At 48.5% G+C, this 63,986-nt stretch overlaps 1 protein-coding gene across 1 annotated transcript; it reads left to right on the plus strand.

Annotated features, from left to right (window-relative positions):
- Window positions 1–7,147: 7,147 nt before the first annotated feature.
- Kcnk5 (potassium two pore domain channel subfamily K member 5) lies at window positions 7,148–52,402 on the plus strand. Its single transcript, XM_055606232.1, has 5 exons — window positions 7,148–7,676; window positions 44,414–44,525; window positions 46,485–46,651; window positions 46,835–47,003; window positions 49,881–52,402. The coding sequence occupies exons 1-5, from the start codon at window positions 7,491–7,493 to the stop codon at window positions 50,753–50,755; spliced, it is 1,509 nt and encodes a 502-aa protein (XP_055462207.1). The 5' UTR covers window positions 7,148–7,490; the 3' UTR covers window positions 50,756–52,402.
- The last annotated feature ends 11,584 nt before the right edge of the window (window positions 52,403–63,986 follow it).

The raw sequence follows: 63,986 nt of genomic DNA on the forward strand, positions 1-63,986 counted from the left end.
ATCAAACACAAAGACCTGAGTTCAGATCACCAGCATATATACAAAACCCTGGGCATGGTGGCATGTGGCTGTAACTACAGCACAGGGTAGGAAGTAGGTATTGGAAGATCCTTAGAAGCTTGCTGATCCATCTGGTCTAGTTGAAATGTGAGGTGCAATGAGACACCTTTGTCTCAAAAATTAAGGCAGAGAACAAGAGAGGAAGACACCCGTGTTGATTTCTGGCCTCTTTAAGAGCACACACGTACATTTATAAACATGTACATAAGCATACAACACACACATTATTTATTTGTTTGTTTGTTTGTTTGTTTACTTATTTATTTATTTTTTTCCAGACAGGGTTTCTCTGTGTAGTCTTGGCTGTCCTGAACTTACTTTGTAGACCAGGCTGGCCTCGAACTCATAGAGATCTGCTTGCCTCTGCCTCTGAGAGTGCTGAGATTACAGGCATGTGCCACCGTGGCCAGACATATATAACATAAAATTTACCATATTTAACATAAAATTGGTTTTGGAGTGTGATTTAGTGATAGAACATTTGCTTAGTATATGAGAGGCTCTGGGTTTGATTCCCAGATGTACACACACACACACACACACACACACACACACAGAGAGAGAGAGAGAGAGAGAGAGAGAGACTACTGCTACCACCACCAGAATAGCTTGTCTGTGTTTTGTGATGCACAAGAACATTAGCTCTTTAGAATTTTGTCATCTTGTACAAGAAAGCTTAATCTCATTCATATTGATCATGAGGCAATTTCTGCCTTCTTTTTTCCCAGCCTCAGACAACTACTATTAATTTTATTTTCATAGAGCTGACTACTTTAAAAACAAACAACAAAAACAAAACAAAACAAAAAATTTTGTAGAAATGGAATTGTTTAGTGTTTAGCTTTAGATTTGCTTATTTCTCTTGACATGGAGTTATCAATGTTCAAATACATTGGAGTACATGCCAGGATCTCCTTGTTTTGAAAGCTAAGTAATATTCCATTATGTGTACATAGTATTTTTGCTACTTATGTTGTTTGTTGTTGCTGTTGGAAACAAGATTTTCCTTCAGAGCCAAGCTGGACTCAGACTTACCATCTTCCTGCCTCAACCTTCCCAGTGGTGAGATTATAGGAGTGCATCCCATATGAGGTTGCTATTGCTATTTTGTTTTGTTTGTCCTTGAGGCAAAATCTCTGTAACTCCTGGGTTAGCTGGGAACTCCTTCTGCATACTGCAGTGACCTCAGCCTTGTGCTCATTCTCCTGCCTCTTCTTCCCATGTGCCAGGTTACAAGTATGGACCACCATAGCTATCTAGCTTTCCTTTCTTCTTCCTTCCTTTTAAAAACAGTTATTATTATCCTCCTCCTCCTCCTCCTCCTCCTCCTCCTCCTCCTCCTCCTCCTCCTTCTCCTCCTCATCATCATCATTATTTTGTTTTTCTCCAGACAGGGTTTCTCTGTCGTCCTGGCTGGCCTTGAATTCAGAGGTCTGCCTGCCTCTGCCTCCCAAGTTCTGGGATTAAAGGGATGCACCACCACCACCACCCAGCTCTTATTTTTCTTTTCTTCTTCTTCCTTTAGAGCACAACTTTATTGCTATTTGCAAGTTTTTTCCTGATAAATCTAAAACAAGAAGTGTTCCACTTGGTCATATATACTGAACTCATTGTAAAAAAATTTTTTTCCCAATTGACAAGAGGAAGGATTTGGGGACATAAATGTTTAACAAGAGCACCTTCTGCCAGGTTTTAAGTGATCCAAATCAAATAGAACAAGTTCATAAGATAACTGATAATTTTACAATGTAATTGATTTCATAAGACATTAAATATTGTCCCAATACAACAAGAATGAAAATAGGATAAACTTATTGCTTATTGGTCTTTGAGTTGAGAGCAAATAAGACTTTTTCAACAGTTTTCCTTGTCTGTTTGAGATGTGGTCTCTTTCTAGCCCAGTTGGCCTGGAACTCAGTATATAGCCCAGGCTAGCTTAAACTTTGCAACTCTCCTGCCTTAGTTGAACACCTATCCTAATTTGTTTTCTCTTTCTGTGATAAAACCAGTTTGGAGAGGAGAGGGTTTATTTCATCTTAGCACTTATGATCAGTCATGAAAGGGAGACAGAACAGGAACATGGAGGCAGGAACTGAAGCAGAGACCATGGAAAAGCACTGCTTACAGGCTTCCTCAGCCTGCTTCCTTATACAACCCTGGACCACCTGCCCAGGGGTGGCCTCACCCATAGTAGTCAGGGTCCTCCCGCATCAGTCACTAATCAAGACTTTCCTACAGGGCCATCTGATGGAGGCATTGTCTTATTTAACCATCTTTTCCCCAGCTTAATCTCGCTTGCATCACCCTGACAAAGGCAAATATAAAACAAAAGCACTACACCTCCTCTACTATGCTTTTTTTTTTAAGGAGCAATTGTTGCTTATTACATGCTATTTGTGTGTGGAGTGGGGGTTTGAGTGCCTGCTGTTGTCCTCTCCTCCTACCATGTGGGACCTTGGGATTGAAATTAGGTCATCAGGCTTCGCAGAAACCCACTGGGCCATCTCGCTGGAGTTTTTGTTTGTTGGTTCTTATACGTTTTTGGTGATTTTTTTTAAAGTGAATTGTTACTGAGCCAGTTTATGTTTTTCATGGCCTTAAAAAAAAATATCTCTTCTGATCAGACTTGATCTTCAGTGGGAAATTAATAGACACAGCAATATTCTTAAATAATAATAGGTGGTTCCTTCAAGGCCACTGTGGTCTACAGAGTGCGTTCCAGATCAGCCAGGGCTACACAGAGAAACCCTGCCTCAAACAAACAAACAAACAAACAAACAAACAAACAAGGTCCCTTACTAATGGTGGTCACACCTGTTGGCTCTTTTTTAAAAAAGATTTATTTATTTATTATGTATACATTATTCCGCCTGCATGTACACCAGAAGAGAGCAGCAGATCTTATTATAGATGGTTGTGAGCCACCACGTGGTTGCTGGGAATTGAACTCAGGACCTTTGGGAGAGCAGTCAGTGCTCTGAGCCATCTCTTTAGCAGCACTTGTTGGCTCCTTCATTTGATGATGGTGTAGAGGCAGCATGTGTTTAGTAAAATCTACATTTCTAATTTAGATCTACAGTCCTTTCCCTGGTACTGACCTGCAGCTAGCTGTAGCTCCGTGTAGACACTGAGTTCCAATGAGAAGCCATAGATCTGCCCCACTGGCCAGCACTGCAGTGCTCCGTTCTGATGCTCTGCAGGCTAGGGACTGTAAATGTGCTTTCAGATGTCTTCAGGCCATAGCGGGCTTATCCCAATGGGGCATGGTAAGTTAAGGGGCATTGGAAGAACAGTAATGAAAAGATTGTCAAGTATTTGTTTTACCATGAAGATAATCCAGTTGCCTATTTGTAATGAGGAAGAAACAGAAGTGGGTTTGGATCCTTTCAGAGCCCGCCATGATTGTGAGCTCTTCAGCTGTTCACTCTGCTGAGTCCTCTGAGAGGGACTCAGGCACATCAAGTGGTAGAAGTGCTATCAACCCAACACTACTCTCAAAAACCATGGATGTTTTAGGATACAGTACTCAGAAATGACCATTAAAGAGCCAGCAAGATGGCTCAGTGGATAAAAGTGCTTGCTATGAAGTTGAAGGCCTTAGTTCAATCTCTGGGATCTATCTGATGGAAAGAGAGAACCAGCTCCCACAAGCTGTTTTCTGAGCTCTTCGCAAGCTTGTGAGCATGTGATGGCTAAAGAAACTCCATTTTATGGTTAGTCATCCATCCTGGTACCTAATAGCCTATTATCTCTGACTCAAGTTCCTAAAAGATAAATTCCCTGCAACTCTGATTCCTTGACAACCATCCAGAAATGTGCAGCCATGACCATCTGCTTGTTATGATATGACTAACTACTGATTTTGGCTTCTGTAACCTGCCTTTGTCTTCTTGTGGTTTTTGCTTTTAAAAACCCATCCCTCACCACCTTCCCACGGAACATCTCTGATTTGGGCTAGAGGCTGTGGCCCTGCTGGTAGTTTTAATAAATTTGGCTAATTATAATCTAAATTGACTCTGGAGGACTTGAACTCTGTAACAAGCATGTCTGTGTGCACATAAAGCAAATAAATAAAATGTAATAAAAGTTAAATAAAAAATTCAAAATGTAAGCCGTATCAGAGCAACTGTGCTCCAAATATGAAACTAGAGAGAGGGGAAATAGAGAAGGAATATATCTCAGCAGGAAGGAGACAAACAAGAGAATGAGAGGCACGAGAAGAAAGAGCTAAGAAAAGGAGTGTGGGAAGATTCAGAAAGGTGAGAGCTGGAGCTCCAGAGGAAGATGGACAGACAGCATCCTGGACATAGGGAAAGCCAGAAAGGAAAAAAAAAAAATTAACAGGAGACGGAGGCAAAAAAAGGAAGGAGAAACTAAAAATGAAAATGCTTTAAATAATGGAGCTGGAGAAATAGTTCTCAGCATGAGGCCCTGAGCGACACCCAGGTCATGTCCCAAGGCAAAGCAGTGGGTAGTAGGATGGGTAGTAGGATGGGTGAGTGGCAGTGCTGAGAAGTCAGGAGAGGGTGCTCTCTGGGGCCAGCCAGGCCAACCTAGCCATCCAGCTTCAGGTCAGTGGGGGCTGTTTCAAAAGGAAAACTAGGGTCTGCAAAGATGCTTCAGAGGCCAAAAGTCCTGGCTGCTCTTGTAGAGGACCTGAGTTGCCAACAAGATGAAGGCATGTAGCTGTTCATTCCAGGGCTCTTTCTGGCCTCTGTGGGCTCCTGCATGCACAGGGTGCACACAAATTCACAAAGGCCCATAGTAAACATATAAATAAAAATAAATAAATAAAAAGCTGGAGATTACCTCAGGAGTGACCCTTAAGGCTGACTCTGACCTCCATGCATCCATGTATGCAGGTGCACTCTGAGAGAGAGAGAAAGAGAGAGAGAGTGAGAACACTTTGAATAAAGATCAATTCATCCCAGCGTATACTGCTGTGTTTTTGTGAGGCAGTGAAGTGGAAATAAGAAGAGAGGGGCCCCTTTCCTTTCCAGAGAGTTCAGCTGCCAGGGCAGACAGAACTGGTAAAGAATTTTCTGGAGAGTCAGGTGACCTCTCAACCTGTGTTTGCCACATGTTGCTTGCAGTGTCCACACCCCATGCAGCCCCTGACTTTATCACAAAGAGGGGGGTGCCAGCCATGGTCTTGGCATGCTTGGGACAGAAGTTTAATCTCCATAACCAGTTGAAGGTTGTGAGGTTAGGGTTCAGACCACATCAGGTGTGTTGGAGGGCTAAGGTGTTAGAGAAGGGTAGAGAAGAGAAACCTGTCTGTGGTGGGCAAGGGGATCCTCTGGAGAAGGATCATCCTAAGGCCTGGTTCAGGGTAAACCTTGGCTGGCAGCACCCTGAGGGAACAGGCACCGTAGGTCTCTCGGAGGCAAAACTATGAAGCCTGGGTTTGCGTCTTTAAAATATTTGTTTGTTTATTCAAGTGTTGGTGTGTGTGTGTGTGTGTGTGTGTGTGTGTGTGTGTGTGTGCGCCCACAGAGGTCAGAAGAGAGCATTGAATCCCCTGGAACTGAAGTTACAGGCAGTTGTGAGCAGCCATACAGATGCTAGAAACTGAGCCCTGGTCCTCTGCGGTAGCAGTCAGTCTCTTAACTGCCACGTCATCTGCTCCTGCCTGGAAGCCTGAGCCTTCTTAGTTTCCGCTCAGGCTTCTCCCTCAGGGCACGCTCGGAATCTACAAACAAGATCTACAAACAATGACTGAAGGCCAGACCTGGTGGCCACACCTTTAATCCCAGTCCTTGGGAAGCAGAGGCAGGTGGATCATTGTGAGTTCAAGGCCAGTTTAGTCTACAGAGTTCCAGGACAGCCAGGGCTACACAGAGAAACCCTGTCTAAATGATTGATTGATCAGCAATGTAGATTCATCTTTAGTTCTCAGGTCCAGCAAGATTTGGAGATCCACAGATAACCTTCAAGCAACTGTTGGCTTGTGAAGATTAATCACCCACAAAAAGAAAAGGCCCTGGGGAGAGGGCAGTGCTGGATACTCTGGCCTCTGCTGCCTCCACAGAGGCCTGGAGTCAGGGACAGTCTGTGGCTTCAGCACTTCCAACCTCTGGCTTGTGCTAGTGGAGGTTGCACAAACAACTCTGCCAGGGCTTCCATTTCTTTCCTGGCAAGTGGACCTAATGACAAACCATGATTATGAAACATGCAAAAACATGTAGTCTGCCCTGGGTTTACAAATGTTCAGAAAAGCAAGCAAGGTGAGGAATAACCCAGCTGTCTTTTGACATGTACTCGCACCTTCTACTTACTGTCAAGTGTTTGTTCATTTACTTTTGAGAGAGGGCTTTACTTCGCAGCCCTGGCTGGCCTGGGACTCTTTATGCAGGCTAAAATTTACAGAGATTTGCCTGCTGTCTAGCTGGGACTAAAGTTGCACGCCACCACCACCATACGGGCCTGAGCGTTTATTACTAGTAACAGGTCATTGGAGAGAAGCATCATTGAGCAGAAAGCGTTTCTTGCCTTTCCAGTTGACATTCCAGGTGTGGTGAAGAGCGAAGGAAGCGGTGTTGTAAATTTAAGTAGACTTGGGAGCAAGGAAGAGGTCTTTGCAGTTTGGGTGTGGTTGCCTGCTGCCTCTCAGATGTGTGGAGGACACAGGCGGCCTGGATGTGTTCTTCACCCGTTTGTGTTTGGGATTAATTCCCGGAATCCTAATTCAGATCTGTCCCCTTACTCCAGGCAGACAGGTAAGTGTGTGAGCCCCAGGAATAGTTGGGGAACTCAGGCTCTCTGGAAAGAAACATCTGAAACACTTAGCAATGTTTTCCTACCTCAGCAGTAAGGTGCACGGCCGTTTTAGCTAATTACATCAATTTCTAATACGCTACTGGAGTCCCGCAGACCGCAAATCCTGCGACAGTGCAGGTCATGGAGATCTGGTGGCACCAAGCACCCTTGGCAGGGAGCCGGGTGCCGGGTGCCTGCTGCAGCTACTTTAGGCACGACGGGCGGGGTCAGGGGCGGGGAGAGGGGCGTGTCCTGAGCTGGACCCCACCCCCTCAGAGTCTGGCGCGGGCGGGCTGGACGCTGCTTAAAGAGCCGTGCGGAGGCGCGCTCGGCGTACAGTCGCGCGCACAGAGACAGCACACGTGTCTCCCGATCTGGGTCCTGAGTTTCACCCTACCCCTCAGGATCTAGAGATTGGGGGTGGCCCCCAAACCTCTTTTGGTGTGCACACACCTTAGCCTGCGTGAGCGTGATCCACGCAGTTCTTAGCGCTCAGAGAGCCAACTTGTCCAAGCAACTATCCCAGGAGCGGCGCGCGGGGGTGGGGGGGCCCGCCACTGCGCATGCGGAGCTCCAAATTCAAACAGCTGTGTCCGGGGCTGCGGGACGACTGGACCCGGAGCTGCTGGAACTAGGGGACTCCTTTTCCAGGACGTGGCCATTCCAGAACCATGGTGGACCGGGGTCCCCTGCTCACCTCGGCCATAATTTTCTACCTGGCCATCGGGGCGGCAATCTTCGAAGTGCTGGAGGAGCCACACTGGAAGGAGGCCAAGAAAAACTACTATACACAGAAACTGCATCTACTCAAGGAGTTTCCGTGCCTGGGCCAAGAGGACCTGGACAAGATTCTACAGGTGAGTCGTCGGTCTCCTGAATCCCCCACATGCACCTGAAGCTGTTGGGGCTGCAGTGGTGTTGAAGGGGAGACCACCCTCCTACAACTTCAGACGAAACGACCCTCTCAGCCCCAACGAGAGGTCCCGGGGTGGCAGGTGGGAGAAAATGCCCCATCAGGTGTCAGGATGCAAAGATCTGTCTTTCGTTCATAGACTAGAGGCTTCCCCACGCGCGCAAAGTTGGTCAGAACCTAGTCTGTTCCGAGAGAATTTGGGGTTGACTTCTGGGTGAACTGGGCCCCTCGGTGGCTCAGTGTGGGTGTGCGGGTGCCTCCCTTTTTGGAGGGAGGCTGTGAGGCGGATAAAGGCGTTTATCTTTCCTTGGAGACGTTCCCGAACTCCGGGAGCCGGTGCCACCTCCCGCTCTGGGGCCGTTGTCGAGCCGGCTCCAGAGGGTCCCCAGTCCCGTCGTGAGCGAAAATGTACCCGCTGGTCGCTGCTTTCTGAGTGGGGCAGGGGGCTCTTGTTTGTCCTAAGTGCCCCGGAGGAAGGCCTTTGGCTGGACTGCTGGGGACGCTCCTAGGCTTCCGGGAAGTCTTATCTAGCTGAGACATCCCTCAAGGACTCCGAGTCAAACTTTGTCAAAGCAGCAGGTTGCACAAACGAACACCCAAAACCAGGTAGCCCCTTTTCAGAGGGAGAGGATTTTTTGCGTGGGTGAGGGGGAGTTTCCTCGATCTGGCTTTGGAGGCTCTTATCCAAATGCACACACCCAGTGGACGGCATTGACCTCACCTTGGCAAACTTGGCTGACCATCTCAACTGGAACCTTGAGCCAACTTGGGGCCAGAGGTCCCTCTCTACCTGTTTCTTGAGGGCTCAGCTCCAATGATCCCTGCCCGAGTGGATGGTCTTCTATCAGTGCGGTAGGATGAAATTGGAGCAGGGATAGATTGTTCAAGCCGTTGTAGATCTGATCAGGTACATTTAATCACCTCCACAGTTCTTTCCACCTGTCTCATGTTTCTCACTTTCCAGCCTCAGTTTCCTGTTTTGTCAAATGGGAACAAAGCCATCTTCATCCTTGTCCTGCCCTGAACTGTTGTAACGTTGAAACTGAGAAAACATTAATGCATCTTACCGGCACTACCTCTTGTTTTGCCTCCAGACCTCTGATGGACATTAACAGAAAGAGACATATTTTAGGTGCCTGAGGGATCATGGGCTCTGCAGAGAATTGTCCTCAGGAGGCCTGTGAGACAGGTTTACACTACCTGGTATGCTGTTGCATTTGAATAAATTTGTCCCCCATGCAGTTTGGGGGTGTGTGGGTTGTGGACAGTGATGCTGGGAGTGAGTTTCAGCAGATGCATGATTGGTCTAGCTCCTCTTCCAAGGTGTTACGGAAATATCCAACTACCCCCTGCTGGGTGTCTGCTACACCTGGTGTGCTGAGGAGGAAGAAGGTGGTCAGTTTATGATTTCCCCGAGGAAACAATATCTCAGGAGGAGAGTTTTTTTGTGTAGTTTGCCCCTGGACTTTGTTTGGGGGGGCAGGGGATGATGGAAGTGTCCCCCTTCCTGCTGCTCCTCCACTAAGGCAGGGGAAGGAAGGAAAGAATTCAAGGCTAAATGTGGAAATATAAACTTCAGAACACAAGGAGAAGGGAAGGGGAGGGGGTGCCCCGGGTTTATGCAGCCGGGTGCATCTGGTGGGGTGGTAGCTTTACAGGCCGGGCGGTTTCCTTAGGGTGTTTGAAAAAGCAAAATGCCCTTTATTTTAAGGTCAGCACTACCTCCATCCCCTAAGAGGGCAGGTAACTTTTAGAAAAAAGAATCTGAGCAATATCAGGCCAGTACGATTTGGAGAAGATTCTAGATGCTTGGATGAACAAAGACAGCCGGTCCCCACCCCCAAACCCCAAAGAACAGCTTTGTCAACTCAACTTCAAGTGGGCAAATTCTCTCCTTTCAAAGGAAAAACCCAAGAAATGAAAATGGACCAATGAAAACATTTGCCAGCCTCAGCTTAATCTGAAAAAAATCTGCCTCCCTTTGCTTTCTGATCTGTGACTTGGGGCGCTGCCTCAGGCCTCAGGAAATTGTTTTTAGGAAAAAAAGAAAACCAAAAAAACGAAAACTCAAAACATCTTCCTTCCCATTTGGCTGCCTGTGGCAGTCTGGGTATTTTCCACCTGAGGTACTAGTCATCACAAAGCCCCTCAGTTGAAAATTCCTGGGGTGTGAGCTGGAGGTAGCTATGTGGGGGTGGGGGTGGGCCTTACTGCTGCAAATTGCGGGCTGAATAGTCCCGCATGGAAAAAAGAATATAGTCTAGGAAGACCTTGTTGGCCCTCCCCCTCCCCTACTCATGCTGTGGTTGAGCTGGGCAGCACAGGCTGCCTTTCACATGCCCTGGGCCCACCAACCTGGGGCTCCATGGCTGTCCTCCTTGCCTTCAAAACTATCTGAGCTCCCACTCAGGTGATTACTGCACCTCATTTTTATAGTTGTTTTTCAGACAGGGTCTGAAGTAGCTCAAGCCAGCCAGGAACTCAGTCTGTAGCTGAGGATGACCTTGAATCCCTGATCCTCCTCTTGTGCTACTGCATTCTGTGAATGCTGCTGGGCGTTCAAGCCCAGGGCGTTCCGTGTATGCTGGGCAAATAGCCTACATACTGAGACACAGTTCCAACTCTTATGTTAGTTGTTTTTAATGAATCTGTTTGTTTGTTTGTTTGTTTGTTTACTTGTGGAAGCAGGGTCTCACTATGTAGCTCTGTCTGTCCTGGAATTCAGAGTGTAGACCAGCTTGGCCTCGAACTCACAGAGGTCCACCTGCCTCTGCCTCCCAAGCTCTGGGATTAAAAATATGTATGCCTGGCTGATTGTAGTTTTTGAGACAGAGTCCTGATATGTAGTACAGGTTACTCTTGAACTCATAACAAACTTGTCTCAACCCCCTGAATGCTGAGAATATAGGCATGCACCTCCATGTTTGCTATCACTAGATTTTTTGGCGGGTGGCTTTTCTAGCTGTTTGTTAAGTATCCCCACCCCCCACCCCCTTTTTTTTTTTAACCCAGCAAGGGAGATTAGTATTTATAGTACATCCACTGTATTGGACACTGGTTTTAAATTATCCTTATTCTATGGGAAGCCATAATCTGATATTGACCCCTGGCTGGGTCATTTCCTCATCAAACCAGTTAACTTAGCTTAGCCTCAATTTCCTCATCTGCAAAATGAGCAGTTTGGTGAGGCTCCAGGAAAAAGGGTATAAATAGAAGAAGCAAGCAGGCTCTTGCCGCTAGCATTTATTGAGTTTTATGGAGTGCTCCCCGAGGAAGGCATGCTGCCAAGTGCTCTACCTGGTTGTTTCAGGTGCTTTATGGTGACCTCATGGATTAAGATAAGACAACTGACACCCAGAGAAGTTAAAGTGGCCGCCATGACAGCAGCTGCAGCCTTGGGGGTGTCCCCTAAGCAATATCCCCCTTTGCCAGCCCACCAAAGGAGCATTGCTCTCTATAAGTGAGCTGAGTTAATTGGTTCAGCTTGACTTTGGACTGCTGGGAAATTCTATTTTTTGTTTCCTCTGGAACAGGCATTGGCACACAGGCTTCTCCGATGTGGCTGCCTGGCTGACCCGGCACTGTCTATGTCACTGAAGTTATGCTTTAGTTCATCCTTCGCTCCTCTGCAGGGCTGTTTTTGGAAACCTTCTTCCTTCTACCTCCCCCCGAAGCAGAGGACTGAGATGAATTGACAGGTTGACAAACCATCTTGGTCTTTAGGGAGAAGGTTACACAAACTGTGTTGTGCATCCCTACAGAAGCATTCTGATATGGGGTCCAGTCTGGTGAGGAAGGGCTCGCAGGAGGTGAGCTCAAGTCAGAGTAGAGAATGGACTTGGGGAGAGAGAGAACGAGAACTTTGGGGGGTTTCCCCCGCCAAGCCTAGGGAAGGTCACCAGGCTTCTTTCTGGGAATCCCATGTCCCGCAGTCTTCTGGGACAGGGATAGGGTGGCAGCCTGTCTTGTTTTCTGCTCTGGTAACCCAGAGTGAGCCCGAGGTTTTTCTGGACAGCTGATATGGCTTACTCATTCTGAAAACCTCTTGGATCCTGATGACCACATTTCCACCCGAACTCCGAAATTCACTTTTTATTTTTTGTTTGTTATGGCACTTGAGATGGGGTGGAAGGCATTGTGCAGGTTAGACAAGCGCTCCCCGTCCCTGAGCTACATCCTCAGCCCCTCCAGGCTTCTTATTGTATTCAGGGGGTTCCGTGTATACCTTCTTTCATTTTTAAACTCTTAAATGCTCTATGTATATTCAACATGAGTAACACACATCCCAGTTTTGAAATTCTGATACCTCCCCCCAAATTATTATTATTATTATTTTTTTTAAAAGTGGACTCTGTTTATTAACTTCTGACCAAAAATATTTAAAGGGAAGGTTTAAATATTGGAAGGTTTGGGGACAAACTTTTCTGAGCTCAGTTTAGTGGAACAGAGGGTTAACATGAACACCCATTTTGTTTTAAGTCACGGTGGACACGGTAAGGCTCACTGGTGTCCTCACCCACCTTTGACACATTGACTCTTTTGAGTCTTGATCTAGCCCTGCCTGAATTCTCACTGTAGCTGCAGAGTTGGAAAGTGGGTAAATTGGGGTTTTGAGAGGAAGAAGTAGAAAAACAGCTCCTTCCTTTCTTCATCTGTTTTTGGTTCTTTGAGATAGGGTATCCCTGGCTGTCCTAGAACTTGCTCTGTAGGTCAGATTGGGAACTGGGAGATCTGCCTGCCTCTGCCTCCCAAGTGCCACAAAAGGAAAGGCATGAGCCACCACCCAGAACTTTCTAAAGGTGGTTACACTTAAATTGAAGGCTGAATAAAAACACCCCCTCTCCCAAAGAAACCCAACACTGCCTCAAAAAGTCTGCCTTAGTTAACTGTATTGGTTAGAGTTTTACCAGTTAATGTGAATTTTTATTAAGCACTCTTGAGAGTTTTAATGGAGCCATTAGGATAATTAGATGACAATCATGAAGAACTATCCCAGGGTAGAAATTTGTATGTGTTGAAAGGTTGAAAGTAGGTGGTGGAGGCTTCCAGGAGGTGGCCTACAGGAGAGGTTGATTGTCACTTCTAAATATTTTCCTGGGGCCTTGCCCTATTTATAGACTGGCGTTTAAAAGAAACAATCCCTTGGTTTTGGATGCTGTGCTTGGCTGGCCCTGACCTGGGGACAGAGGCTTTCATCTTGAACTCGGCTGTTTGCTGTTAAATTGGGCTCAGCCTCTTGTGCTCCGTGTGAGTTTGTGTTTGGGGTGTACAGTAGGGAAGGGAAATGCAAAGTTTTGGGGAAAGGGGAGTTAGACTTCTGAGAAAGAACAGCTAGGAGAGTCTTTATTGTGGTGCTGAAGCTGAGTGGGGATTTAAGATGATGGGCCAGAACTGGCATGAAGCAGGGATGATTGAGGGATGGTGTGCTAGACAACCATTGTCAAGCATCTTTCCATTGTTCACTGAGGCCAGTCCCTGTGTCCCTGCGACTTCTCTGTCCATTCTACCCTTCCCCTGTTCACTCCTGCTTGGGATCAGAAATGGTTTGGATGTTCACAGATTTGGAGTGTCTACAGCTGCATGACCCGCTTGAGGACTGGGCCCAAGTCAAAAGAGAAACTCTTGTTTCGTGTGCAGCCTGTACAGCCAGAGAGTGACTATGGACTGTAGTGCACCTGTGTTTTGATTCAACAGGTGAGGTCAAGTATAGAATTTCCCACTTGAGACATCCCTTTAGTACTCAAAAGGCTTGAATTTTGGAATGTTTTAGATTTTCGGAGAAAGGATTGCTAGCCTATTCAGGATTGTAACTTCTGGATGTTCTGCCATGGAGTGCACACACTTAGTGAACTTCTAAAGAAGTTCTAAAGAATCAAAAAGACTTGTACGTGTGAGAGAGAGAGAGAGAGAGAGAGAGAGAGAGAGAGAGAGAGAGAGACAGATGTGTGCTATGGCCACATGGGTTGAGGTCAGAGGACAGGTTGATTTTGTTCTTCTACCATGTGGGTCACAGGGATCAAACTCAGGTTGTCAGGCTTGGGAGCAAGTGTCTTTACCCACTGAGCCATATTGCTGGCCCAAGAAGACCCTTCTAGAACATTTAATGCTAGGTCTAGCTTAGTGTATAGGGACTCATGCATGTAGACAGATATACCATACTAGTGAAGTGCTTTCTTTGCTCTGAATTTATTCTATATTAATTTATTTATTTGTTTTTAGTTTTTTGAGACAGGGTTTCTGCGTGTAGCCCTGGCTGTCCTGGATTCGCTTTGTAGACCAGGCTGGTCTTGAACTCACAGAGATCTACCTGCCTCTGCCTCCGAGTGTTGGGATTATACGCATGAGCCCAGCTCTCGAATATTTTTTTAATTATAAAAAACAATATGAGATCTGGAGAGATGGTTCAGCAATTGAGAGCAAGTACTGCTCTTGTAGAGGACCCAAGCTCAGCTCTCAGCACTGGCATGGGACCATCTATATGTAACTCCAGTTACAGGGAAACTGATGCTTTCTTCTAGCCTCCAAGGGTACACACACTCATGTATACCTACCCATCCCCCACCACGTAATTTAAAATAGTAAAAGAAAATCTTGAAAAATAAAAAACAATGTCAAATATGCTATCTTCGGCAGTTTTCGTGTGTCATTCAATGATGATAACTAGGTTCGCATTGCTGTGACTCAGATCTGTGTTGACAACCTTTTCTTTTTGTAACTGAAACTTTCCACTAATCAGCACATCTCCCCACCTTTGCCACCCAGCCACTAGTAATCACCATGATGCTCTCTGTTTCTATGAATTTGCTGCCCTCAAATATGTTGGGTAGATTAAATCATTCAGTGTTTGTCTTTTGATGTGTAACATGGCACAGCCATTGGAAAACAGTATAGAGGATCTTTAAACAGTTAACAATAGTCCTGCCATATGATGTGGTCATCTCACTTCTGGATCTATATCAAGCCAAATTTGTTTGTGTTCTATTTTTGCCATGATGGAACCCCAGGCCTGGCATATGCCAAGCGAATGCACTCTCTCTGAGCCACATCCCAACTGTCAACTGAATATTTTATTTTATTGTCATTTTTATGTGTATGGGTGTTTAAACTGCATGTATGTCTGTGTGCTACGGGTGTGCAGTGAATGAGGAAGGCAGAAGAGGGCCTTGGATCCCTTGGGACTGGAGTTATAGATGGTTGTAAGATGGTTTGTGGCTGCTGGGAACGGAATGAACCCTTGTCCCTGTGGAGAAGCAGCCAGTGCACTCAACTGTTGAACCGTCTCTCCAGCCCCTCAACGGAATATTTTAAAGAACTACATGAAAGGTGGTGGGGGAGGGTGTAGTGAATTTTGCCCTACCAAAGCCCCCAGAGAGGCATAATTTTGCACGATGGTGCTTGAGCTGTGACCACAGGCCAGGGAGGTGAGTGTCCGATGATAGTGGATTTTTAACTCCATTAAATGTTTGCTGTTTTCAAGGAGTAGGGTGGATAACATTACAGAAAGTTCTCTCCTTCTTCACAACCATTTACAACTTGCAAACAGTGGAATATTCTGACCAAAACTGAATTTCCGTAGGCTGAACACTTTCTGAGTGTTCTGATAAGGTTGCCTCCTCCTTCCTTTCAGCTTCTGGTGAAATGGAACGTGGGTTTTCCCAGAAAGCCCCTAGAATCTTCAGCCCCCTTCTTCATTCCAGGTTTGAGTTAAGGTGCCCTTTTTCCCCTGCTGTGGACCTTGTCCCTGTGGAGGTCCAGGTCTAGGATAGTCTACCTAGGCACTCTGCTCCAGTCTGACTTTCCCCAGTTGCTCTTCGTGTTCTTTCATGGAAAAGAATAAAATACTGAACTCTTCTTGAAGCCTATATGCTTTTGTGAGGCTTAACCCCAATCCCCAAGCAACCAGAAAGCCTATTAAGACAGAGGGGTCTTTTTCTGGCTGGCTAGCCTTTCTGTGCAGGGAAGCCTCAAAAACTGGAGGATCTTGAGCTCTTGAGCTCAGTCTTGCTGGGGAAAGGAAATTGGACTGGGGTGGTGAAGTGAGGGAAATGCAGGCTGAAGTGCTGAGTGATGGGTAGCAGATGGTGGAGTCTGGAGGGGAGGACAGTGGCTGCAGGGCCTTGGAGGTTTCAGTTCCCATTTCCGGAAGTCTGTAGAAGAACCCCTTCTCTGGGGGAATCAGGCTCTGAGTAAAACTTAGCCTCTGTCCTCAGGGAAACCCTGATCTGCAGGAGGAAGAACAAGGAGCACCAGCAGGTTGAGTGTACCTGGTGTATCCAACTGAGCATTATGGACACATGGGTTTTTATTCTCTGATTTAAGGAAGGAGGAGCATTCCATGGGTTCCTACTATCTATGCTAGGCATGGGATGGTGCATTTTCTGTCTGTAGGACTATGGCCTAGGAAGGAGTCACTGCTGGTCTCCTTGCCTGAATCTACACAGGAAGGTAAAAGGGCTGAGGTTCACTCTCCTGTTAACTGAGCCTTGGTCTTGTCCATGAGTGGTAGAGGCACTGACTGGAGCTCAGGGGAAGATTGTTATTTTATTTCTTTGGCTGTGAGTGGGGAGAAGAACCGCTGGTGTGCAGCCTCTCATTGAGCCTTTGGCCTGCAGCTCTCTGCAACAGGTGCCACTGCCTCACAAGCAGAAGCAGCAGGATGGAATAGACCACGGTGATGGTCTTTTTTCACTGTCAACTTGGCTTTAGAATCACCATGGAAACACACCTCTGGGTGTTTCCAGAAAGGTTTAACTCATCTGGGAGGACACACCTGACGGAGCGTTGTCATACTGGGGTCCAGACTGATGAACACAGAGAAAAGTGAGCTGAACACCAGCATTCATCTCTGCTTCCTGACAAAGGACACAATGTGAACAGCTGCCTCAGGCTTCTGCTCTCACGACCTCCCTGCTGTACACCCTCAAATGGAGCTAAAATAGTCCCCCTTAGAAATTACTGCTATATTTTTATGTGTGTACAAAGTTTTATATGTATCAATGTTTTGCCTACATGTATGTATGTGCTTCATGTGCATGTCTGGGGCCCTGCCCACAGAAGTCAGTGGAGGGCTTCGGATCCCCTAGAGCTGTAGTTATGGATGACCGTGAGCCACCATGTCTCCGAAGCTTGCAACTGAACCTGGGTTCTCTGCAAAAGCGGCAAGAGCTCTTAACCACTGAGCCATCTCTCCAGTCCTGATGCTTCCTTTTTTAAGTTGCTTTTGTTAGGTATCTTGTCACAGCAGTAAGAAAGGTAGATTGGTACCAGGAGTCGGGGTCTTTTCTGTGATAAACCTGGCCACATTAGCTATAGGTCTTTGGAACTGGTGTGCATGAGGGAATGTAGAAGAGTTTGGAGCTGCAAGCCAGAGAAGCCCCAGAATGCTTGCTGTAAGCAGAGCTTACATCTTGGTAGAGTTTGGAAGACCAGAATGCGCAAGCCTCCCCTGCCGTGCTGCAGTATTATGCTTTAGACCTGTTCTAGCCAAGTAAACCCTTCTTCCTTAAGCTGTTGTCAGTCATTTCATTACAGCAACAGCAAAAGTAACCAACACAACCACAGAGGCTGTAGCATGTCTGAGGCCTTGCAATTAGGAGAATGACACCGAGTCCTCATGCTTGGAACCATTTGCTATACATTTTGTTGTGTTGATGGTGAAAGAAGTATGGAGGGAATTGGGAAAATGCCAAACATTTAGAGTAATGATGGGTGAGCAAGTTGTGTCCTCCATGGGATGGGACAGTGGTACTCCCCTGCCTTTGTGCATTGCAACTGTATCAAAGTGCTTACAACATGTAACAGGGCACCTAAGTTTCGGCTGCTGTCCATAACCCCTTTCTCTGGGAGTCCTGTCCCTGAGCCCTTGCCACAGGCCTCACCATGCATTGAGTTCTTCTTTTTTTTAAATTTAACTTTTTGTTGATACTTTGTGGATTTCACACATGCACCCCAATCCCACTCATCTCCCAGTCCCTTTGTACCTGCCCTCTGCCCTTGCAACCTCCTCCCCAAAAGGGAAAAAAAAATCTTGTCGTGGGCGCTATAGTGGATCACAGTGTGTGCCTAGTACACCCACACTTCTTTACTTGCAAATGTTTCTTGCAGAGTGCCATTGGTCTGGGTTGAGGCCTCTGGCCTCTGCTCCACTATCAATACTGCAACCTCACCGGGACTGCCCTTGGATATCCTATGGTTGCCCTGTGTCGTGGAGATCCTACAGCTTTGGATCTGTAGGACGGGCCCCTTTATGTGCTCCAGTCAGTCCATTGAGTTCTTTGTCTAGAGACTGGTGGCAAGGAGGGTAATGAAACCCATCAAGTCCGTTCTCTTCGTGCCACTCACCATTTTCCATTCTTTTCAAATTAACTCATAATTCACTCCCTCTTGGGTATAACCAATACTTGAAAATGTGACTTCTCCCTTCCAGGCTGAATCCTTAAATCTTTCCTCCTAGTGAACCCTGGGTCCAGGTGGCCCTAGCACCGTCTTCGTTAGGTGGTGGCCACATTGGGCCTTCTCTAGAGACAAGACAGTACCAGCACTCTTGGTGTTCTCTTGGTGGCCAGGGTTCCTTGATTAACTTTGCAATATGCATTCTTTTTCCTCTCACCCATCTAAATATTTAGGCTTTCTGTTGAAATATTTAGGCAGGGCTGTGTCACCCATTCCCTCTCCTCCCCATGCCCTACTGTAATCTGACTGCAGCTGTTTAACGAGGTCCTTCCTACAAAAGGGATGCTTGTTCCAAGTCTAGGAGAACCTATGCTTGGCTCTGCTGTGTAGCTTGGAGGCTGCCCTTGTAGGCTACCAGGAATCTTATCAGCCTCATCTGGGGATACTGTATGCCTCAGGCTCTTCCGCTTGTCTGAGTCGACCTATACTTGGGGATGGGAAAAGGAAACTCTTGTTTGAATCATTGTAAAGATAAAACCTGATCACAACCAGAGTCCTACCCTATATACTACCTATGTTCTAGTCTGTGCTGTGACCCTGGCCAGATTTTACCACTTTATAGTTATTCATTTATTCAAGAAGGATTGGGTTTCTTTAGGCTGTAAGGGCCCCAGCATGGTGCCTGTCCTCACTGGGCCCAGTTCTCAAGATGTCCAGTATGAAGGCAAGTATTTGCTTCATGTTGTATCATGCCCAGGTGGCCCAGGTGGCCCAGTGGCATGCAGTGCACCTACACATGAAAATCTGATGAGGGAGAGGCCAGTCCTCTTGCAAGATCAAAGTGAGGTGACTTTGGCCTTGGTAGAGCTGGAATGACAGGCCTTGATCTCTCTCAGGCTTTGAAAGAAGTGATCAATGTGAGATGGCCCAGCAGGTAAAGGTGCTTGCTTACTCAAGCCTGCTAAAACCTGGGAGGGAATTGACTCCTGAAAGTTGTCCTCTGACCACATTTCTGTCGTGACTTGAACACGCCCATACCCAATAAAAAAATTTTAAATGCGATAAAAAGTTTATTCCTGTGCTGGATAGTTTTACTTTAACTTGACATAAGCTAGAGTAATTTGCAAAGAGGCAGCCTAACTGAAAAATGCTCCCAGCCTGGGGGCAAGCTTTGGGTGCATTGTCTGGATTGATGGTTGATGTTCGAGGGCCCAGATCACTGTGGATGGTGCCACTCCTTGGCTAGTGATCCTATGCGCTCTAAGAAAGCAAGCCAAGCAAGCTAGTAAACAGCAGTCTTTCGTGGCCTCTGCATCAGTTCCTGCCTCCAGGTTTTTGCCCTGACTTCCATCGACAATGATGCAGAAGTGTAAGCCAAATAACCTCTCCTCCCCAAATTGCTTTTGATTGTGGTGTTTTATCACAGTAGTATAAACTCTAACTAAGATAATTGCCAACCCCACCCGACTCTGCCCTTTCAAACTACATCAGGGGGTACTGGGTAAGGACAGGCCTTTTTTTTTTTTTTTTTTAAAGTTGTATGTGTGTGTGAACATACAGTATGATAATTCAGAAAATGTGTATTATGGGTGGTGGCCAAAGAGGCCTACCAATGCTTCTGTACCCTTATTATTTCTTTCCATTTGAAGCCTTTGGTAGTAAATTGTAAATTCTAGTCACACGTAGACTATTCTTTTTTTTTTTTTTTCTTCCTTCCTTCTAGATAGGGTTTCTCTGTAGCCTTGGCTGTCCTGGACTCCATTTGCAGACCAGGCTGACCTCAAACTCACAGAGATCCGTCAGCCTCTGCCTCCCCAAGTGCTGGGATTACAGGCGGATGCTGCTGTGCCTGGCATTTAAAACACTATTGTACTGGTCCTTGGTCTTCTGTTTTTTGTTTTTTTAGATTATGTGTACGGTGTGGGTCCATGCATGAGTATGCGGGTGCTTTCAGCAGCCATCCTTCTGGAGCTGGAGTTAAAATGGTTGTGAGCCACCCAACATGGGTGCTGGGAACCAAACTCAGGTCCCCTGCAACAGTGGTGTGCGCTCTTAAGCTCTGAACCATCTCTTCAGTCCCAAGACAAGTTTTACAGTGTAGCCCTGCCTGGTCTTGAACTTGACTCTCCTGCCTCAGTTTCTTAAGTGCACATCCTATCAAAATCCAGTTGTTGGAATTTTTAGGCTTTCATGTAAATGGCAGCATGTGTTTATGCTTATCAAAGGCTGGCGTTTAAGTGCTTCCTGGGATGGATGGAGAGATTTGGTATTTTTGAAGCAGGATTTTCATATAACCCAGGCTAGCTTTAAAGTAGCTATGTATTTGAAACTGTTCTTGAACTCCTAATCGTTCTGCCCTCACCTTGCACCCTCCTGTGAGTTACTCTGCTTTCCTTGTCTCTACAAATTAGCCAGATGTAAGCACCTTGTTACACAGCCTTTGGGGGTTGGAGAATCACGGGTCTGCCTAACTCAACAGTGCGCCCTCCAGCTCCCTGCTGTCGCCAGTAACAGCGTTTCTGGTCGGGGCCTATCTCCAGAGGAACACCCCATTCCCAAGTTCACCCTGCCCTACTCTTGCCATCCTTTGATTTGCAAACTTTTCTCCAAAAGTTTACTTCACTGGAGGCCCAGGCTGTGGCCACAAGTTCTGGTCTTCAGGTTTCTGTTGGGTGCTGTTGTTTCTACTTTCAAGGAACCAGAGCACAAATACCCAGGTCCTCTTGCAGGAGATAAGAAGCACGTGCAGAACGCAGACTGATTAAGCCTGAGCACACATCACACTCATATCTAGTTATCTCTGAGGATGTTGTGCCCAGTACCTGTCCTTCCTGCTGTTAAATGCCTTTGAGCTGAGTTCTGGGGGCAATCAGAAAGGAGAATGTGGGTGGGCTGGGGTGGGCCACCTGTATGTGTGCATGCCCCTGACCTTGTTTAATCTTCAGAGCCTTGCAAGGAGGAGCTCTGAGAAGGCCAGGACTGTTTGCACGAGAGCAGGCCGCTCCCTGTCTGATAGCACCTGCGGTGTGACAGCCACATTGGGCCTTTCCACCCCTCGGCCTACCACATGGGGAGGGAGGGAGCCAAGTGTTTGCAGGGCATTTCCTATAGCTCCTGGGCGACTCCACCCCCAGTCTTCTAAAAAGCTTGCAGATGCAGGCTTTGTGCCCACCCAACTTTATCTTTTCCAAGGGTCTGCAGAACCGTACATTTGACACTGTCATTCTGCCTCCTCAATGGGCCTGACACTAGGAGGGATAACCCCCCTACCTCTCCCTCCCTCCGCCCCGTAGCCAAATGCACCCCATCTCATTTGTTGGATTGGAAATCAGGGCCTGCTAAGGAGTGACTAAGCTGGTTGCAGAACTGTCTTGCAGTGGGGTGTCTAACCTGTTGGGGTTACATGACATTATTGTCTGCAAATGTATGGGGCCAACTGTGGAGCTTCCCCTGGGATGCATGTAACCTGTGGACTGCAGGTTGGATGTTTTGGGTAGAGAGGCAAATTCGGGTTAATATAGCAGTACTGTTTGTGGGTCTGCTGTGGGCCTTCACCTTGGTTGAGACACAGTCTTGTTCAGTGCCTGGTACAGCAGGCCGCCTGAACCATGGCCGTGAGCTTCTGGGAAGTCTCCTGTCTCTGTCTCCCATCTCACTACAGCCTCAGGTAACTTTGCCAGGTGTGACTTTGTTTCTGAGAATCCGGACTTCATGAAAAGCCATCTCTGTATCCCTCCACATCTTTATAACATTGCCTTTAAGCCACCAACGTATTGATTTAACGTATTGATTGTATTTTTGGATACGGAGCCTGCTTATGCTTTCCTTCTTATCTTAACCTGCTCAGCATACGGCTCCCGAGACCTGGGGGCTAGCTTCCCTACTGATGAGCATTGATGGGAGAAGAGGAGCAGCATTTGCTCCTGTGGGAAGCTCCCAGTGGCGCAGACAGAAGCCAGTCTGGAGCCTGGGGCGGAAGGGATCTGACTGAGACCCTCTCTCACCCTCCAGCCCATTCCCCCAGTCTCTCCAGCGCTGGACTCAGATGCCCGTGGAACTGCATCCAAGGAACTGGTGTCTCCAGCCCATCTTGGAAGTTGCAGGAGGTGATTCACATTGAGGGCACCTCTCTGGCTGCAAACCTCATTCTGGAAGAGCTTAGTCGCTCTTTAACCAGCCTCATGGAGCCAAGGCCCAGCCCTTTAGGGAAAGTTACACAACTGTATTTAAGACAACTATGCTTACCAGGGGTGGGGAAGTGCAATGAAGAGCAATTACAGCTGGGGGGCAGGCAATTAAGGGAGAAAAGGCTTTGGGGAAAAGTGATCTTAAAGGGCAGGTCAAAGGTGATTATCACACCTGCCAGTGGCTCTCCTGGTCACCGCCCCAGCAGTCAGGAATTTTGGCTCCCAAACTGAAAAGGCCTCTGGCAACAATTTCTCCCTCATGGTGGCCTGGTGGGGCCGGGGGTGGGGGTGGACTGTTCTTGAGATGTCAGGATTCCTTCTGCTGATCCTGGCGGGCCTTGGTGCAGATGGGGGGACTTGAGGTCAACCTTCTGTGGGAGGAGAAATAATTCTGCAGCCCTGCATGCCTGTGGCAGACACCCCCACCTTGACAAGAACTTTGAGGTTTATGTTGTGGTTATTCCTTTCTGAAACTTGGGCTTTCACTATGTAGCCCTGGCTGGCCTTGAACTCACTATGAAGATCAGACTGGCCTGGAACCCCCTGAGATCCTTCTGCCTCCACCTCCTGGAGTGCTGGAATTAAAAGCATATGTCACCATGCCTGGGGACCTTGAGATCCCCAGGGGTGGCAAAGAGAGGCACACAGCCACACACAGCATCGATGAATGGTTATGAGATAAGGAAAGTTGAAGAGCTTTGCCAGGGATTACCCAGCTAGTCATCTGCTTGCACTCAGGCATGAGTCTGGAGCCAGAGGGCTGCAAAGCTGCTCTTTTAATTTTATAGACTTGCTGGACCAGAAATCACTCTTTTATTTTTATTTTTATTTTATTTTTTTGAGCTAGAGTCTCAGGTAGCTCAGGCTGGCTCTGAACTTGCCATATAACTAAGGATGACCTTGAACTTCTACCTCCAGAGTGCTGGAATTGCAAACATGTGCAACACCATGACCATTTTCATTTGAGTGCTGGTCATGGAACCCAGACTTCATGCATGTTAGGCAAGCACTCTAACTCAGCCATATCCCGAGCCCTCTTCAGACCCTTGTCTTTTTCACACTCCCCTGGTGCTCCTAGTTCTTTGGGGTTCTGTTACCCACGTGCCTGCTGGAATAGATCTCTAGGTTAGTTTACCATTTTAGGTGTGAAAACTTCTACATCAGGGAAAGCTGGGTTATGCAGGAAGTGTCGACAGGGCCTATGTCTCCGGCTTATTCCCCACCCTGTCTTGAGCACCCTAAGCAGGCGGCCCTTAGCCTTCATGTCTCCTGTTAGCCTCCTGTCCTTTGGCAAGACTCTGGGCCAGGGGACAGTGAGACCCCATGAGACAGAAGTAAGGAGTTGGCGTGGAGGTGTAATCATCTCTTAGTTGTGAAGTGTCACCCGTCACCTTTGTCGGTTAGACAGATAATCACCTCTACTTGGCCTCCCTAGGGTTAGTGACACTTGTCCCTGATAGGATACTGGTTAGCACTTGGGAGAGAATCTTTAGTCTTTTCTCCAGTGGTTCATATGTTACCCAGACCGGGACATCTAGATTGCTTGTAGTATGTTGAGGGCTGGGGGAGGGTGGGAAGAGAGCTTTATGGCTGTTTATTTTGGTCAGGGTGGCCTTGTGTCTACTGTAGGGATTTTGCTGTTCCTGTTCCCCATTCCCCATGCAGGATGGAGGTAGGCACCTGTCCATAGACCCTGGAGTAGAAGGAATATCAGATCCATTCCTCCCCATCTCTGCTGTTCAAACAAAACTCATGTCCGCTGGGCTGTGGAATGCATCCTGCCAATGTTGGCTTTGGAAGGATGCCCTTCCCCTCCCAGCATCCTTGTCCCACCCCCACCTCCCACCCCCCAGCTGCCAAGGGGATAAGTGCTGAGCGGGCTAAGTGGGGCAGGCTGGTGCAGGAGTGTATTGTCAGCACCCCCAAGGTAGGTAGCAGGAAGAGGGAGGCTGTTCTGATTATTTGCAGCTTTTCCATACACCCCAGTCCTCTCTCTTAGACTCTGGGCCCAGCCCTATATCCACTGGCATAGCTGGCCCAATGAGTGAGACTTACTGGCCTATGTTTGGGGAGCCTCAGAAAATTTGTTGTGTGACTGAGCCAGGTCATTGAACCTCTCTGAGCCAAAGACTTGTTTATTAAACAGGGAGTGCCAATGTATGCTCAGTGCTGGTGTGAAGGGCTGTGGGAATGAAGAGAAATACTAGATGCGCACTGTACCTCCTTTGATACTGGTGGAGTTTACAGTGCTCAGAAATAGACACAAACATAGCATACTGTAGCCACCTTAGGACCTCCCAGTAAGAAAATAGACGTGGGTTGGGATATCATGGTGCTATTTCCTCATGCTGTGTCTGGGAGTTGACTTCCTTTGAGCCCCATCTCTCAGTACCCTGCTCTGGAGTTTGTCATGTCTACTTTCTTACCCACCCTCTCCACACGGTTCTTGTCTTGTGCCCTGTTTCATCTGAAACCCTGGACCCTGTAGGAGGGTACTCATTAATGAAGAACCATTAATAAATGGCTGGAGGCAGGCTAATTTGTTCCCCTCTGCCTCTTTGCCTGCCAGCAGCCTCCAAGCCTAGATGCAGTGCTGTTCCAGGCCTCCCTTGGCGAATTTCACTGTGCCCGCCTTCAATCCAGAAGATGGTCTAGGCATACTCTTCCTATCCAGCAAGCACCCTGGGGGCTGACAGCTCCCCTGTGCCACTCTCTCTCTGGGCTGGGACACTTTGTCCCATGAGAGAAGTCCATAGGTGTGTCATCACTTCCCTAGGAGGTTGTCTGGCAGTGCTCTCTCACCCCCACCAGAAGAGGTGCAGCTTTAGAGTCATGGAGGGCATTGGGGGTACTATTCTAGAAGGTTCCTGTTGCTACCTAGCACACTGAAGAAGAACAGAGGTGGGTTTTGACAGTCTTTAAAACTTTAGAATGCCCAGGGACTGACGCCTCTTGTCATCAGTTCCCTGCTTGTTCTGTTGGAGGTCATTTTGTATCTTTGGTTTATTTTGAAAGCCACATCCCCCAACCCTTCTTTGTTGCCACATCTTAAAATTTCCCAGGACATTAAGCTTCCTGAAGCCAGTTTCCCACCCACCCTCATACTCTTGCCCACTCTGCCCCGTGACTCTGCTCCCTCAGTTTTAACCTGTGTTTATTGATCAAATTTGGTATGCTTCATCCTGTGGCATGGGTGGCCCCTACCAGACAGTGTGGAAGCCTTGATGCCTGAGCAGCTGGGGACACGGTGGTTTCTATTGAGTGATTTTAAAAGCAGGTTTGAGGTTGAGGCCACATTTCAGATTTACGAAAACAAACCGGGGGATGTAAGTTTAGCCCTGAGTCACAGAAACTTAATTTAAAAACAGAAGCCAGGCAGAGCCAAGCTTTGGAGACTGGATTATTGATGGCTTTTTCTCTTTCTGCCTTGCACATTTTCTGTAATGCAGTTGTATTGTGTTTATAACAAAGAACTTGATTTTTTTTTAAGGCATGAAATGCATGTTCACTCTTTGCACACTGGTTGTTTTTAATGTGTGGGGAACTCAAAGCTGGTTTTAACATAACGTCCTCTGAAAGCCAGTACCCCTTCAGTAGTCAATCAACAGTGGACAGGTGTCTTTCAGTTTAGTTACTAGAGTGTAACCTGCTGGGAAGTCAGTGTTCAGGATGTTAAGAATTTTCTAGAACTGTGTAGCTTGCTGAACAATGATGTCATTAACACTTAGAGACTCAGGGCCTGGAGGAAACCGGTTTGGAGGTTTGAGTTGAAGCCTGGGAGATGGCTTTCCAGTCTTACCTGAGTTCAGATTTTCACACCCATGTAAAAAGCCAGCCATGGAAGTGTATGCCTCTAATTCCAAGGCTGCGGAGGGGGCAGGAGAATTTGTAGGACTTGTTGGTCAGCTTGGCTAGCCAGTCAGTAAGCTCTAGGTTTATTGAGAGACCTAATAAATAAAGGAAAAGTGATGGAGGAAGACATACAAAATCACACCTCACTCACTCACTCACTCACTCACTCCCTCCCTCCTCACACTCATGCAGTTTAATACTGGTAACTTGACCTAACACAGACAAGTAGCTCCATGGTACAGCCAGCTAGCTGTTCCTGGGGTTGGTTGGTGTCTTGCACAGGAGGACTTTTCTGGAAGTCTGTGAACAAGTGAGTTCCTAACTCCTAGATGCCTCCAGCCCTGCCATGTTCCTTGGGGGCCCAAGAAGTCTCACCCTGTGTTTGAGATTAATAGGAAACAGGAGCTTAGGCAAGTGATGGAGTCAGTTATTGTTGACTGTGGACTGAGGCTTAGGCCAGCCTGATGGTTCAAGGAAGGCCCTAAGGGTATATGCAGGTAAGGTTTGCTTGATAGAGAGTCTGCAAGTGGGATATGCCAATGTGTGCTTTTGTTTCTTAATATGATATTGCTCATTGAAGCTGTTTAAATGAATAAATTAAGAAAGTTCAAATTGCATTGTTCAGTCATTGGCCACGTTTCAAGCACTGAGTAGCCACATGAGACTGCGCAGATGAGCCTATCTCTTAGTGCAGAGAGTCCTCCTGGACTACATGCTGCTCTGCGTTCTCTTGCTGGTAATGCAATACCACAGATGATTTTGTAAGTTGCGAAGAAAAGAGGTTGATTTTGGCTCAGTTCTGGCCCACCGTCCAGGGGCTGTCTGACGATGAGCTTCTTGCTGGCAGCGTCCTGAGGTGGTACATCACAGCACATGCTGAAAAACAACTATGAGAGTATGAGAGACTATGAAGGTGTGTGTGGGTGTGCATGTGTGTCTGCTCTCTTATAAAGCTACTAGGATTCAGTCATAGGGGCCCCACCCTGATGACATTATCTAATCCTGATCCCCTCCCTAAGGCACAGCTCAGAACACCATAGTTGGATTAAATTTTCACCCTCTCAACATCTCACGATGGGGATCAAATTTCAGCTCATGAACGCTTGCGGGGGCTGGGGTTGGAGGACTTGCATCATATCTAAGCCACAAGCGTGCAACATGAGGGTGCTGGTAATACCACATACTGTGTATGCTCAGCCATCTTGTGTTTCTGATCTAGAGAGGGCTGATAGAAGACCCTAAGATGGAGAGAAGGGAGGCATTTATTTTTTTAAGTGTGTGGAGTATATGCCTAAGTGATCGCCTCGAGCCTAGCTTTTTCCTGTATGGTTTGCTGTGTTTTATTTTTGTGACAAATTCTTGCTATGTAGTCCAGGCTAGCTTTGGACTTGTGAGTCTCCTGCTTCAGCCTCTGAGTGTTAGGATGGCAGGCATGTTTACCATGCCTAGTTGCCTTGTTGTCTTTGTGTCTTTGATTCTCACCTTTACCTTTGAAGGGACCGGTGTGGGCCCCCGGGACTGTCCCAACCTCTCTGCTTTGCTTGTTTTTTGTCCTCTTCTGCTGGCCAGCCTGGCCTCTGCTTTGGCTACAGATCCTCCTGGGCAGGCAGTGGCTTGTCCTGCCTTGTTTTGCTCCTTTCTGGGTACCTGGCTATGGCTCAGCAAAGACTTAAATGAATCAGTTGGCCCTGTTTTAGCTTGAATGGGACAGGGAACATCCAGCCATGGCTCTGGTCTCACCTTAAATGGGTTAAGTGGGTTGAGTGACTGCCCTACATGTGGGTGGGGTGCTGGTCCTTGGCTGGACAAAGCATTTACAGCAGCCAGACACAGCTGCCCCTTTGTCACTCCATAGAGAGGAATGGCTCAGAGAGGCCCCTGGGGAGAGTGGAGGTTAAAAGGTCTCCTTGTTCTCCCATCTTTCCCTTTGGTCTCACCCTGATTTCCCTGGAGTTGACCAGAATGCTTAAGTTAGAATGGGGAGGGCCAGGGCCCCTGAAGAGGGCAGGATGGTTCCTGCAGCCTGACACTGGGTCAGTTTTATTATTGTATTAGTTTTATTATTTAGTATTAGTTTATGGCATTTTGCCTGCATGCATGTCTGTGCACCATGTGCCTGGCCCTCCAGAAAACAGAGGGGGGATTGGAGCTCCTGAAACTGGAGTTAACAAATGGTCATGAGCTAGCACATGGGTCCTGGGAATCAAACCTGGGTCTTCTGGAAGCCCAGCAAATGCTCTGGAGCCTATTCAGCCTCTACAATTGTTTCTAAGTGACCTCTGGCCCAGCTCGGGGACTTACGTTTCAGCAGCTGTGAGGATAGATGGGCCCTCTGGCAATTCCAAGAAAGTCCTTCCTGATGCTCTGAGGAGGCTTTCTACTTCTCTACTTGAACCTCCCGTGATTTCTTCCTTTAGTTTCCCATGACAACACCCAACCCACCTTTCCCCACAATTGCTAATGTCTATAGAAATCGAGTTTGTGGTCGAGGACCATCTGCCTGGCTTCACGCTTGCTGTGACCCTTTTGTTATAATGCTGAGGACTGTATACTGTGAAATGGTGAGGAGGTGGCGATATTTGTATTTTATTCTTATTTGTTTGTTGGTTTGATTATGCTTTTTCAGGACAGGGTTCCTTTGTGTAGCCCTGACTGTCCTGGAATTCACTGTGTAGACTAGGCTGGCCTCAAACTCACAGAGATCCACCTGCCTCCTGAGTGCATGGATTAAAGGCATGTGTTTTATAAGTGAAGAAACTGAAGCCATGATTCAGGGGCACTGGACAGACCTGTTCACTGAAGGGATTGCCGGGGTCTGGGAAGAGCATTAGGGATTTAAATAATTTTAGGGTGTTTGTTTGTTTGTTTGTTTTTTCCTCTCTCTTGTGGTTGTTGCTTGAAAAAGGCCTTATTATGTTGCCTGGTCCCTTGAACTTGGGGTCCTCCTGCCTCAGTCTTCTGAGTGCTGGGATGACATGTGTGCAGCACATGCCTAGTATGAAGGAATGTTTTTGCTTAAGAACACAGCATGCACTCAGAAGGCTGAGGCAAGAAGATCACAGAATTTGCAGGCCAGTCTGCACTACCTAGTGAGACCCTGTTTAAAAAAAACAACAACAACAACCCACAGTCCTAGGGGAAGGAGAGAGGACAGGTGTGAGCAGGGCAGAGACCTGCTTACTTCTGGCCCCTAGTTTTGTCTGTGGGCCTCTGTCTGTGGTAAGATTCTTATGCTGTGCCAGTGGCAGAGTTTCCATTTCCTGTTGCCTAGCTTGTCCCTGGTCTTGGGCCCCAGGTTAGTGAGTGTGGGAGGTTTCTTCAACTACCACAACCGTCACCTCATCTTGGCCCCTCTTGCCTAGAAGAGCCTGCGCTGTGTTTTTCCATCACCTTAGTACAAAATGGCACTGTGCTTAACCCGGCCACCTCCCACACTGTCTTTGTTTGGCCTGTCCTGATAGATGGGTGGGAGACCATTCATGCAGAGTAGAAAAGCAGGGCCAGCCATTCAGGGTGGCTCCTCTGCTTTTCCACATGCCCAAGTGGCTCAGGTGGCGTGGGCTACTTTTCCCCACAGTTTGAGGTTCCCCTCTATGACATCCCTGTGGTCACTAAATTGGGGGAGCATCCTGTGCCCCAAACTCCTGGTATGAGATTTGAGGGAAAGCCTATACTTCAGGGCATAGTCCCTTGTATCTTATTTGGTGGTATCTTATTTGGAGTTGTGGAGTATCATGGTCTCAGCTGTGACTCAGTCTTCTAGTGGATTGAGTCTGGGTCTCAGAAGCCACTGAGGCAGAGAAAGCATTTCTCACTGTCCCCCATTCTCCTGACCCACAGGGTACCATCCATGCCAAGATGCCTGTGCCCAGTTCCTGGCAGTTTCTTGTACAATTTATTCCAGAGAGGATGGAGGCCAGCTGTTGTCTGTCTCCAGCCAGTGACTAAAGTAGAGGAAATGGGCTTGGACCACAGCCGGGGGTGGGGTGGGGGGTGGTTAGTTTGGAGTCAGGCAATAAGGAAAGGGTTTCGTGACAGGTGGTTGGCTTGCAGAAGGAGCCGGCAGGGAGCTTTATGGAGAAGATGGGGCAAGAGCATGCTTGAAGCATGGATGAATGACAGCCCCCTCAGACAGGTCCTGGAGGCCAGGTTTGGGTAAGAAGGGGACAAGCAATCAGGTAGACACTTTCCTGGAGTTAATACAGCCACCTAGCATCTAGCTTTTATTTATTTTTTTAATTAGTGAAGAGGTTTACAGTTTAACCACTAGCCATCTTAAACAAATTATAATCAATGGGCTGCTTCATAACCCTTTATCATCAGAAACCCAGCCTTTAAGGATAGGTAGGTAGTTACTCATTATCCAGGATGACAGCCACAGGAAGAAGGGATGTGCAGGTGGGGTGGGGAAGTTTGCTGTGTTGTCTGTGACATCTTGAGGGACACAATAGGACAGAATCAACTGTTCTCCTTTAAAGGTGCAGGTATGACCTGGAAGTAGCATGGGACAGGGTCAGGAGCAGACATCCTGCCTACTGAGGAGGAAGGAGCCAGGAGACCCTTCTAGGCAGTTGGGTTCAGGAGAATATGATTGGCAGCCACTGGAATTGGATGCTGCAGGGATCTGAAAGTGCTTCCTTCTCTCCTTTTAGGAGAGCCCGAGGTAATGGCATGTATCAAAAGACCTGTGGACCTTCAGCTACCTTGGACATCCCTCATTCAGTCCCACCCTCTCCTCTCCACCCAGGCTCTTTCCTCTGGAATCTAGTTCCAAAGTCCACAAGGAGTTGACTTAATGAACCAGGGCCTCTGGGGAGGGGGAAAGCCACTGAGGCCTGGAAGCAGTTACCATCCCCTGCACTAGTAGTACACCCCACTCACCTCAGCCGTGGTGGCACCCACAGGTGCCCCGGCAGGCAGACATCCCAGAAACCCCATCATTTACTGGTTAATATGGAATGCTTTCTCTCGGGGTTTCTACTTTGGGTTTAAGAGTGTGAGTGACATCTGCCTTCTGAGCTCTGACCCATTTAGCAATATACATAGTGAGTCAGATAAACAGATGCCCAACAGCGTGATGAAGTGTGACACAGGACTGGAGGATGGTCCTCCTGTAGAAGGAAATGGTGGGAACCCTTTGTGTGGTGTGCCCAGCACCATGATTCCCACCCTAGTCCAAGTGGGACCATGGTCCTCCCATTTTACAGATTCATGGTGTCAGGGCATGCCCTAGGCCCCAGCTTGTGGGGTGAGAGCCTGGGGATGTCTGCCTCAAATTCAGGACCTTGGCCCTTGAGTTTCTCCCAAGGGAGGGTCCCCAAACTGGACACTTGGGGCTTTGGAGTGAACTGTTTTGGCCGTCAGGACATGTGTGTTCAGTGCAGACATGTACTCAAGAGGCCGGGAAGCACGCAGCCAGGGAGGGCAGCTGAGCTGCAGGTGAACCAGCTCCTTCCCAGGTTGTCTGCCATGAATGGGGAGATGGCTAGTCAGCGGTTCCCTTGGTGACCTCCTTTGTAGCCTGCTCAAGGTGCTGATTTTAGAAACCTTGAGCAATGGCTTCCTACAGTTACTCCTCTGGTCTCTTCTCAAGGTCAGGCGGAATCGAATACAATAGGGAGCCTATGTGTACACACGACCTAAAGATGTAGTCAAGATTAGATGAAGATAAAGGTGTGTGACCATAGCTCTTATGGTGCACAGTCACCCACAACTCTCCCCCCTTTTCCAGGATTCCCCCCCCCCCCCGCAACGTGTGCTCCTCCTGCCATTGTGTCCCCTAATTAGTGCTATCTATGTGCACATGGGAACCACAATCCCTGAGAACAATTACCCCACCTTTCCTAACAGGCATCAACTGCCCAGCTCCTCAGCTAGGGGTGGATGGACCTTTGTGAGCCCCTGTCTGACCCATGCTGGAATTACTGACTGACCCAATGGTAACCATTGCCCATTGCTGTGAGTTCTGAGAGCAGCAGCCACAACACACCCAGAAGACAGCGCTCTTTGGCATTTCTCTGGATCTGCCTTCAGCCCTCTTTCACAGTGTGCCCTGTACCTTCTTGCTGTGCTCTGGTTGGCCTTCCCCAACACAGTCCCAGGGTTGACACTGCGGAGTCAGGTTTTTCTGTGGAAAAGGACCCTCACCAAGAGTTGGGGCTTCTTAGGGCTGTGCCACCAGCCTCAATTTCTAAATGGTAAGAGGTGTATTCAAGGATGTCCCGGCCCCTCGAAGGGACTTGTGTTACAGAGAGGGCTTGTGGGAGAGGTATGAAGGCCGAGTGTGCTGATGCCTGCTGTGGGGAAGAGAGGAGGGAGATGTTGAGTAACATATGAGTTCCTACTTTGACATGGGAGAGTGAGTGCACAGGGCCTGTCTGCTTGTCTGGAACAAATGAATTCAGTACATGGGCCTCTCCTCAGAGCTCCAAACCACCCTAGTGGCTAGCTGGCCTGTGAGGCCTAACTGAAGTCATTCCTGGCCTTCCCTCTCTCACATGGAGGTACCCTCTTGGAATATAGAGTTGGGGTCTGTATTCTGGTGGTGGAAAGGGATGAAGTCACACACCCAAAGCCCAGCATCAGACAGGGTACATACTAGCATAGAGCAGGGACTTGGGCCACTTGCGGAGGGCAGTGGTGGAACTGGGGTCTCAGAGATGCTTCGGAAGATGAAAGATGCACCTCTTGTTTTGTCTTGTTGGCTGTAGGTAAACTGTAAGAGCTTGGCTCCAGCGGGCCAGCTGCTGTACACGTTAGGGGAGAGAAGGACCCTTTCCTGTTCCCCAAGGCCAGTTCTAGGGCAAGCAGCTGTGCTTTGTGACTGCATCCCTACACAGGGATTCCCAGCCCTCCAGGTGCCTCCGTGTCCTTGCTGGCATTCCACCCAATCTCAGACACGCTCCAGCCTTTCACTGAACTCCGGGCTCAGCCAGTCCCTGCCAAACTGCATTCATGGGAGGAGTAACTGCTGATTGCTGGGAACCGGGCAGGTGACCATCTCCCAGGCTGAGAACAATGGGGACAGGGCCACCTGCCTTGTTTTCTTTGTCCCTTCCAAGCAAGAACAGGGTTCCCAGGCCCGTGAAAGTCGGAAACCCAGAAGTAAGGGCTAAAACCTGCTGCTCCCCTTTGGCACAGGCCTGCTCCCAGGGGTTTGAGAAAGCGTGAGACCTAGCCAGCCAGGGCCTCTAAGCCCTACAGATGCTGCTGAGAGATGGTCGGTGAGGGCAGCAGGGGAATCCCAAAGTTGCATGGGAGGACATTCACACATAAAGTGCTGACTGGGGGCTGTAGACCTTAATCCCTTTGGGCTCAGGGCAGCTGTTTTGAAAATTGGTTGGGAGGGAGGATGGGAGGATGGTCTAGTCAGTGAAATGCTTGCTGTGCAAGCATGAGACGCCTGGGTTCACGTCCAGTGCCAACGTGAACATCCAGGTGCAGAGAGAGAGAGAGAGACAGACAGACAGACATGTGTCTGTAATCCCAGCACAGTCAGATGGATTCCTGCTCTCTAGCCAGCCAGCCAGCTTACCTGAATGTGTGAGTTCCAGGTTCAATGAGGTTAACTGTCTAAAAAAGTTAAGGTGGAGAGATGCTGAGGACCACACCAGGGGACGGTCTCTAGCCTACACACACACACACACACACACACACACACACACACACACACACACAGAAAAAACAAAAACAAAAAAACAAACAAACAACTGGCTGCATAATTGTTAGAATTCCCCTGAAAAAGCTTTTAAGCATCAGTGTCCTGATTTGAGCCCTGACTCTTTCTCTGGAGGTAAGACAAAGCTAAAGGCTTCCCCTTCCCTATGTTAAGGTATTGTTCAGGTCAAGAAGCCACAGTACTGTAATCTTCCTTTGTAGTTTCACTTTCTACAGTTTCTGATTGCCTGTGGTCAGCAGCGGCCCGAAAGTAGTCATCAGAAAATTCCAGGGGTAGTTAATGAACTTTAATTAACTAACTTCTGAGTCACATGCTCTCTGCTACTTCCTGGCCTGGGACATGAATCATCTCTTCTCATCCAGTGTGTCCACCCTGTCTGTATCCACTTCCTACCCATTCCTCACTCAGTCACTGTGTTATGGTACCATAGTACTGTGGTACCATTGGTCCAAGCAATACACAGCTCCCCGTTTTCTGGTACCTACTATGTTGTCTTGGAAAACACCTGCACAGACAGGTAGGACAATTTTATAGTGACTGCCCAAAGCATGCAGAGGGTAGATGTGTCATTTTCCACCCTCATGGGCTGTCTGGGTCTCTGGGTCTTGGAGTTTTAAATCTTGGTGGGTCTTACCATGGCAGTTTGTGTGTGTGTGTGTGTGTGTGTGTAGCCTCACCTGTGCAAGGTGGGGTATGCTCTGCCTGGTTGCTTCTTCTGTGGGTGAAGGAACAGAAGGCTGGGAGGGCATTGGGCATATTCCTTCAAGGACAAAAGTTGAGTATAGACAGGAAAGGGCCTCCCCTTCATCGATAGGCTGGGTGGGGAAGACAAAAGGCAAACCATGGGCCTGTCAATGGGATTCCTGACATGGGAGCTGCGCTACTGCTCGATAATTTCGCTGCTGAAAGCAATATATATTTTGAACATGCTAAAGAAGAGAAGGGGTAGAGTGAGGAAAGGTGCTGGTCTGGGCAGTAGAAAATTGGTATTTTAGGTGGTCAGGGTCAGATCTTATTTTGTAGAGAAGACGTAGGCAGAGGCCAAAGGTTCCTGGAGAGTCTCCAGGTCTTGGTATACTCTGTCATCTAAGTACACTAGAACTGCAGCAGCTGATGAAGGAGCAACATGGAGTGGCCCTCCCCCAGGCCATCCATCATCTGTCCCACAGAAGATGCTATTCATCATCTGCCCTTTCTGAGGGTAAGGCAAGACTGCTGGGAGTGGGCCTCCAGCTGGCACAGGGAAGGGAGGTGGTACACTGGACTCTTGCCTATACCTAACTCTGAACTATGGCTGCCCTCTGAGACACACCCAGTCACCCTGGGCTGGGGAAAAGGCAGTAGGGAAAAATACCAGGAATTCCTTCTCCCAGCCCTGTGCCCCCTGCTCAGGCAGCATGATAGAAGGCCCGAGCCCCACAGCTCCCACTCTTTCCCAGCTTGCACTAAAGGCAGCTGCTAAAATGTTTTGTTTTGTCTCTCTCTCTCTCTCTTTTTTTTTTTTTTTTTTTTTTTGCTTTGAGAAAAATTGTTTTCTTCGTTTGCGTTTTTGAAATAGGGTCTTGATGTGTAGCCCAGGCTGGCCTTGAATTTGTGATTCTTTTCTTGCTTCTCCTGGAGTGTTAGGATTGCAGCTGTGCATCACCACAGGGATTAATTATCTGTCTGTCTGTCTGTCTGTCTATTTTCTTGAGGCACGGTTTCACTGTAACCCTGGAGACCAGTATGGCCTCGAACTCACAGAGATCCACCCGTCTCTGTCTCCTGAGCACTGGGATTAAAGGTGCTCCACCATCACCCAACAAATTTAGGGGAATTAAAAAAAAAAGTCTGTGAACACAGCTGGCTGTGGTGGCCCACACCCATAATCCCAGCACTCAGGGAAGCAGAGGCAGGCAGATCTCTGTGAGTTCAAGGCCAGCCTGGTCTACCAATCGAGTCCAGGATAGCCAAGACTACATATACAGAGAAACTCTGTCTCTGGGAGAGCGGGGGTGGGAGGTGGGGAGTGGAGATTAAAAATCTGTGAACACACAACTGCAGGGCCTGATATTTTAAGCTTAAAGATGGGCAGTCCACCCTGGGCTTGAGATTCCCTGCCTCACAATGGCTCTGTATTGTCAGAGTCTCAATTTCATCTTCTATAAGCAAGTCTAACACCTCTTCCCCAACTCCTAGTTAACCTTGAGAAAGTAGTTCAAGAGGTAGAGTTGGCCTGGCCTGGGGTGAGATGATAAGAGGTGTGTGTGTGATGGGATGCGCATGTGCTTGTGTGTGCATGTATATGGTGGCCAGAGGTCACTCTCAGGCCAATGCTCACCTCATTGTTTGAGACTGGTCTCACTGGTGTTGTCAGGCTCACTGATTAGCCACACTGCCTAGCCAGTAGGCCCCGGATCCTTCTGCCTCTATACCCCAGTGCTGAGTTTACAAGCCTGTGTCACCATGCAGCTGCCTAGCCAGTAGGCCCCGGATCCTTCTGCCTCTATATCCCAGTGCTGAGTTTACAAGCCTGTGTCACCATGCAGGACTTTTTACCTGGATGGGGAGGCAACCGATCAGCTGGGCATACTAGCACTCTCCATTGGCTCCTTATTTCCCACCCTGATTCCTAACCTGCTCTGAGGGATGAGGGATGGTTTAGAATCTCCCTCCTTTGGCCTATACCTGTCTGTAGCTTTTAAAAAAATTTGACAGTTGTTATACCCAATAGGCCCAAACTACCAATACTTACCTGACAAGTGTCTAGCTGTTTACTTTTTTTCAGAGAGAGAACCCCCCCATTTCCCATGGGGCCTCCATCCACCTTTGGCTTCCCACCTGGAGGACGTCATGTTAGAAACCACAAGGACATGTACGGTGGCTGTGAGGCCAGTGAAACTTGGGGCACCAAGGCAGAGGTGCTAGAAATCAAGTTTAGAAAAGTTGCCATCTGTCCCCCTCCTGGTCTCAGTCTCACTTAGGGAGTACACTGCTGGCGTCTACGCCCCCACATACCCTGCTTTATTTACTTAGTTGGATGGCACACTGGTGAGGATGTCTCAGAACTAGAGGCAGGGGAAGAAAAGATTCTATCTGAAAGGATGGGTAGGCTTTTTATGTGCCTGAGTTTCTTCCTGCCCATGACACCTAACTATGGATACACAGTGCTTTCTCCATGTGGCCTGAGGAAGCCAAGTGAGGAGATGATAGAGGAAGAGACAGAGAGTTGTCACCCCTTCTTACTGGCCGTGCCTCCTGGGCACGGGCTGTGAATTTCTAGCCCTGTCCAGGATTTGCCACTCCCTCTTATCCTGGTGGGCAAGTGGCCTTTGGTTGGGTCGCACATGTCTACAGTGTCTGTGCTCCCAGTTTAGACACAGGTAGCTATTGCACCGATAGCAAGCAACTTGGCCAGCACCTAGTGGGTCGTGGAAGCTCCTTGTGTGTTGAGAAGATACAGGCCAGGAGTACTTCACTCAAGTCTTGTTGCTAGCCTTTGGGAGACCCTGTCCAAGCTCAAGCCTGGGTAGGTCCATCTGATTCCATGAGGACAGCCTGTACCTGAGATGACACAAGTCTGTCATTGCTGCAGTGGACTGTCGGTGACTGGTGTTAAGTGTATTTGGAGAGGGGTTGGCAAAGAGTCAGTGAAATGCCCAGCTGGTAGTAAATACATCAGTCCTCATCGACTTCTATATTCCTTTTCCTGTTCTCACCATATCCACTGCCTTTGTGAGGGTTTCCGGAGGTGACAGGTATCCTTCCTGCAGGAAGGACAGTCAGGTCACCCCATGGGTATTCCCCTAGTGTAGCCACTGCTTGCTCGGCTGTCTTGTGGCCTTTTTCTTGGCTCTTTCTGTCCAATCCCCATCCCTTCCCCCGCTTTCCCAACCTCATCCCCTCTCTAGCCTGGCTTCCCTTAGGCTAGATGCTGCACTGTCCCTTGGCTGAAGATCATTAGTCTTCCCCGACCTTATTCTGGGCATCCACCATTTCTAGGGTCTACACCTCCTCCCTTCCCTTTTCTGCTGGACAAAAGCCTCTACTTTGTTGCAGATAAAATTGTTTAAAACCCAACTATAGCCAGGCATGATGGTGCAAGCCTTTAATCCCAGCACTGAGATGCAGGGGCAGGTGGATCTTTGTATAAGTTTGAAGTTAGCCTGGTTTATATCACAAGTTCCAGGCCAGCCAGGGCCACACAGTGAGTCCCTATCTTAAAAACAAAACAAACAACTTTAGAATAATGCCCAAAGATGTTGGGGTGTGTAGGCATCAAAAGATATCTGAGGTCAGAATACTCCATTCTTCATTTAAATTCACTTTACAGATACTTAATTGTGCAGCTACTTTCTGGTAGGCCGATGTCTAAGCTCCAAGAACACAGTCTCTTTTTGCTTGGAGTTTATACTCTAGGGTACTCAACTTTCCTGGTGACAGTTAACATTTCCTTTGTAGTTGCCTGGAGCAGTGTGTTATAAACCTGGCTTCACTATACTGAACAGTCTAACCTGTGTTCTACCTTCTCTCCCTCTGTCCTAGAGTGGTGCTGCGCAGGTTCGCATCCTAGCTCTTAGACCTGAGCCTGCTTTCCCATCTTTAAGACAGGCTAATGAATGGTACCTGCTTTGCAGGGCCTAGCCATTCAGTGAGGGAAGCATTTTAAGTACTTTGATCAGCACCTGACCCCATATGTGCCCAAATATTAGCTTAGCAACTCACAATTAGGAGTTGGAATCTAGAAGAGCCAAGAGGAGACTGATAGTGGTTCCAATATCTGCCATCTCAAGCAGTGTGGGCAGGTGCGGAGGCTTTCCAGACCAGAGGGACTATATCAGCACAAAGGATTGAGGGAGGGCTCCAGAGGCCGCCAGTGAGAGTACGAGGATTCTGGTTCTTAGAGTACCATAGGCCTGCAGTTCTGCTGCGGCAGTGTTGTATTTTACTCAGTAGAAGAGGAGCCTGTAGAAGAGGGAAGCCACAGTGGCCACAGGAGTTGTGGGCAAGGCCAGGTACCTGAATGCATACTCGTTAGCTGGGATCCCCAGTTAGACTCATGCCTTGGCCGCAGTTTTCCCTGCCCCGTGCAAAGAAGAGTCCTACCTGACTGTGTGTGACGGTGTGGATGGTTTAGGGCGGGCCATGAATGTTGTCTCACTGGAGGGCTGGGAATGGCTGTGCTGGTTTCAAGGCACTGTTTTTTCAGCTGGTGGGAAAAGGTGGAAGTGTGCATAGGCCTCTTTCCTGTGGCCTTTGTTGGGGAAGGGTACAGGATCACCATAGTTAGGACCCAGGTGGCCCTGGGTTCTAGTCCCAGCCTTGTAGCTTTTAGTACTTCGACCTCTGGTTACTTCCTTGCTGTCTCAGCCTCAGATTCTCATTTGCAACATGGAAAAAATGATAGTGTCTTCCAGCAGAATTCTGTCCTCATTAAATGAGCTAAAAGGCACGTAAAATGCTGAGCACAACCCTTGGCACGTAGTTAAGACCTCAATAAATCACACTGGCTTTATGATGAAGGTGACAAGCAGGGAACTCGATTCTGTCCCCAAATAGGAGCCTGGCCTGAATTGTGCAGCCTTGGCTCCCTCTCTCCGTTGACCTTCAGGCTTAGGAGGAAAATGAAAATATTGTCTCTTGTGAATTTAGGAGCCAAGTTAAAGAATACTGCAAATGAACAGGGGCCACCTCCTCCCGTGAAAGCTGTTTCCCTAACCCCGAGAACAGGACGCCTTGTCTAACAGGGTTTGCCTGACTCCTCCACGGCCCTCCCCTGACCCAGGATGGCTCCATCCTGGGTCAACTCTTCTGTTCTGGGAGACTGGTTCAGGCTTCCGCCTCACCCTGTGGGATCCCAACCATGACCAGCCATGCATGTCCACCAGAAGATGGCTCCACACAGTGGGAAAACGAGTGACTGGTCACGTTCAGGCCTTAGCTCTGTGCCAAGTGATAGCTGGCAGAATCAGGAAGGGCCGGGTCGGCGCTGGGTGTGTCAAAGTCCAAGCAAGGGGATGTCTGGCCACAGCACCACTCTTGTGTCCCATCCTGTGGTCATCCCCTCCCCACCCCAATCCTTGTTCCAGCTTCGTCGGGATCCGTGCAGATTCCAAAACTAGCCATATTTGGGAATGGTAGGCAGGGCAGGAAACGGTGAGGGGCACTGGGGAGCTCCAGGGCTGTTAAAGCAGTGGAGAGGTAAGCTTTGAGTTGTCACAGACTCCAAGCATGAATGTCCTTCTGCCACCTCTGCCATTCCTGCTTTTAGAATACTGTGCCTTCCCACCATTGCAGGGCTTCATGGTTTTAATGGGGTTAGGGCTCTTAGGAGTGAATGCCTTTCCTAATATCTGTCCTTGATGGGTGGTGACTCAGGAGGACTCATGCAAGTCATGGGAAAAGCAGGTGAGCGGTGGCCCCTGATAATCGAGGGAGAGGCTGAGCCTGCAAGCCTCTGAGGACACACCTCCACTGGGGTAAGGGCAGGAAGCTCGGTGTGGCCATTCTCCGTGCTGCCCTGTATTTTTCAGCTCTTGTGTTAGGTGGCTTTTTGGTCCTTTCTCACTCATTTTCAAATCAAGGGTGGCTTTTGTTGAGCCAGTGTATCTCCAGGGGAATAGTGTGGCATCATGGGTAAGGCTGTCCTACCCTGTGAATGCTATGGCATTTAAGGGCTTTGGCCTCACTATTGACCTCATGCCAGCATCATCTCCTTATCAACCATGAGAGCAAACCTGTGAGGAGACAGACCCTGTTTATTTTACAACTGTATCTCCCGTCCGTCTGTCCGGCACACAGTGCTCCCTAGGGACGTTGTCTCCCAACTTTCCAGAAACTACAACTGGTCCTACTTAATGTCTCCTGTTCTGTGTGCACCATACGGTCTCCTGATGGACACTGGTCACCCCTGACCTAGCTGCTTATCAGTAGGAGTCTGATGACTGCAGAGGTAGATCCTTATCTGAAAGCACTTCCCCGATGGCTCTTCTTGGCCTTCATCTCATTGGATAACATGACGTATAGTCTAACACAGAGTGGAGCTGTATGTGACGTGTGGCCTGACCTTGAAGCACAATGGACTTGGTGTCTCCAACTCTGGACAGATAACACACCCTGAGGTTTACTTTTTACCTTGTGTTTGTTCATCTGTGTTCAGCTTCGATCAAGAACTCTCCCCTTTGCCCTATACTGACTTGTTGTTTCAGCTAGATTGGAACAAGTCCCCATGGGCCCACCTGTCTTCTTGCTCTGCTTCCAGCTCAGGTGATAGATGCACACTGCCCCACCCGGCTTTTATTCGAGAAATCTGAACCCAGGTCCCAGCAAGCGTTGTACTCACGGAACCATCTTTCTCTCTCTCCAGCCCCCTCCACTGGCCTTTTCTGATTCAAAATGTGAAGGCTTGAAAATTGAAAAGACACTCGTTTTGTATTACTTCTCACCATGTTTCCCTGTTGTGGTTTTGTAATCATCCTCTCTGCACTGGCTTGTAATTTTTCATCTTCTGCCCATGGGAGTGGTAAGCTCTTGCTGACCTGACTGTACCAATGAGTAAGTGAAAGAAGCCTTGGCCACAACCGTGGAGACCTCTGTCTGGATTAATAACGATAGTACTATTTAGGGATGTTTAGTTGCCTTTGAATGGACCCATGTCTCCAGTGTTCATTTCCGTGGTATCCATGAGTGTGTGTTGAAGGCTCCCTGCGGCTGCCTTGCTGACTCGGGTTGAGTGCCTTCTACATGACGTCGACTCTGCAGTCCTTCAATGAAGGAAATGTACTCGACTCACTCTAAATGTTCAGGTCTCACCATTTGGAAGGTTTCAAGAGTCAGGCTTGGTGGTGCACACTTGAAGACCAACAGCTCAGGAGGTTGAAGCAGGAGTTTGAGACCAGCCTGGTTTCTCAGACTTTCAAAATAACATATCTAGAGTTTATCATTTCTTCTTTTTGTAAACACACAGGCAGCTTCTCTGACATCTTTCTTGTTCTCCAGGATTTCAAAAGGAATGATAGCTGGTGGTTCGCAGTGTTACTTTAGATCCAAATTAAAGGCATTCTACTTATTTATTTGTTTGTTTTGGTTTTCTGTTTGTTTGAGACAGGGCCTCATTGTCTAGCTGTAGCTGGCTGAGAACTTGCCATGTAGACCAGGCTGGCCTCAAGCTCAGAGATGTGCCTCACTCTATCTCCTGAGTCCTGGGATTAAAGCGATGGCCCACCATACCCAGCTATTTGTATGTCTTAATTAATTTTTATAAGTTTGAATTATATGTATATATGTGTGTCTCTCTGTATTTGAGTGTGTGTACATGCATGAAGGTGCCCCTGGAGGCCAGAAGCACTGGATCTCCCTGGAGCTGGTATTACAGGTAGTTCTGAGCAGCCTGCTGTTATGGCCCGGGAACCAAGCTTGGATTCTCAAAGAGTAACAGCATGCTGTTAACCTCTGAGCCATCTCTCCAGGTCCCAAATTACTGATTTTTGAGACAGAGTCTCTACCATAGGCTGGCCTTAAGCTCCCAGTCCCGCTGCTTCCACCTTGCAGGTGCTGGGTGCAAGTGTGCCACACTGGGCCTCCCGCGTGTCAGGTGTGCGCTCCACAGCCAGGCCACACTCCATCTCAGAGCATCCTCTCTCTTCTAGCTGCTTCATTTCAGGCTGTCTGGTTGCTAGCTGATAACAGGTTGAGATTGAAATGGCTCTGCCTTTTCTCCCATCTGTTTAATGTCAACACTCGGGGCTCTAGACTTTCCTCATTCTCCTGCTCCAGACAGAGGTTTTTAAAGGCTAAATAGGCGGCTGAGTGTCCCTCAGTACCAGAGCCATTTGCTAGCAGCTGTGAGGCCCTGGGTTCAATCTCCCAAAGTTGAAGAAAGAACCTATTGGATGGTCCTACCAGTCTGTAGCATCTAAGATGCCCTTATGCATAGGTTGAATAGACCTGAGCGCCCTGGGTAATATCAGTGTGAGATACCCTGCTTCCCATGTCTCCTAAGCTTGGGAATGGCAGTGAGAGGTAAGGCAGCAAGTGGCCTGTGCTCTGACAGGGTGTCAGGCAGGCATGTCATCATGGAAAATTCTTCACCGAGTACACAGATCCATTTACACAGCCTCTGCTGCTTCTGCAAACTGTGCATTCCTTTGGAACCATCCATGCGTTCCCTCCTTCCCTCCAAACCTCAGTCATGCTTTGGGTGGCTTAGAAATGATGGCTTCCCCACCTCGCCTTTGTTTCCATTTCTCTCTTTCTGTTCCCTGCTGTCCTTGGCTTGGATTTTATAGGAAATTTGGCTGGGTTTCTCGTCTCTAGTCTGATGGGTCACCCTAGGGCTGACCTTGAATGGCAGAATTTGAACACCAGATTTAGAGCCCCTTCTGGGGCTCTTGGATACAGGCTCTGGCAGCATATACAGCTCCATCGGTAGGATGAGTGGTGGGCAGAGCTGAGGTTTGGAGTGAGACAGCTACCGGCATGTAGTTTGGTACTTCTTGGGAATTCCTGCAGTAGTTAGTGCGCCCTGGTGTGGGAACTGATAACATGATTTTGATTACCTTGAAGTGTACTCAACACCTGTTGATATGTTCCTTCCCTGACGGTTGCTCAGCCAGGGTAGAGAGAAGGGATCCAGGGAAGGGGGTGCTGGTCAAGATGCGGGCACTTGAGCATCCTCAGCATCAGGAAAGGATGGTTAGCTGGTTTATGTATCCTGATGCTTATCCTTGGCTTCAAGAGGATACTGAGCTGACCTCAGTGGCCATCACACAGTGAAAATGTTTGGAGGTTCTTTCCCAGGCCATGGAGGGCTAAGGTATAGGACTTCCGAGGTATCTGCATTACGTCTGCTCTCTTAGAGAAGTGGAGTAGTCTCTTGGAGTTTAGTCCCTGGACCAGCACCACCTGGAAATTCTTTGCAAAAGTTCCTGTCCCAGCAGCCTGTGGTACAAGCTTTCTCAGCACCGTGGGTGATTTGGGAACATGTTTCTGTCAAATTTTCAAACCGGGTGCCTGGTTCATACCTCTCTACAGCTGTGTGGACCTGGGTAGATCATTCAGCTTCCCTTGTCCTCTGTATAAAATGTTGCAGCTATGTAAGAAGGACACTGCTAGCCACCTTGTCACTGTGGTGCCCAAATGAAGGCGCTTCAGATGTGCTGTAGCTGGCAGTGTTGGTTAGGATAGGGTTTCAGGGAGCCCGTGCTGACCTCCAAGCATGACCTTGATTTTGATCCTCCTGCCCCTCATTTTATTGTTTTGTTGTTGTTTTTGTATTTTGTTTCTTTGAAACAGGGTTTCTCTGTGTAGCTCTGGCTGTCCTGGCCTGGAACTTGTGCTGTAGACCAGTCTGGCCTGGAGCTCAGAGATTTTCCTGCCTCTGCCTCCTGAGTGCTGTGATTAAAGGCTTATACCACCCCTGGCCAGCTCCTCTGTCCCCTCTTGAGTGTTGGCATTACAAGTGTGTGCCACTATGCCAGGTTTATACCAGGCTGGAAATGGAGCTTAGAGTATATATGCTTACTAGGCGAGGAGGACTCGACCACTGGGCTACATCTCTTGCCACCCAGAAATTATCTGTGGTTCTCCTTTTAGGTGGTGTCTGATGCTGCAGATCAGGGTGTGGCCATCACAGGGAACCAGACTTTCAACAACTGGAACTGGCCTAATGCAATGATTTTTGCAGCCACAGTTATCACCACTATCGGTAAGTCCCCTCAGACCTTCAGTATACCCATCCACATTCTCACTCCTCAGAACCTTACAGGAATCCAGCTGTGGTGACTAAGCCATGTGAGCCACCAAGTCATACACACAGTTTTACCCTGGCCTTTTAATTAGAAACAACTTACTAAGCTCTGTGTGATTAACCATAACTATGCAACTATGTCCATAGGTTCCGATTTGGACTGTGTGTGTGTGTGTGTGTGTGTGTGTGTGTGTGTGTGTGTGTGTGTTTGTTTTTCTTGGTTTTGTTTGTTTGTTTTGTTTTGAGACAGGGTTTCTTTTTTTTTTTAAACTTTTATTAATTACATTTTATTTACTCTGTATCCCCCCATAAACCCCTCAGTCCTCTGCTCCTAATCCCACCTTTCCTCCCCCTTCTTCACGAATGCCCCTCCCCAAGTCCACTGATAGGGGAGGTCCCCCTCTCCTTCCTTCTGATCTTAGTCTATCAGATCTCATCAGGAGTGGCTGCATTGTCATCTTCTGTGGCCTGGTAAAGCTACTCCCCCCTCAGGGGGAGGTGATCAAAGAGCAGGCCAATCAGTTCATGTCAGAGACAGTCCCTCTTCCCATTACAAGGAACCCACTTGGACACTGAACTGCCATGGGCTACATCTGTGCAGGGGTTCTAGGTTATCTTCATGCATGGTACTTGGTTGGAGTATGAGAGACAGGGTTTCTTTGTGAAGCCCTGGCTGTCTTGCTCTGCAGACCAGGCTGGCCTCGAACTCACAGAGATCCACCTGCCTTGGCCTCTCATGTGCTGGGATTAAAGGCATGTGCCATCACCCCACCAGCAGGACTCTGTGTCTTTATTATTTCTCTGTGGTGTGAATGCATATGAGTGTGTGTTTGCATTTTCGTGACCATTCATGTGATGGGTGTGTGGATGCTTGTATGTGAAGGTTCAAGGTTAACATCAGGTGTCTTCATTGATTGTTCTTCACCTTATATATTGAGGTGTGGTCTTTATCTAGCTAAACCAAAAATTCACTTAGCTGGTCAGTTTGTTCCAGGGATTCCATGATGATGGGATGATGGGCAGGCTACCGTGCCCACCCAGCCTTTCCATAGATTCCAAGGTTCTGAGTTCCACCTGGACTCTTCCAGGAGTAACATTGGCATGGCCCGATGGCCAGAGCCGTGCAGGTTAGCTAGACCTGCATAATGCACAAAGCCCCACTATTCTATGGCTACGGAGCTGAAAGCAGTTACTGTCTTCCACCTTTGGGCTTGGCTAGGTTCAGCTAATAGTTCTTGTGTGGGCTCTCCAGGATATGGTAATCAAATAGTGGCCACTGGCCTAGAGTCCAGGCTGGCTTCTCCCACCTACTGCTTGACTCTTGGTGCTGACTGTTGGCTGAACACACAGGACCTCTGTGAGCCTCTGCAGCTGAGCTCTAAGAAGGGAGAGTCTCCGAAGTGAGCAATTCAGTGTGTGAAGGCAGGGAGCAGGAGTGGGCCTCCTCACCCAGCCTCACCCAGCCAAGCCACTGATACTCAGATTCATAGACTACACCTTAACATGGGTATTTGCATAAGGGCAGAGGGATTCGAAGTAGCTATCTTTGGAGTCTGTCCTAAATGCTGCTTTTGGGTATCTACTCAGGAGGGAGGGGACTCCTGTTCTCATTTGCATAGCAGTTCCAAATGAACCAGTGGAGTACCTAACGATGGTGGGCCTAGTCTTTGCCCACAAGGAACTTCCAATATGATGGAGGGGACAAAGCCCCTACTGTTAAATGACCAGGGTCAGAGCATGATCAAGGGAAATATTGCTCTTATATTGATGTTACTAGAATGGGACCAGTTTATCTTAAATATCACGTTCCTCTCAAGCTGGTGTGTGTGTGTGTATGTGTGTGTGTGTGGTGTTGGAGGTGGTGGTTCCATAATCTTTGCTGTGACGTGTCTCTGGCCTCACCCTATCCTCCCTCAGGTTATGGCAACGTGGCTCCCAAGACCCCAGCTGGGCGCCTCTTCTGTGTCTTCTATGGTCTGTTCGGGGTGCCGCTGTGCCTGACATGGATCAGTGCCTTGGGCAAGTTCTTTGGGGGACGTGCCAAGAGGCTGGGCCAGTTTCTTACCAGGAGAGGAGTAAGCCTGGTATGTCCTTAACCCTAGGTACAGAACTAAGGGGTAGGAGGCACCGTGACAAGGGAGGGGGAGGTGTTGGGACAGATTATGCCTATCCTGCCAGATTCCCTGGAGCACCCTGGGCTCTGTGTCCCTGCTGGGATCCTGGAGTCCCTTCCCACAGCTGACTTGCTTTCCCATCAACCCTGCCAGCGGAAGGCTCAGATTACATGCACGGCCATCTTCATCGTGTGGGGCGTGCTGGTCCACCTGGTGATCCCACCCTTTGTGTTCATGGTGACAGAAGAATGGAACTACATCGAGGGCCTCTACTATTCCTTCATCACCATCACCACCATTGGCTTTGGGGACTTTGTAGCCGGTGAGTCCCTGTCTTTTTCCCCTGACCTCTGTCACGCCACCATCTTGTTTCAGTCTGAAGACAGGCTCTTGTTTGGTACCTGATGGGTGACCTCTCTTCTCTTAGCTGTTAGTCTTTTATCTCTCTCTTGCTCCTCCTCCACTCCCCAAACTCACTTGGATTCACCCTCCTACCTTCAGGGTTTGAGCCTTTTTTCAGAGGGAGAGATCCAAACCCACGACACATACAAACATGCACTCTCTTTCTCTCTCTCTGAGCCAGGGTGGCTACCAGACAAAGAAGGCCTTCTCCCCTACTACCCTCCCCTCTCAGTCATGCTCTCCTCCTCTTTCTCTTCCTCCTCCTCCTCCTCCTCCTCCTTTTTCTCCTTCTCCTCCTCCTCTGCTTAATCTCTCTTGGCAATGAAGAGGTTCTTTGTCCTTTGTATGAAGGCCTGAGCCTGTCCCAGCCACCCATGCTCAGAGCCTGGTGCCTGTGGCCTGCTTAGCCTCCTGGTTCCTAATCTTCTTAACCCTTTTGAACCAGTGTCAGCCTGTACCCTCCCTGTTGACCTCCACCTCTGCTCCCAGAGGTCACTCCACCAGCTGCTTTGCCCAGAGGGCAGGTGGCGGTCATGCCTCTGCCCCTTTTTGTGTGGAATGCTGTGAGGGGGCAGCTGAGTGGGTGGAGGGAACAGGATGCTTGCTTCAGTGAACACTCCTGACCCCAGCTTCCTGGGGCCTGCCTGCTGTCTGGACATAAATTTAGAGGCACAACCCTATCATTGTTTAGTCTCAGGGGCCCAGAGCCTGCTGAGGGGGAAAGCCTGTGGTATTAGGAAGCCCAGGGGTATGTACCTTCAACCATACTTTGGAGCTCCATCTAGACACCACATCCATCCTCTCATCTTTAGTGTTTGTAATGACAGCCACCACTTGAAATACAGCACACTGAAAGCAGCTGTGTGAACCAGTGACGTTGCTGCTGCCATTCTCAGACTCTGCTTATGGTCAGGAGTCCTGTGCAAGACTGCCTTCAGAGCAGGGTACCTCCTAAGGCAGAGGCTCTGGGCTTTTGCTTCTGGGAAGCTCCTAATCAGGGCTGGAGGTTGCCTCTTCCAGGCCCTTCCCTTAACTTACTTCCCATCTTGGAAGGCAGCATGCAGACCAAGGTGGCTGCAAATATGAAGTTACAAAGTTTTGTTTTTTTTACTTTCTTTTTTTTTAATTTTATTTTTCTTATTAGTTACATTTTGTTAATTCTGTATCCCAGCTGTATCCCGCTCCCTCATTCCCTCCCCAATCCTACCCTCCCTCCCTTATCTCCTCCCTGCCCCTTTCCAAGTCCACTGATAGTGGAGGACCTCATCCCCTTTCATATGACTCCGTTTTGTCAGGTATTTTTTTAAAATTACATTTATTTGTTTGTATGTTGGGGGCTTAACCCATGTGGAAGTTAGGAGACAATTTCAGGAGTTGGTTTTTTCTTTTTCTACCATGTGTCTCAGATTGGGGGGGGGGGGTCAAACCCAGGTCCTCAGGCCTCGAAGCAAGTGCCGCTGCCTATTGAGCTGTGTCACCTGGCCATGAAAGAAATCTTAACTCATTCTAGTAGGGAGAAGAAACTCTGGAGCTGTGGGGTGAAGGTGGGAAAGGCTTTCTGGAGCTTGTCACAGGGGTATGCAGAGTGGTGAAGCCACACAGGTCAATCCATCAAAGAACTACTCTGAAGAGGGCAGAGACAAGGAGGCAGACTCTGCCTTGGAGGAGGGGAAAGACAGTTCAGAGTGGTTCTTGCCAGGTCAGTGCTTCCTGGGTCATCTTGACCCAATCACCGGCATCATTCATAGTAAATCCGTTAGTCCTTCCCCAGTGCTGAGGCTGCCAGCATCCCCAGGGTAGACTTTCCACTCCGTCTTCTAACTGAGCTGTGATGCACACCAGCTGGGAGGAGCAGAGACATGAATGGAAAGATGCACACGCACAAGCTGGTTGTTTAACAGTAGCCCCTTTGCTCCCCTCACTCCCTAAGTAGCCTCGGTTCTGACCTTTTGCTTTGGAGAAACTGAGGCTCAGGGATGGGCTAGCATGGAGCCATAGTTCTTCAGGAAGGATAGGTGAAGGCGGTCTAGGCCTCTTCCAACTGCATGCATGCATGTGCGCACAGCTGGATAGAGTCAGCCCCAGGTGTTGCTCAGAAACCATCCGGCCTTGGGTTTTTTGAGACCGAATCCCATTAGCCTGAAGCTCACCTATTAGACTAGGTGATTGGCCAGTAATATCAGGGTCCCCCTGTCTTTAACACCCTAGCACTGAGATTATAACTGCATTCCATCATACCTGGCCTTTTATCTAGATTCTTTAAAAAAAAAAAAAAATCATGTGTATGGGTGTTTTGCCTGCATGTATATCTGTAGGCCTCATGTGAGCCTGGTATCTTCAGAGGCCAAAAGAAGGTGTCAGAGGCCCTAAAGTTACAGATGGTTATAAGTAGCCATGTTGGTGCTGAGAATTGAACCTGGGTCACTCTAGGAGAACAATCAGTGCTTTTAACTATTGAGCCATCTCTGCAGGCTTTAGTGGATTTTGATGCTTGGACTCAGGTCCTTATCTTACAAGCCCTTTTACCTCCTGAGCCATCTCCCAGGTTCCGCTCCAACCCCAACTCTCTGTGTAGCCTTGGCTGTCCTGGTCACTTTACAGACCAGGCTGGCCTCTAACTCGCAGAGATCCACCTGCCTCTGCGTCCCAAGTGCTGGGAAAAAAGGCATGTGCCACCTCGCCTGGCTCCCAGGTCCTTTTTTGACACTGCTATGCATGGGATTTTATCAGCCAGCGCAGCTTTGGCCATTGCTTTTGGTAGGCCCATGCTGACCCTCTGGGTTTCCCGTCTTTACAGGTGTGAACCCCAATGCCAACTACCATGCCCTGTACCGCTACTTTGTGGAGCTTTGGATCTACCTGGGGCTGGCTTGGCTGTCCCTCTTTATCAACTGGAAAGTGAGCATGTTTGTGGAAGTACACAAAGCCATTAAGAAGAGGAGGCGGCGGCGGAAGGAATCCTTTGAGAGCTCCCCACACTCCCGGAAGTCTCTGCAGATGGCTGGAAGTACAGCCTCCAAGGATATCAACATCTTCAGCTTCCTATCCAAAAAGGAGGAGACCTACAATGACCTCATCAAACAGATTGGGAAGAAAACAATGAAAACCACAGGGGGTGGGGAGAGGGTCCCAGGACCTGGGCATGGGCTGGGACCTCAAGGGAATGGACTACCTACCATCCCCGCATCTCTAGCACCTTTGGTGGTCTATTCCAAGAATCGAGTACCCAGCTTGGAAGAGGTATCTCAGACTCTAAGAAACAAAGGACATGTGTCAAGGCCACTTGGTGAAGAGGCTGGGCCACAGGCCCCCAAGGATGGCTACTCAACCTCTGAAGTGTTTATTAACCAGCTGGACCGTATTAGCGAGGAGGGTGAGCCATGGGAAGCTCTGGACTACCACCCTCTCATCTTCCAAAATGCCAACATTACCTTCGAAAATGAAGAGACTGGCCTCTCGGATGAGGAGACCTCCAAGTCTTCTGTAGAGGACAACCTGACTTCAAAGGAGCAGCCCCAGCAGGGAGCAGTGGCCGAGGTGCCCCTGAGCAGCACAGGCGAATTTCCTTCGTCAGATGAGTCCACCTTCACCAGCACTGAGTCAGAGCTCTCTGTGCCTTATGAGCAGCTAATGAATGAGTACAACAAAGCAGACAGCCCCAGAGGCACGTGAGGCTGGCCTGGTTCCCCACTTGCTCTCCAGTGGCTTCCCTTCACCCGGGTTGTCCTGTGATGGCCAGATCCCGGGGAGAGGGCCCTGGAAATGAGATGGGGAGCCAGGAACCTGCCTCTTCTTTCTGTCCTCTCCAGATGGTTGCTTCCATGAGTTGTGGTGTTGACCCAGGACAAGCCTCCATTCTATGGTCCAGTAGGGAGACTGCTGTCCTGGGCCCTCCCGGCAGGTGTATCTGCTGACTGGAGGCATGTGGGCCACAGCACTCACCCTGGAGATCCTGTGTCTGCTGCTTAAGTTCTCCTGCATCTTTCAGTTGACTGTCACATGGTTCTTTGAGGCCAGGAGCCTTCAGCTGAGTGCTCCAGTATTAATGGGCAACCCCCTTTGTGCCTGGCCCTGAGCTGGTCATTTGGAAGGAGGAGCTTGTAAGACCCAGGGTTGGCATGTAGTTCTCAGATATTCTGGGAGGCACAGATATGATGGGATTTGGGGTACCTCTGTACCCCAGCTGTAGCAGGATCCATCTACCCACCCACTCATCACTGTCCAGCAAGTCCCTTAGTGCAAACCTCAGGGCAGGGGCTTTGGGGGAGGGGATATGTGTGTCCCAGAGCTATAGCCTGCCTCAGATTCCCTCTGTACAGCAAGGGCAGGCCCAAGGTTTTCTATGCCCTGGACGTGCAGGAGAAAGTTGGGTTGCTATGGGCGTGGTCAGGGAGCTCAGATAGAGGTACAGACCCCTCACCTCCTGCCTGATGAAAGTACAAGTCCCAGCCTGGGCACTCACACTCCCAACCAACCCACTATCTCATTCCCTGGGGGTCCCATGACCGCTTCTCTCTCCCCCTCACTCTTCTCTTAGTGGAGCTGTGAGGTAAGGCCAAATTGTTCTTGGCTCATAGAACTGTGAATTGAGCTTCTCTCTCCAGCCCCTGTATGGTGTTAGTGTATGCACGTGCCAGTGGGCATATGTGTGTGCATTTCGGCTGGGGAGGAAAGAAAATGTGAATCTTACTGGGCCAGATGTTCCTGGTGAGGTCTGGGAACTCGCTGCTGTACGTGTCCTTGATACTCAACCTCCAACCAGCCCACTCTGGCCTAAATGGTTTTTTTGTTGTTTTGTTATTAGTATTTTCTAATGAACTGTTGTTTTTATACCCAGAATCTGTCATTGGCTTCAGAGCCAGTAAAGAACAGGGTCCCTACAAGTAGATTGGATGTCTGTTGGGCGCTCTGTCATCCTCCCAACTCAGCCTGTCCTTTTGTGGTGACAAGGTCTCGTGTAGAGCTAGGGAGGTATGCCACTGCAGGCCACTGGGTGCTGGGCAGGAGACACGAGTTCCGAATTCATCTGATAACCTGCCTCAGCCCCTTCCCCTGCCATGTACATTCCACCGAGGGGCATATAGGGCCAGAGCCCCTACATATTACGACAATGAGAGGTGTGTGTCCATACCTCCACCACTCTCCACACGGTTTTAGAGGCCACTCTGGCCTCAGGGTGGGAGGAACAGCCTGGCTCCTATGAGGTGTCCTAAGCTGAATGTCCTCAGGCCACAGTAACCACACTGTATCCATTACTGATGGTGAAGGCAGATGTAATTTATTTTCACATTTTTACAATAAAAGACATGAACAAGCCCACTTGCTGTGGCGTGTGTGGGGGGTGGGAGCAGGGAGGTGGACAAGGAAGACTCAGGACAGGGCTGGTGTCACCAGGTCAGAAGGATTGGGGTAAAGCAGAAGTGGAGATGGAATAACAGAACTCAACAGTGCCTAGGAGCAGGGCAAAGGAGATATTTTTCTGACTTAGCTGATGCTGTGATAAAATATTCTGCCCCAGAGCAACCTGAGGAAAAGTTATTTCGCTTACATACTTCCAAGCCGTAGTCCATCATCAAGAGAAGCCAGGGCAAGGACCTGGAGGCAGGAGCCATGGCAGAGCATCACTTGCTGGCTTGATTTATGCATCATTACAGGCTTATGCTTAGCTGTGTTTTTCGTACAGCCCAGGACCACCTGCCTAGGGCTGCTGCTCCCCGCAGGGGACTGAACTCTTCTTCATGAATTATAACCAAGACAATCTTCCACAGGTCTGCCCACAGGCCAATCTGATCTCAATGGAGACTCTCCAGTCAGATAAGGCTAATCAGGAGAGGTAGGATGGCGGTGGCCAAGTCTGCTCCTCACTAGCTTCCAGATGCCTTTCTACAGCTTCACCCAGGAAAGCATAAAGTAACACCCTTTGCCCTGCAGCAGTCCTGTTCTAGAAGCAGACAGGTATATGACGCACAAAGCTGTGTAAAAATTAGTAAAAGCAGGAAGGTTGGCTTTGAACCCAGGCAGCAGTTATTGGCCTGTTTGCAGCCATGGTGATGGGGTGAGAAGATGGCTAGTGGGTTCTTTTGGTTCTGACATCACTGGAAGGGCCTTCCATCTCCAGCTGGGTGAGTCAGACCTTTCCCAACTCAAGGAGTTTGGAAGCAGAAAGCACACAGCCAGGGCATGGGCCCCCCCCCACACACACCTTTTTTTTTTTTTTTTTTTTTTAAGTGAGCTGGAGAGATGACTCACAAGTGACATTTGCCAAGTAGCCTTGACTGCAGTTTGATCCCCAGAGCACACTTTTTTTTTTTTTTTAATGTGCATTGGTGTTTTGTGCGCATGTGTGTCTATGTGAGGGTGTTCCAGAAACTGGAGGAACAGATGCCCATGTGGGTGCTGGGAATTGAACCCCGGTCCACTGGAAGAACAGCCAGTGCTCTTAACCACTGAGCCGTCTCTCCAGCTCTCCCCCACCAGAGCACACTTAAAATGCTACATGGTGTCTAGAGTCCCAACATTCCTACAGTGAGATGTGAGTTGGAGAATCAGATGGAAGCTTTATGCATAGCACAATGGCAGAAATCAAGACCCTGGCTCAAAAATAAGGGCGGAAAGAGGGAACTACTTTGGAACAGTCTTGAAGTACCTGTACATATGTGTTCAACGTTCATGAGAAAATGTACCACATACACACACATCTTTTTAAAAATTTGCCTGGTCGCTCACACTCATGATACTAGCACTCAGGAGGCCAAATCAGGAGCATCCCCACTGCATGAGGGCATGGTCCAAAGACAGAGGCAGCCAACTACAGCACTTTAACCCACTGAGCCATCTTCCTTCCCAGACACTGCTATTTCTAGAAGGAACCCTCAATGTTGATGTCTAGAGTAGTCTTGCAAACAAATACTGTACAGTTGAGTAGAAAATTTTCCTGTCTGCCTATCCCTTTCTTCTCCGCCCGCCCTTCTCCCACCCGCACACATGCACTCAGATGTGTAGGTCCAAGGATTTCTGGTTTGATCTTGACTTTAACAGCATCAGCTGTGTGCAGTGGCACACACCTGTAATCCCAGCATTCAGGGAGACAGAGACAGGCAGATATCTGTGAGTTCAAGGCCAGCCTGGTCTATAAAGTGAGTCTAGGATAGCCAAGGCTACACAGAGAAACCATGACTCAAAAAATCAAGACATCAGGAGAAAAAACAAAAACGGACAGCATCATAACACCAAAATCCTTTATTTAGCACCAGGCTGCCTCACAAATTCCTCTGACAGTTGCCATAGCAACTGTTTAAAATAGCACAGGGCTGGAGAGCTAGCTCAGAGATTCTTCCAAAGGTTGTGAATTCAATTCCCAGCAACCACATAGTGACTCGTAACCATCTATAATGAGATCTAGTGCCCTCTTCTGGCAGGCTTACATGCAGACAAACACTATACACAATAAATAAAGTCTTAAAACAAACAAACAAACAAAAAAACATAGCATAGCCCTCCTGCCCCAACAGCAGCACTGGGTACTGTGCACTGGAGCTAGATGGGACTTGGGGAGTGGTTTTCAGGGACATAGCCGTTTGGGCACATGGCAGATCACCACCACACTCTGAAGAAGGCTGGGTCTTCCTATGGCCATGCTTAATCAGGAACTTTCTGAACAAGTAGGAGAGGCTAGACAGCAGCTACAGCAGAGCCCTGGCCAGGCTCACCAACTTCCTGTGAGGTCATGTATGGAGAAAGGGAATGCTGCAGGCCCTTTCCTGATGCGGTGACACCCAAGCAGGTTTTATCCTGCACCCTGGCAAGGTGTCTCTTCTGGGGTCTCACAGCAAGGCAGAGGGGCAGCTGGGACAGAAAGTGTGTTGGTTTCTCCACTGCTGGCCTGCACCTCCCGCTCAGATTGCCAACTCCTTGAAGGTCAGAGGCTCAGTCACCTCCAACAGACTTTGAGGGTGTCTTCCTTATCAGATTAAAAGCTGCCAGAGGGTGGTGTGAGGGACTGGAATGCAAGTCTGGGCAGGTGATTTCTGCCACCTCATAGTTGTTTGAACTCTGGGAAAATTACTTCTTCAGCTTCTTCATTTGTAAAATGAAGTTAATAATATGCTAGGATTAAAAGGCACAGATAAAAGATCCTAAAGCTTTTTAAGGCAGTGAATGCTGGTTAATGCAAAAACTCACAACCATTCAAAGAGCAGATAACAAGTGTCTTGGACCCTTGTGTGGAGTGCTTGGACACAAATGAGGCATCTAAAGCATAACCCCTCCCCCAAGACCCAAGGACCATCACAGAAAAGGGAGCAGAAAGATTTTAAGAGCCAGAGGTCAGGAGAGCTGGGCAGGTAGTGTCGTTTGGACATGACAGGATCACTACACTCAACAACAGCTATGGTTGCCTGCAATGGGCTCACCAACACCCTCCCCCCATCCCTAACTGAGGAGCTGTTGACAAGTGATGACTACAAGGGGAAGCAGAGTCAGTTTTCTTTAAGGGTGTGGCCCCTGGTAGGTCCACTGTGTGCCAAAGGGTGGCCTCCCTCCCATGTGCGCTAATTGGACTCAATGTGTTATTTTAAAAAATGAGGATGTGAAATTGTGAGACGAGGTGGGGAGTGTGGAATAGACCTTGGAAGAGTTAGGGGGATGAATAGAGGGTAAACATCAAAATATGTTAAGGGTATGCATGGGACTCTCAAAGAATTAATAAAATACTGTTTTTGTTTTGTTTTAAGTTCTAGGAGCTAAAGAGAAGGCTGGGTGGCTAAGGGCATTTACTGCTCGTGAAAGAGTCAGTTTAGTTCCAGAACCCACATCAGGCAGCCCAAATCTGTCCGCTTTTTCCAGATTTCCAATTTTGAAACCCATGTACAACTGGCCTGGGACACAGGTGCTAGTCTATGAATCTCCAGTGTTCAAGTTCTCATGATCCACTTCTTCGCCTGCCTTTACTTTCCTGTAAACTTTCCCTAGCCACCAGTCAACCCTCCCCAAGTCTGGGCTAGGTGCCTTTCCGTACGTGGCAATGTCCACTCAGGAAACCACCTCTGTTCAAACTGCTGTGAGCTGTTCAAGTTCCCTCTCTCCTTCTCCTGTACCTTCTCCCCTGGCAGAGAACCGCCCATTGGTGGTAGCAAGGATTGGATTGCTCATGTGCCCATTCCCACCAGGGGCTGGCTACATAAAGATGGGCCCTGCTTTCTGATATCTGAAAAATGCAGGCTAAATGGCCCCAAACTCCCACCCTTCTCACTGGCAATTCTGTCCCTCTGTTCCCAGGGCAGAGGCCAAACCAGGGGCAAAGCTTTTTCCGTGAGAGCAAGTCCCAACAAAGCCAGGTGGATGAACTTAAGAGACCTTGTGGCAGACTGAGGTGGCCTGATGAGTCACCTTATCTTATGCCAAGTCACCTGAATGTAGAGGGCAGGACCAGGACACAGCACCCCTGATTTCTCCCCACCTGCTTCAAACCTCTTTGGTGCATCATCTCCCCATCTTCCTCACCTCTCAGTTTCCAGATCATTGGGAACAGACTTCCCACGGACCCCAAATTCCAGTGTGTCTCTGGAATATCTCTTCCTTCACTAGTCCTGCACAACTGCATCTGGTCTCCTGGTTTACAAAGCCCTTTCACACCCATTTATATGTGGGAGATTGCTCAACAAGTTTAAGCAGACAGGTGCAGTCTTACAGGCCAACTGAAGGGCCTTTTTCAAACTAGAGAATCTGGTGCCTTGATTTGGGGCCCACGAGAGCAAGGCCTCAGACAAGATCTGGAGGATGGTCTGAAGTAGCAGAAATGGAGGTGGTAGTGGAGAAAGGAGAAGAGGCAACTGAGATACACTTTTAAAATTGTATTTTAAAATTTTACTTACATGCCTCTTACATGTGTGTGTGTGTGTCTGTGTGTGTGTGGCTGAGGGAGACCAGAAGAGGATGTTGGAGCCCTGGAGCTGGAGTGCCAGTCTAGGCCTCCGAGCTGGTTTGTTTCATTTTTTTATTTTTCTCAATGCTCTCTTTTCTTCTCTTTTTGGCCACAGTCTGAGCCACTCTTAAACTTCCAGGGGCTGCCTTGAAGGTAGCAGGGAACTGAACCCTGGACTCTCACATTCAGGCTCAGGAGGAGCCTTACCCATGGAGCTATTCAAGCCTCCCTGGAGTGCTAGCCTAGAGATGCACTTTTGAACCAATCTTGCCAGAGCTCCATCCTGCTGGGCAGCTCTGTTAAGACCCAGTAGGGCGTTCCCCATAGGTGGGTTTCTCTGAAGGACAGGGGCCTCATTTACCCATGAGTTCCCTCTTGTGCTTGATAAGGGCACTAGGTGAATTGTCTTTCATTTTCCTCCCCATGTGATGGGTGGGGAAGGCTATAGCAGCCAGATCCCCCTGCTAACTCATTAGCAATGAGAACTGGCTCCTTCCCCCAACAAAAGAAACTTCCCTGAATGTGGCTAGTTTTTATTTGCTTGCTTGTTTTGCAGTTCTGTGGAGAGGAGCTCTAGAACTACATCTCCACCCCACCTGGGCTGTTTTGGTATAAAATAGAGAGGTGATTTCTGGTTTTTGTTTTGTTTTGTTTTGTTTTGTTTTTGTTTTCTCTCTCTCTCTCTCTCTCTCTTTTAATTTTGGACATATATTAGGAAGGCCTGATGCTTTTGTTCTCTGGGGGAAGATCACAACCTAAGAAATCCAAGTTCATTGAGACCCAAACAATGAAGAAGCCTAATTCCAACCATGTGACTACATCAGGAACATTCCCAAGGACTGGCCAAGCTGAGACAACACTTTGAACACCTCAGCCCTAGGTGGTGATGCAAGGAACAAAGCCAGCCATTTTATAAATTGCAGAATTATAGCAAATAAATGATAGATATTGTAATAAGCCTGTGTTTTAGTCTGTTTTGTTACAACAAAACATCTGAGCTAAGCCGGGTGTGGTGGCTCACGCCTTTGATTCTGGCACTCGGGGAGGCAGAGGCAGGCTGAGCTCTATGAGTTTGAGATACTGACCAAGTTGCTGACTATTGAAACAAAAATCCAAAAGAAATTGGAATTTTACCAGAAACCTTATTCTGGAAGAAGGAACAGGCTGGGGTCAGCTGGACAAAACAAAAACAAAAACAAAAAAACACAAAAAAACAAAACCCAACAAGTTGTCTCCAGCAAGGAGATTTGGAACTTGTCTGACCACCTTGCAGGGAGATCTGAGAAAGGCCATGGTGATGGACAGTACTGCAGCTTGGCCAGGGCTAGTTAACTGTGCACACCTCCTTCCACCTGTTTAAACACATTCCTCATGTTTGGACCCCTGCCCCCACAAAGAGCTTGGTTGGGTGAATGGGGTGTCACTCTTTGTTTCTCTTCCCAATGAGTAAATCTCCTTTCCTGCTTTTCACTATGATTTTCTTTTGTTGGCCTCATGAAGGTGAGAGCCTGAGCCTTGGTTGATAGAGCTGCCAAGGCCCAGGCTCTGACTCCAACAACGGTGGCAGAAACTCCATCCAAGCACTGACGATGGTATCTGAACAGGATCTTATGTACGCTCACCACCCTGTATAAGGCTGGTATTATTCTCAGGCGACGCTCAGCCTGGCTTCTCACCTGAAAACCCCGAGCTTGTATCATCTGCTATTCTACATGGGGACACAATCACCTGCTCCAAGAGAAGGGTACTCAGAACAGTGTTCTACCTCCGGCTCGCAGCCATACCCCATACAGGAAAACCAATGAGGTGGAGCCAGCAGCCCAGCCCAGCAGTGATGGCAACTCAAGGAACTTGTGAGATGGCTCAGTTTGTAAAGTGCTTCTGCTCCAAGCAAGAACCTTAGTTCAGACCCCCAGCACTCACATAAGTCTGACTCAACAATGTGTGCCTGCCATCCCAGCACTGGGAAGGTAGAAAATGGGCTTGATGGACATCCAACCTAAATGAACCCTTGAGTTCCAGGTTCAGTGAGAGATTCTGGCCTCAAAAAATAAGTTGGTTTGGGACTGGAGAATTGGCTCTGCAGTTAAGAGCACTTGCTGATCTTCATAGGAACTATGAAGATCACTTCCTAACACCCATGTTTAATGGTTCAGGATTACCTGTAACTCCAGCTCTAGGGGGATATGACAGTCTTCTGGCCTCTCTGGGTGGGGACACACACACACACAAACACACACATGCAGCCACACTAGGGGATTTCTGGGCTCTGACTTAGGAAGGTCTTGATTCAGGAACAATGGGAGAAAGTTCAGAAATACCCAAGTCTTGGGAACACCTGGCTGGAGAGCTCAGAGGTCAGGTCTGTTGTGTTTCCCCAATCCCTGCCAAGCCATCCTGCCTGTGTTTCCCCTCCTCATTGAAATCCATATTTACCTCTTCATTCTCTGGTTCCTTCACCTGCAGCTCTAGCCAGCTGAGCTGCCATGTCAGTGCTGTTGACATCACATACTGCAGCACAGGTGATGTCTGTTTGTTGAGTCTCATGGAAGTTGTCCTTGGTGATTGAGAAGGAAGGAGAATTCTCTCTCTTCCTCTCCCTCTTTCTCTCCTTCTGTCCCTCTCCTTTCTCTCTCCCTCCCTCCCTTCTCTCTCTCTCTCTCTCTCTCTCTCTCCCTTTCTCCCTCTCCCTCTCTTTTTCTCTCCCCCCTCCCTCCCTCCTTCTCTTTGTTTTTTTGAGACAGGGTTTCCCTGTGTAGCCTTGGCTGTCCTGGACTCCCTTTGCAGACCAGGCTGACCGACCTTGAACTCACAGAGATCCACTTGCCTCTGCCTCCCACAGTGCTGGGATGGCAGGCATGCACCACTACACCTGGCTAATGTCTCTTATCTCTCTAGCCACTCAGCTCTCTACCCTCAAAAGTTCACTTCACGGAAAAAAAGACTCTAACCCAGAAGCCTGGAGTCCACTTATGTCAGCTCATGGGAGCCAAATGGTTTGCTCTTCAGAACTTTTACAGCCTGGCTATCAAACTATCCCCTTAAAGAAAAAGAGAACAAACAGAATAAGAGAAAACTAAACCACACGGCTGAGAAGTGGCTCAGATGGGAGGACCAGAGTTTGATTCCAGCTCCCCATAGAAAGAAAACTGGGTATGGTGGCTCACACTCATAATGCCAGGACTGGGAAACAGAGATTCCTGAGCTCCCCATCCAGTTAGCCTGGTCTGATGGATGTGTTCCAGGCCAGTGAGAGTCCCTGTCCCAAAAAACCAGGTAGCTCACACCTGCGAGTGGCAGCTAGGGTGATCCCTGGTTCCCGCACACACACTGCCATGTACTTGTACACTTGCACACACGTGCGTGTGTACACACGTATCACAGAATACCACCGGGCTGGACGTGGGGAGCCATCTCAGCTTTGGGAAGCTGAGGCGGAAGGATTACAAACCAAGGCCATCGTTGAGATCCTGTCTCGAGAAATTAAATTGAGACACACAAGGATCCAATTAAGCTTCCCAGCTCTCTCTCTTCCAACAGGCTCAAGTAATGCTATGATAGGCAAGGCGGTGCCACACAGGCCGCGTCTCCTGATGAGTCTGGGAAAGATGTTGCTGCATCCAATTTCTTAGTCACAAAGGAGTTTGACTGTTTCGATCATCTGGTGTCTACGTCTGTGATGTGACAGGTGAGGTCACACATGCTGACGGCTCTAGGCAGACATGATCACAGTGGAAGGTCAGGAGCCCCACCCCAGAATCCCTCCAACTACTGTTCCACCTGAACCGGGATAGCGCGGCCAGCCATTACAGCAGGCATTCTATTGCACACTCACATGCCATGCCTAAGTCTGAAGTCTCATGCAAAGCTCTGCCTCTAGCAGCTACTTTGATACATCTCAAAGCTGGGTCCTTAGAGAAGTCTCTTGTGCAGACATCATTGAGGAGACTTAAATAAACCTAGGATGGTATAGTTCAACCAGGGTCTGTGGCTCTTTACAAGGGGACTTAGGGAAAAGTTCTGTTTTATTTCCTTCGTGTGTGTGTGTGTGTGTGTGTGTGTGTGTGTGTGTGTGTCTGTTTATGTCCATAATGAGAGGTGGAGGTGGAGAGAGAGGCTGGAACTACGGATCTTCACATTCTATTTATTCATTTGTGTATGTTGGAGGCAACACATGTGCGCCACACAGAGAGTGAAGGTTGGAGAACAACCTGTAGGCTAACTCCAGGCAACAGGCTTGGCAGCAAGTGCCTTGATCTGCTGAGCCATCCCAACAGCCCATGGAATTATGGATTTTCAATGACACAACAGACATATTACATTTTAGTTCTGGCTCTCCAAGAAGCAGATGCCACACCAGAAAGACTCACCAGTGACCTTAGTGAAAGAGGCTGGTTATGTCACTGTTCAGTTGCATCGCTGGCTGAACAATTATGTGCCTGCTGAAGGCACTAGGACGCTGTGCAGACAAAGGAAGGCCAAATAGCCTATGGCTTCTGAGACGTCCTCTAGGCCAGAGGGGGCCTAGAGGGGTCCCAAGCCTGTGCAAACCCCTCCTTGGTGCATTCAGTCCCTTGTTGACAGTCACCAATGACCTGGGCACAGACTGAGGGTGAGTTTGACAGACTTTGACCAGTAGTTGGAGATCTCTGGGGAGTGTCTTAATGACTATTGAGTTAAAGGGAGCAGAAATCATGGTCACACAGAAGTCAGGTAGGAAGGGATTGGGGAGATGGCTCAGGAAAGTATTTGCCACACATACAAGGGGACCTAGCATACCCAAAGGTCTTGCCCTACAGTGAATACCACAAACCTATTATGGTAAAGAGCTGTGGTGCGCTTTTCAGTTTGCACACAGCCCACAACAGTAAGCAGTGAGTCTTCAGCCATTGAAATCGCTTAGCCTAAGAGCAGGTGTTTACCACTGCAGAGGTTGGCAAGTTGGTCTCAAAGGTCTCATTCAACCGTGTGACCCTGAGTTTCCACAGCGGGAGGGAAGGGGGTATTTTAAGATTGTTGTTGCTCCTTCTTGGCACTCAGTGCTCCAAGCCTGACACTTGGCAAGGAAGCCTTTACCTCTAGGGACAGCTGTGGAGCAGCATAGCAAACAAAGAGTATCAGAAAGTCTCTGCTGCCCCCTCCCCACCTGGGCATACGCACATCCCACAGAGGGAGAGTGGCAGGGCTGTGGAACAATGGGAGCCTGTGAGTCATGAGGTAAGGCCGGATGGAGTTTCTCTAGCAAGGCTCCCTCTAGCCACCGGGGGAGTTGACGCATGCTCCTGACGATGCTGGTTCCCAGTCTTGCCCTGTATGGTCTGGACATTTTTTATCTTTATAAATCAGCTTTTATTTTTAGCAAAGTGATAACTATAAACATTTTCAGAAAGGCAAATTATACTACACAATGGGAATAGCAGCTGCCTTCCTCACCTTTCCCAAACGCTAGTCCCAGAAGCCCTTTCCTTTATACTTACAGGGTTTTTTTTTCTTTTTAGCTCCTCTACTTTTCTAAGCAGCATCTAGCTCCTGTAAAAATTTGCATGATTTTTTTAAAAAAAATTCATTTATTTAATGTATATGTGTGTACCTGAGTGCACGTATGTGCACCGTGTGTGTGCAGGCACCTGTAGAGGTCGGAAGGTGACACCAGATCCCCTGGATATGGAGTTACAGGCAGTTGTGATATGGATGCTTGGAAAACCTAGGACCTCCGCAAGAGCAGCAAGTGCTCTCGTTACCAAGCCCTTCCTATAATTATCATTTGTTATTCTATCTTAGTATGGATTCTCCTCCTGTGATGAGGGAATGTAGTTCAGTGACAGTGCATTTACCTAGCATGTATGAATACCTGGGTTCATTCCCCAGTATAAAAAAAATATGCAACCATATTCAGATTGGATTTTCTTTTTCCAGACAGGGTTTCTCTGTGTAACCTTGGCTGTCCTAGACTCGCTTATGCAGTCCAGGCTGGCCTCAAACTCACAGAGATCCACCTGCCTCTGCTTCCCCAAGGGCTGGGATTACAGGTGTGTGCCACTATGCCCGGCTTCAGATTGGAATTAAGGGCCACCCCACAAGATTAAATTCATACCTGGCACTGCTCTAGAGCTGACAACCTGTAGCTAGACAGGTCATAGGCCCTAGGCAAGAACATACTGCTATTATTCTGCTAAATGAATATAATACAAGCCATCTCCTAATGACCTATCGTTACAGCCATAGATCAGTGCATCAGTAGATGCTGGCCTCCAGCTGACCGAGGTGTGGAGAATAAGAGGCTGTGGAATGCCCGGTCCTAAGTGCAGCATATATATGCACTCTCCCCTCTAAAGGTTCAATGGTCCTTGGGGAAGAGGGGGAGGAGAGTGCGAAAGAGTCAGAGGTGATAGATGACCATAGGAAGACTGAGTCTTCTAGCTACAACAGTGCATGCAGTTGTGACAGCATGAGCAAAGCCGAGGCAAGCCCAAGACAGACCAAACCCCAGCATGGAGAAGAGAGCTGGTCACAAAATCTCACCCTTAGATAAGGAGCTATTGGCAATTCCTAGATGCTGGAAAAGGAAGTGTCAGTATTCTCTAAGAGTGTAGCCCCTGGTAGGGCAGCCATACTCCAGTGGAAGGCCACACAGACAGGGATACTTGGGTAGCACAAATTGACAGTGATGGGAGGAAAAAGACACAAAATTGGATGAGAAGTCAAGGGTTGGATCTGGGAAGAGGTGGCTGAGGGAGAGTAAACATGAACTTATTGTCTGAAGTTCTCAAAGAACAACTAAAATACTTAAAACAGTCAGGGCTGGTGAGATGACTGAGCAAAGGTGCTTCTTGACAAGCCTGATGGCAGTTCAGTTCAATCCCCAGGACCCACATAGCAGGAGGAGAAAACTGACTCCTACAAGCTGCTAGCTTGTACACACACGCGCGCACACACACGCATACACACACACAGACATACACACACGCGCACACACACACA

Source organism: Psammomys obesus, unplaced genomic scaffold, assembly GCF_907164565.1.
Source record: "Psammomys obesus unplaced genomic scaffold, mPsaObe1.curated_primary_1811, whole genome shotgun sequence".
NCBI classification, from domain to species: domain Eukaryota; kingdom Metazoa; phylum Chordata; class Mammalia; order Rodentia; family Muridae; genus Psammomys; species Psammomys obesus.

Excerpts from the sequence above, each read along its gene's own strand:
- Kcnk5 (XM_055606232.1), top strand. The coding sequence starts at position 7,491 with ATGGTGGACCGGGGTCCCCTGCTCACCTCGGCCATAATTTTCTACCTG. Across the intron at positions 7,677-44,413 it reads ACCTGGACAAGATTCTACAG|GTGGTGTCTGATGCTGCAGA; the intron begins GTGAGTCGTCGG and ends TTCTCCTTTTAG. Across the intron at positions 47,004-49,880 it reads CTTTGGGGACTTTGTAGCCG|GTGTGAACCCCAATGCCAAC; the intron begins GTGAGTCCCTGT and ends CCGTCTTTACAG.